The sequence below is a fragment of the Primulina huaijiensis genome, chromosome 5 (assembly GCF_012295235.1).
Source record: "Primulina huaijiensis isolate GDHJ02 chromosome 5, ASM1229523v2, whole genome shotgun sequence".
Classification (NCBI taxonomy): Eukaryota; Viridiplantae; Streptophyta; class Magnoliopsida; order Lamiales; family Gesneriaceae; genus Primulina; species Primulina huaijiensis.
Genome location: NC_133310.1, coordinates 14741865 through 14813953, shown reverse-complemented (window position 1 = coordinate 14813953; position 72089 = coordinate 14741865). Strand labels below are relative to the sequence as shown.

Below are 72089 nucleotides of genomic sequence, written 5' to 3'. Positions count from 1 at the left end.
TGAGAAACTACGGAAGATAATACTTTACCGAGTGAATTGGTCCCTGGTCATACTTTACCGCTTTCCAATCCTGATCAAAACCCGATCATACTTTACCAGGTTGGAGGGGTACTCGGACACGTTCTCTTGCTTCCAAACCCGTTCTTATTTGGCCACAAGACAATTAGCATACCTCAAAAACATAAAACATTTTCCTTTGCAAGTCGAACATACTTATATAGCGTTGAGGGCTTCGTTGGATCCCGCTTGGATGACTACTGCACATGCTAAAACATTTTTTTGCTCGATGCTCGGACGGTAATATCTTACCGCTCGAGTGCGCCCGTCCAGAAGGCCTAGCGCTTGGGCGGTAAGATCTTACCGCTCGGGCGCCGCGCCAGTTCCAACGAAGCTGCAAATAGAAAATCCTCAAAAACAAATTTTATATAACAGTTTGAGCAATCACACGAGAAAAATCATAACTCACTCATTTCTTGTCCAAAAATTTTGATTTTACTGTCAAATCGAATATATCAAAAAGTACTACATTTTATATGTTGAAAGTTTTTCCAAAAAACGAACGAAAATTCACAGAATGTGAAATGACAGCAGACTCGGTTTTGAAATCTAAAATTTTGATCCAAAATCGTTTTAAATAATTTTGCTCAAACTTTTGCATAACATACACAGATTTTTACATACAATAAGCATAAAAATGTTTACTATGACAAGATCGATGCAAAAACAAAAGATTATTCATGCCTTTAATCTTTAAAACTCACGATACGGCGAATACCGAAGCGACGCGGTGCGAGAAGCAATCCGGGCGACTTGAGGCACAATTTTGCTGCTAAAAATCACCTAATAAATTAAATTAGGCTTTAAAATGCTTAAAATTTCATAAATCTTTTAAAATGCCAAATTTCTTGACTTGAAATAAAATACCACATTTTCTCAAAATCCCCTAAATCGTCGCCGGTCTCTTTTTCACGATCCCGCATCGAATATTCACCTGAAACATACAGCTCAAGAAAACATTTTAACGTGCATCAATTAAACATATAATAATTTATGATAATGCTAATCATAAATCATGCATCGCTAAAATCATTTTAAAATTAAAAAATAAATAAATAATTTAAATAAATGCATGAGTTTTACTTGTACTGATTTTGGGCTCTACATATATATACAATAACAAAACATAAAATATATCATATATTAAGGCCGTTTTTATTTTTAGGACCCATATAAGTGACGGTCTTTGGGCCCCAAAAAGTTAAAAACTATGTCCACTAAAACCTTTGTTGGAGTAGAACGTTTATATTTTGGTGTTAACAAATAACTAAGGCAAAATTGATTTGAGCTAAATTGAACGACGGTGTTTATAATTAAACTGCTCTTAAAACATGTATTTTGATCTCAAAAACCATGAAATTATTTTACCTAAGGGGCTGCCATGATTAGGATATGTTATAGGAATGTTTTACACGAGTTTAAGGAGTTCTAGAACTACACAACACGCCGCAAACGATAATAGAAACAAGTCGGGACCGAAATCGTAACGTCTTGATCATGGGGCTCGGTTTAAGGGTATTGATGCATGGCCTAGCTTGGGTCACAGCTGGGTCTCGGTTAGGGGCTGGGAAGGAGTCCTAGCCATGCTAGGACTCGAGACCAGGGAGCTGGGGAGGATAACCAGCAAGCTAGGACTCCACCCGATCGAGAGCTTCAAGGGGATGCGCTGGTATGTGCTTGCGCATGTTTCATTAGTTGATGCAGGGGGGAAAGGCTCGGCCAAAGGGCTTGGGCAGGGGCTAGGTTAGGTCCTTAGGGTCCTAGAATGGTGCTAGAGGGGATGGTTCAAGGCTTGGTTGGGTTGGCTAGGTCCTAGCAAGAGAAACAAGAGTCCTAGCATGAGTGAAGTCCTCGGCCATGGCTTGTTCTGAAAGTGTGGCTTCGGTTTTAAGCTTAAGGTCAGGTCCTATGGGTTCTAAGGGTCCAGGAGGGTGCCTAGAGGGGCTGGTCATGAGTTGGGGTAGGGTGGCTCAAGGTGGCTCGAGCTAAATGCAGAAACGTGAGGGAGGCACTGGAGGCAGCATGTGCGCAGGCTGTAGCCTTCTTCAGGTGGCTTGTGTGCTGGTCCAGGGGCTTGGTCTGGTTTGGGCTAGGTCTGAGCATAGGCTAGGGATGGTTAGGATCGTGTGAGCTCGGTGGTTAAGGGCTGGTAGAGTCCTAGGCGACTAGGAGTTCCAATACAACAAGGACACTACACATGCACACATGCATGCAATTGGGTTGAGGGGCAGAAGTGTTTTGCTTGGGCCAGAGCTGGTTTTGCGGGCTGAGCTTGGTCAGGGGGTCCCTAGGTTGGTTGGCTCGGGTTTGGCTCAAGGTGGCTCAACCATGGATCGAGTAAATTGGGAGATGGTTCGTAAATGTGTTAATTTCGAGATTTTAAGAACTAAAATTGAATCCATGGGTCCACGGGTGTGGCTCATGACTTGGAAGGGTATAATAAAGAATAAAAATGCTATGTTTAAAATTTGGGTTCAAAATAACGAGTTTTGGATTTATCCGGGATTTAATCGCCGCACGAAACATTAATTAACGAGTTAATTGAAACGCCTAGTTTTAAGCTTTATAAAATTATGAAAAATTATATTTAAGCTCAAATAAATATTAAAAGTCTAATTTTTTAATTTGGAAATTTTTTTTGGTTTAATTCGGTATTAAAACGTAGTAATACGTCTTATTTAAAGATTAATTTAAAGTCATCGATTTAAGCCAAATAAAATATGAAAAAATTCTTGTAGACTTAAATAATTATTTGGGACATGTTCGAGTCAATAGAATTAAGAAAAAGTCAAAAACGTGAAATTTTACGTCTAGGGGTAAAACGTTCTTTTCACACCTAAAAATCAGTAAACGTCATGGCAGTGTCCTGAATGCTGTTTTATATGCTAATATGATTATTTTCAATGATTATGGATATTTATGAATCCTTATATGTTAATATGTCAATTTTAAATGTTTATGAAATTTTTATGTTTATGGATTTTTATGTTAAAATGTTTATTTTAAACGTTTAATGTTTAAATGTTTAATTTAAACGTTTACATAAGATGCGTGTGCAAAAATATTAAGAGGTGTGGTTGTTTTCATAGAAAAACATGATCAAATAAATACTATGGTGTGATAGATGTTTGAAGGAAAGAAATATGGTGTGCCTTTGCGTATTTTACGCACGAAAACGAAGCGACAATGCGAAGAACGGCGACGTAGACACCTGGGCTGAAATTTTCTCCAAAAGATCGAAGCTTTTCCTTTCTAATTGTGATGTATGTGCCGTGTTGTTGGTGGGAGAATTTGTAATTTGATTGTGGGTGTGTGGCCGTGTAGTTTGAAGCGTTTGGGATGGGGTTTTAGTTTAAATATTGCTTAAAATCCTAATTAAACTCTAATTGCTAGATTAGGCCCATTAACCATATTAATTAGGACCTATTAGAACATTAGTGTTTAATTAATATATAAAAATTAATTTTGTTTAAAAAAGTTTGTGAATTTATTAGTCGGGTTGCCCACAGTTCGTATTTTTGTTGAAAATCAACACCGATAAAAATTACGTCACGGCGTATAAAATCACCTCAAAACTCCTTATTTTAAAAAATATGAAAAACCATCAACCATATTTTAAACAATTAAAAATAATTATTTAATAAAAACATTTTACGTTTTTCAGCATCGGTCTCCGTTCCTCAATCGCAACTCGAATAACCTTTAAAATATATTTTAAATATTTTAATGCAACTATGTAGAAAAATATATTTTAAACATCCAAATGTGCATAACATAATTAATTCATGCAATTAAAACATTTAATTAAAATACAAGAGAATTTAATAACTTACGTGCATGTGGTTCGCGTGGACTTTTAAATTTTCGGGGCGTTACAATCTTCACTCCTTGAATTGAATTTCATCCTCGAAATTTGCTTATCCTCGATAATCGAAAGTTTAGACTTAGTTCTAGTATCCCAAAAATCCACGCTTTCGCTGCGCTACTCTGATAAAACTTAAGTTCTAGAATGTCCTTACGTCGTCTTGATCCCAATTAAATTTTATCTTCTAAATCCTTATTTTACAAATCGCAACTTAAAACGACCCATGCTGACTTAATGCTATATTATTGTAACCTCTAATTTCAATTTTTCTTTTTTTATACCCAAAATATTCATAAACTTATCAAATTTCAATCTTAAAATCCCAAACGCATCCGCTAACGCATAGATTTTCAAGCCTAAAATTGATTCATCCTTAAAAACCCTTGATTAACATTCCTTATAACGTTATAACCATGATATCCCAAGGTTCCAAATATTCTTAAAAGTCTAAATCATCGAAAATTCTTATTATTTAAACCATTCCATTCTCACTTATTGTTAAACTAATCCCCAAATTCCTCAATAATTGCAAAATTATTTCTTAATTTCCTCAAAAATCATCCTATTTAATCCTTATTTTCAAAAATTCTATGATTAACCCATAAATTTTTGGCGTTCTTAATTTTCTTCTACAGGTTTTCCATAACATAATTTCAAAAATTTACACTTATTTACCCAAAATCAATTCTCATATATTCTCTTTCATCAAAACTTAAGATCTCAACTTATACATTTTTATACTCCCAAAGTCGTTGCAATCCTCGAATAATTATTCCTTAGGTGGAATTCTCAAAAATTATTTCAACTAGTAACCACAAATCATAAATATTTTCTTAGAAAATCTACGTGTCCCAAAAGTATTCATGATATTCACGATTAACTTATGGCCCAAAAAGTAGAACGTTAATACTAAAACCTAAAAATTCAACATAGTCCAATTCCACCACGAAGCCAACATGCGTTGAAATCAAATAATTTCTTATTTCATATCGTATCACGTATAAAAATTATAAAGCATATAAATCATATATTCTTATAAAGCTATTAAACATTCACGTGAACATATAAGTCATGTACTTATGCAGGTAACATCATAAAATAATATAAAGCATGTAAACTTACTGTTAGAGTAGATGCCCTGTAAGCCAACTGTTGGCTAGGGATTTTATTGACTCAATTGTAATAAACAATCTTTATTTTAATATAATTTAATTTTTAATGGTTTCGTTATACTTTATCTGTATACCCATGCAAGCAGCAAGATAAAGTCTTTGATTATGCTTTAATACAAATTAATCATAATTCGATGTTGAAACTCATTTGTAAACACTACATATTCTAAATTCGTTCTTAATCGATTCAGCCGCCTAAAACAGGGATAAAGGTCGCTCGAGCTTGAGACTAGCATCTGTGATGTTGTGTACTGCGTTTCTTGGTAAGGGCACAGAGATGTCAAAACATGTAGATGGGTAGTCATATGATGATTATACCGAACAACCCTCCCTCGGACTTTACAAGTGGTTATCATTCATCGAGAGGATAAGTTCGTGGTTATGATTGTACACCATTAGTCCTTACGACCCGGGACAACACTGAGGCTCTATATGCTAGGGCTGTGTTTTGACTAGTTTACCGGCTCCAAGAGAGTCATCAGGTGGTGAGATTGGGTACAGTTGCGACACATATAGGAGCCAGTGCATTGTAGTCGGGGATTCACCGCTCACCTACTAGTGTGGATATCCTATGTGATCTGATGAAATAATAGTGCGTGGAATCTCTGGCCAGAGTATGAGATGTACGTTGGAGAAGGAGTTCTCCAATAGTACATGCGATGACACTATTATATGTGTCACATAGTTATCGAATTAATATGCAACCCTCGATGAACCAATGGTTGCAGATTCGATCGGGATATATTAGATGAAGGGACCGTACTGTACGTTAATCATAATCGACTGGTTCTTGCAGTCACTATCAGTGATACCTAGGGGATCCTGGGGCGATGCTACTAGACGCTCTTACCATGATCCGATGGGTGCAATCAGAAATGAGTTATGACATTCTTGATCAAGGTGTTTATGAAAAGAATGGGGCTAACTAGGGTAAGCCCGAATAAGAATAAATGTTATTCTGAATCACAAGGAGTTGTGAACCCACGGCTAGCTGTATCCCTGAACCATTGAGGGTCACACAAGCACTGGATCATTTGTTCCCGTTGAGAGAATAAATTCAAGAAGTTGAATTTATATTATATAGTAAATTCAAGGAGTTGAATTTATTATAATTAAATTTTGAGAGAATAAATTCAAGTAGTTGAATTTATAAAATTTGAAAATTTAATTTATTAAACTCAAAAGTTGAGTTTACTAAATATTAAATTTTGGAGGTGATAAAATTCAAGGAGTTGAATTTATAATTTAAATATTAAATTCAAATGTTGAATTTATAATGTATTTAATTTATTAAGCTCAAAGGTTGAGTTTATTAAATATTAAATTAAATATAGTGGAAAGTATGTTTAATGGGATTGTAGGAGTACAAGTCAAACATACTAAATAATTAATGTTCTTAATGGACTTTGATTAATTAATTAAACTAGTTGGACTAGCCCAATTAATTAATCAAGCCCATTAATGTTAATTATGTGTATTAGGTTTTGGTTTCATTATAAATAGGAGTGATCAAGGCAAAAACCCTAGCCTCCACAACACACTAATTTTCATTGTGTGTGATTCTCGAAAATCACAACTTTAAATCCTCCAAATATTTAGTTTACTTAATTAATGAGATTAATTAAGTAAATCATGATTAAAGAAATATTAAGATTTCTTAATTCCATTTTGCATATGTTCATTCGAGAGTTTCAATGAATTGCTAGAATTCTTTTTCGGCTCTTACAATATGCAAAAATAATTTTGTACTCTCAAAGGGATTTTGAACCAAATTGTGTTCTATCTCTACGAAAAATATCTTCTATTTTTCTAGTGCAATTTAGAAGAGGAATAAATATTCCAGTCGTGGAACTGATTCGGAGGCTGAAGAAATTTCGTAAAGATTTACAACAAGAGCTATCTCCGATAAACCCGGAATAGTTGGAGCCGTGTGATTAATTAACAAAAGGTATAAATTTTTACACCCTATGAATGTTTTGATCGTAAAACCATACGAGTGCCTAAAACAAATTAATTTTGATTGTCAAAATAAAATAAAAATTTTAAACTTCCGCTGCGTTTGGGCACGAGAAAATCGAGATCCAACACTTACAAGTTGAGGCTTGACGAATGATCTTTCCGGCGCTGATGGTGGCACAATTCTTTACAGGACCTTTGCTCTGATACCAACTGAAACGTCTGCTACTCGTTTCTTAAATCGTGCAAAAAAAAATTTTTTCTCCTTAATCTCCAAAATTAAAAATATACATATATATAAATACTTTAAAATATCTTGTCATCATTTTAAAAAAAAACATCAAACTAATATTTAAAAATCCAAAAGAAAATATTTTAAAGTATAAACCGTCAAACGCTTTACCAACCTAAAAACATTATTTGAAAAGTATATCCCACACTACTAGCTCAATTGATACCAGATTTGTGCTAAGTATCTATATGTCCAGGAGATCTTAGGTTCGAGTCTGGGGAGGTACAAACTCCAGTGCCTGGGCTGGAGGAGTCATTGAGTAATGGGCCATGGGATAACCGACTCCCGCCAGTTGGATCGGGAACAGCCCATGGGCATTACAATAAAAAGATACTTAGCACAGGTATGGTACCAATTGAGCTACTAGCTCAATTGGTACCAGACTTGTGCTAAGTATACTCCTCCAGCCCAGGCACTGGAGTTTGTACCTCCCCAGACTCGAACCTAAGATCTCCTGGACATATAGATACTTAGAACAAGTCTGGTACCAATTGAACTAGTAGCTCAATTGGTACAAGACTTGTGCTAAGTATCTATATGTCCAGGAGATCTTAGGTTCGAGTTTGGGGAGGTACAAACTCCAGTGCCTGGGCTGGAGGCGTCATTGAGTAATGGGCCATGGGATAACCGACTCCCGCCAGTTGGATCGGGAACAGCCCATGGGCATTACAAAAAAAAAAGGCACCTTTTTATTGTAATGCCCATGGGCTGTTCTCGATCCAACTGGCGGGAGTCGGTTATCCCATGGCCCATTACTCAATGACNCAGACTTGGTACCAGACTTGTGCTAAGTATCTATATGTCCAGGAGATCTTAGGTTCGAGTCTGGGGAGGTACAAACTCCAGTGCCTGGGCTGGAGGAGTCATTGAGTAATGGGCCATGAGATAACCGACTCCCGCCAGTTGGATCGGGAACAGCCCATGGGCATTACAATCAAGACCTCCAAAAACATTATTATCATAATCACCTGCATCAATCACACCTAGTGAATCTAAAGACTCAACACATCATATTCTTGATGACAAGTACTACATATACAGATCACATGCATAGTAAAAATACTTATACTTAAAGTATCATTTTCATCGTGATGCATAAATTTTAAACAAAAACATTTTTCATAAACTTTTCATTATTCATAAATTTTAAACAAAAACATTTTTCATAAACTTTTCATGATGCATAAACTTTAAATGAAAACATTTTCATAATGATGCATCAACTTTAAACATAAACATTTTCACATAAACATAAACATATTCATATCAACATATTCATCTCATCATATTCATATTCATATTCATATTCGTGTTTTTTGAATTCAGATCGTGATTGTGACTCGTATTCTTAAACGTATTAAGCGATCGATCCCTCTACATGTAACCACAGTACTGGACGGCGGGGACACCAGCAACACTTTCACCGGTCAACTGGGCCTTGGCCTTACGTATTAACATATTCATATTCGTATTCGTATCAATGGAAACACGATCGTCAGGCTCCCACTGTGACCATAACCCTCACGATATCTCCAACATATGTAGTCACAATCCCTTCACGTCCTTCAACATTTCGTATTTCCATCACTTAATAAAAACATGCATAAAAATATCGTTTTATTTTGAAACCAAGCATGCAACATATCTTTTAAATGCCAATGGTAAACCATAAAAATTCGTAAACATTTAAAATAAACGTTTTAACATATAAAATCATAAAAAGTCATAAACGTTTTAAAATAAACATTTTAACATCATAAACGTTTAAATTAAACATTTAAATCATAAACGTTTAAAATAAACATTATAACATAAAAATCCATAAACATAAAATTTCCATAAACATTTAAAATTGACATATTAATATATAAAAATTCATAAACATACATAATCATTGAAAATAATCATATTAGCATATAAAACAGCATTCAGGACACTGCCATGACGTTTACTAATTTTTAGGTGTGAAAAGATTGTTTTACATATAGACGTAAAATTTCACGTTTTTAACTTTTTCTTAATTCCATTGAATATAACATGTCCCAAATAATTATTTAAGCCTACATGAAATTTTCCATATTTTTATTTGGCTTAAATCGATGACTTTTAAATTAATATTTAAATAAGACGTATTACTGCGTTTTAATCCCGAACTAAACCAAACCTAAATATAAAATTTCCAAATTAAAAACTTAGACTTTTAATAAATATTTGAGCTTAAATATAATTTTTCATAATTTTATAAAACTTAAAACTAGGTGTTTCAATTAACTCGTTAATTAATGTTTCGTGCGGCGATTAAATCCCGGATAAATGCAAAACTCGTTAGTTTGAACCCATATTTTAAACATAGCATTTTTATTATTTATTCTACCCTTCCAAGTCATGAGCCACACCCGTGGACCCATGGATTCAATTTTAGTTCTTAAAATCTCGAAATTGACACATTTACGAACCACCCGATCCATCTCCCAATTTACTCGAGCCATGGTTGAGCCACCTTGAGCCAAACCCGAGCCAACCCACATAGGGACCATCCTGACCAAGTCCAGCCCGTAAAACAAGCACTGGCCCGACCAAAACACTTCTACTCCTCAACCCAATTGCATGCATGTGTGCGTGTGTAGTGTCCTTGTTGTATTGGAACTCCTAGTCGCCTAGGACTCTACCAGCCCTTAACCACCGAACCCACACGACCCTAACAATCCCTGGACCATGCCCAGACCCAGCCCAGATCATACTAAGCCCATGGACCAGTGCACAAGCCACCTGAAGAAGGCTACAGCCTACGCACATGCTGCCTCCAGTGCCTCCCTCATGTTTCTGCATTTGGCTCGAGCCACCTCAAGCCACCCAGCCCCAACTCATGGCCAGCCTCTCTAGGCACCCTTTTGGACCCTTAGAACCCATAGGACCTGACCCTAAGCTTAAAACCGAAGCCACACTTTCAGAACAAGCCATGGCTGAGGACTTCACTCATGCTAGGACTCTTGTTTCTGTTGCTAGGACCTAGCCAAACCAACCAAGCCCTGAACCATCCCCTCTATCACCCTTATAAGACCCTAAGGACCTAACCTAGCCCCTGCCCAAGCCCTCTGGCCGAGCCTTTCCCCCCTGCATCAACTACTGAAACATGCGCAAGCACATACCAGCGCATCCCCTTGAAGCTCTCGATCGGGTGGAGTCCTAGCTTGCTAGGACTCCTCCCCAGCTCCCTGGTCTTGAGTCCTAGCATGGCTAGGACTCTTTGCCATCCCTAATCGAGACCCAGCTGTGACCCAAGCTAGGCCATGCATCAATATACCCTTAAACCGATCCCCATGATCAAGACGTTACGATTTCGGTCCCGACTTGTTTCTATTATCGTTTGCGGCGTGTTGTGTAGTTCTAGGACTACTTAAACTCGTGTAAAACATTCCTATAACATATCCTAATCATGGCAGCCCCTTGGGTACAAGAATTTCATGGTTTTTGAGATCAAAATACATGTTTTAAAACCACATAAGATGCATGTGCGAAAATATTAAGAGGTGTGGTTGTTTTCATAGAAAAACATGATCAAATAAATACTATGGTGTGATAGATGATTGAAGGAAAGAAATATGATGTGCCTTTGCGTATTTTGCGCACGAAAACGAAGCGACGATGCGAAGAACGGCGATGTAAACACCTAGGCTGAATTTTTCTTCAAAAGAGCGAAGCTTTTCCTTTCTAATTGTGATGTGTGAGCCGTGTTGCTGGTGGGAGAATTTGTAATTTGATTGTGGTTGTGTGTCCGTGTGGTTTGAAGGGTTTGGGATGGGGTTTTAGTTTAAATATTGCTTAGTATCCTAATTAAACTCTAATTGCTAGCTTAGGTCCATTAACCATATTAATTAGACCCAATTAGCCCATTATTGTTTAATTAATATATAAAAATTAATTTTGTTTAATAAAGTTTGTGAATTTATTAGCCGGGTTGCCCACACGTTCGTATTTTTGTTGAAAAACCAACACCGATAAAAATTATGTCTCGGCGTATAAAATCACATCAAAACCCCTTATTTTAAAAAATATGAAAAACCATCAACCATATTTTAAACAGATAAAAATAATTATTTAATAAAAATATTTTACGTTTTTCAGCCCCCGGTCTCTATTCCTCGATCGCAACTCGAATAACCTTTAAAATACATTTTAATGCAACCATGTAGAAAAATATATTTTAAACATGCAAATGTGCACAACATAATTAATTCATGCAATTAAAACATTTAATTAAAATACAAGAGAATTTAATAACTTACGTGCATATGGTTCGCGTGGACTTTTAAATTTTCGAGGCGTTACATTCAGCATACTGATCAAATCTTGCTTCAACTGATCTTCCAGTAGCTTACTCACATACACTACTTTTGGATTCTCAAGCTCCCCCAAGTTGATTTATTCTAATGGATCTTGTACTTCGTGTTGGCCATCTTCCATTTGAGATGGCGCCATCAACGATTCATCAACTTGGAGTTCATCCTCTTCGTATTCTTCTTCTTGGACAACATCGGTTCCATAGGTGTCTCATGCTTTTTCTTCCTCTAATTTGTTCAGTAATTGCTACACATGCGCCTTCCGTATAGAGGTTGCAGCTACCTCTTTTCCTTTTTGGTTCAACTCAATCATCAACCTCCTGAATTAGCGGCTGGATTATCGGCCTAGGCGGCACGATAGCAGTAGGCTTGAGAATTCTTTCAACACCGAGATGGGAGTTGGTGTCTGCATGTACACTGGACTTTCTTTCCTACTATTGCTATGAACTTTGATGGGCCCAAAATCTCCATTGTCATACCTGGCCTCAACTGCACTTGCACTTGTTTGAAAGGGCTATCCATCCGCTTCTACCACCTCCACATTGTGTCCTTTCCAAAATAACAACAGCTGGTGCATTTAGGATGAGATGCATTGGTTTGCATGGATCCAATCCCTGCCTATCAAAGCTTGGAAGTTGGCGGACGAGTTTACCACGAAAAATGCACACAAAGACGACATGCTCCCCATAGTAACATCAGCGAGGAATACTCCAATGGTCTTGGTGGTTTCTCCCGTAAAAGCAGCAACCGGAACTTCTGTAGGAATCAAGTCCTCTTCAATTTTGTAACGTACCGTACTTTTTAAACATAATTAAAATTTGCGAAAACATAAAAAAATTTCTTAAATAAGTAATCGTCTTTCAAAATGCAATACAAATAAAATGTTCGAAAAATATTTGGAATGTAAAGAGCTTGGAAAAGTACTTGTTTTAAAATAACATAAAGTAATTCGTTAAAATCAGAGTAAACAATTTTATCATGCATAAAATAAAATCCTTGAAAACCACAGCGGTCCTTGGGTTAGGCCTCCGTACTGTCCGAGCTGACTCACTAGTCCCCGCCTCTCGCCTCCTCAAACTCGTCCTCACGTGCATCGATAAAGTCTAGTGAGTCTAAAGACTCAACATGAATAAACTGGAAAATTGCGACTAATACGTAATAAATCCACATGCATTTTAAAGTAGTCTGTACATACTTAAAACTTGAACATACTTACGTAACCACAGACGTGCCATCAATTCATAAACGCGCTTGCATCATACATACTTAAACATGCGTCATCATCATTGTGTAGAGATATTTTCAAAGCAAGTGACCCATAACATAGTGCGCCTGATCAGACTAAACCTGTAAGGTCCAAGATCAAGACGACGTAACCCAACGGCATGCAAATCTAAGAAATATGAAAAATAAGTAATCAATTGATTTAATTGCTTAATTGATTATGTGACATGCATTATTAGATGTTAAATAAGATTTAATTGTCATGATGCATAAAATGTTATTTTTAAAGGATTATTCAAGTTGCGATCGAAGAACGGAGACCGAGTGCTGAAAAACGTAAAATATTTTTATTAAATAATTGTATTTGATTATTTAAAATATGAACGATGCTTTTTCATATTTTTGAAAATAAGGAGTTTTGAGGTGATTTTTTACGCCGGTACTTAATTTTTATCGGTGTTGGTTTTTCAACAAAAATACGAACTTTTTGGCAACCCGGCTAATAATTTCACAAACTTAATTAGATAAAAATATTTTTAGTATTTTAATTAAATCATAATCTAATACTAATGTGCCTAAACTATGCTTAATAGGCCTAAAGCCTTGTTAGGACATAATTAACTATATAATATTTTAATCCCACCCCAAAACCCTTTGCAAGTCACGCCAATTTCAGAAAAATTCTCTCCCAACACACCCCATATACACGGCACTCACACACACAAATTGAAGAGAAAATTCGAAAGAAGCTCAAGAAAAAAATCAAGTCAAGTTTCTTGCCCCGTTCTTCGCAAATCGTCAACGAATAATCGTGCGTTTAAAACGCAAAGGCACACCATATTCTCCTTTACTCATCATCACACCATATTAAGATTTTATGCATGTTTTGTATGAAGAACAAGTAGCATATTAATTATTTTCGAAGTTGCATGCACAAGTGTTTAAAACTTGAATCTTTTGCTTCCAAATCCATGTTTTTGTACGGTTTAAAGGCTGCCGTGATATAGGTATTGATCAAGAATTGTTTTACATGAATTTAGACTCCTAGAACATCACCTAAACACCACACACGAACCAAAACCAATTGGAAAAGTAACTTGCTGTCATGTGAAGAATAGGGTTCGGCATTGGGGTCTTCAAGGCTAGGCTTGATCATGGCTTGGTTCCAGGGCTACCCAGGGCCGTGGGGGAGTCAAGGGCAGGGTCCTAGCCATGCTAGGATTCAAAACAAGTGGGCTGGGATGAGTCCTATCCATCAAGGACTCTTACCCGAGAAGAGTGCCAAGTCGCGCGCAGGTTTAGTGTATTCGCAGGGGTTGTGGGCTCGGCCAAGGGGGCTTAGGCTGGGCTAGGTCGACTCTTTTGGGTCCTAGGTGAGTGCACAATATGTTGGTCCAAGGGCTAGGTCGGTTGGCTAAGTCCTAAAGGAGCAAGGAGAGTCCTACACTCAATTGAAGTTCTCGGCCATGCATAGGGGATGGGGTTGGGGGCTTCGGCTTTTGGCTAGGGATGGTTTCCATGGGTTCCTAAGGTCCAGTAGGGTGCTTAAGGGGGTTGGTCAGGGTTTGGTTCAACATGGCTCGAGGGTGGCTTGAGGAAATCGAGACATGGCTCGGGGTCGAAACAAATAGGTCATTTTATAGGGTTTTTAAAAGCTAAAATAATCGAAACACGGCTCACGGGGGTGGAGTCCTGGTTCACGAGGGCTAACATAATATAAAAAGACTAAATTTTAAATTTAGGAATTTTATATTAAAGTTTGGAATTTTTCGGGATCAAAACGCTTTCAAAGCGATTAATTACGAATTAATTAAAAAGCCTAGTTTTTAAGCTAAATAAAATTATGGAAATTTTAATTTAAGCTTAAATAATTATTTGAGACATGTTAGAGTCAAAGAAATCAAGAAAAAGTCAAAAACGAAAAATGTCACGTTCAGGGGTAAAACGGTCTTTTTACACCGGGAATTTAGTAAACATCATGGTAGTGTCCTAAATGCTATTTTATATCCTAATATAATTATTTTCAATGATTGTGGATGTTTAACCATTTTATATGTTGAAATATGATTTTTAGATGTTCATGAATTATTAAGTTTAAATTGGACATTTAAAAGATATGTTGTATGCTTGGTTTCAAAAATAAAACGATATGTATATGCATGATTTTTATTAAATGATGATAACATGTTGAAGGATGTGAAGGGATTGTGACTACTACATGTTGGAGATATCGTGAGGATTGTGGTCCCAGTGGGAGCCCGACGATCGTGTTTCCTTGGATACGAATACGAATACGAATATGTTAATACGTTGGCCAAGGCTTAGTTGACCAGTGAGAGTGTCGCTGGTGTCCCCGCCGCCCAGTATTGTGGTTTTTATAGATGGATCCATCGCCCCAATACGATTAAGAATACGAGTCACAATCACGATCTGAATTCAACAAACACGAATACGAATATGAATATGAATATGTTAAAATGTTGATATGAATATGTTGATATGAAAATGTTTAAAAAAATGTTTTATTTAAAGTTTATGTATCTTGAAAATGTTTATGAAAATGTTATTTTAAGTACAAGTATTTTTCACTGTTATATGTTAACTGTATTACGTATTACTCGTTATCAAGGATATGATGTGTTGAGTCTTTAGATTCACTAGGTGTATGATGCAGGTGATATTAATGATTATGATGTTGGAGGACTTGATGGGTGACCTTGCTGGACTGTCGGTGCACATAACCCGAGGACCGGTGCTTCTATTTTCCGAATTTAAGTTTATGATTTTAAGTTAAAGATTTTTACGACATTTTATTTATGCTTTTTGAGAGATTTTGAGAGGTTTAGTATGGGCTACACTTTTCAACCCTTATTGTTTTTTAGGTTTGATAAAACGCTTTACGATTTATTGTTTTGACTATTTTCCTCTGGGATTTCAAGTACTAGTTGGATGTTTTATTTTTAAAAATAGTGCAAAAGTATTTTATTTATATGTATATGTAGAGGCCGAAAATTTGAGGGAAAAAAAATTTTTCTGGTATTTTTTAAGCAAAACGAAGTAGCAGACGTTTCAGTTGGTATCAGAGCTAAGGTCCTGTAAAGGGTTGTGCCACCATCAGCGCCGGAAAGATCAGTCGTCAAGCCTCCATTTGTAAGTTTTACATGCTTTATATGATTTGATATGATGTTACCTGCATATTGACACGAATAATATGTTTACATTACCTGTTTACTAGCTTTTTGAGTATTTATGTTTTGCATGCGTAAATTGCTAAAAATGAAGTAGGATATATCACATGATTAGAAAACTTAGATTTAAATGTATGTTGGTTACGTTAGAATTTGGAAAACATTCAGATAAAATGCCTCCTAGACGTGCTCCTATTAATGCGAATCAAGCCGAGAACAGCGTGAATCATCAAGGGAATGCACCACCACCACCTCCTCCAGGGGATGCGGCTACTCGTGCTTTAGAGGGGATGGCCCGTCTCTTTGAGAAACAGTTACAACAACAACAATTACAGCAGCAGCAGTTACAGCAGATGCAGCAGGCACCGAGGCCACAACATGATATATATGACCAGTTCCGGAGGCTAGTGCAGAAGGAATTTTCTGGCACTACCGATCCTTTTTCTGCGGAAGGTTGGATTCGTTCACTCGAGGTACACTTTCGCTATTTGGATATGGAGGATGCTGACCGTGTGAGGTGTACTACTTATCTGTTTAGGGATGACGCTTCTTTATGGTGAGAAGGAGCCGAGCAGGGTGTTAACCTTGCCACACTTACTTGGGCCCAATTCAAAACTATATTCTACGAGAGATATTTTACTGCTGATGTTAGAAGCCGATTAAATAGGGAATTTATGACTCTCCATCAGGGAGACGCTACTGTTGCCGAATTTGTGAAGAAATTCAACAGGGGTTGTCACTTTGTAGCCCTTATTGCCATGGATGCCGAAGAAAAGCTTAGAGACTTCATGGATGGTCTACGACCTACCATACGGAATAATGTTATGATGATGCGTCCTTCGGATTATGCCACTGCAGTCACTTATGCATTCCAGTCTGAGCAATCCTTGAAAGACATCGAGTTTGAGTTACAGCGCAAGAGGCAGCAACATCAGAACAACAATCAACCAAATAAGAAGCCATATACGGGTCCTCCTAGATCTCAAGGGCCTCAAAAGCCCCAATTTCAAGTCAAGAAGCAAGCACCGTCAAAGCCACCACCTGCAGCACCAAAGACGGCGGAAGGACAACCATGCAAGAAGTGCAATCGACTACACTATGGAGCATGTGTGTGGGGTACTTCTAGGTGTTTCATATGCAAGGAAGAAGGGCACAAAGCAGCGGATTGCCCAAAGAATAATGCACCTACTATGGGTCGAGCATACGTTATGAATGTCGAGGAAGCTGAAGAGGTGGCAGACTCTTCTTCGATCACGTGTAACCTAGTCATTTAACATTTTATTATTGCTTTTATTTGCATGAAATGTTAAATTGGTTATCAGAATTGAAATGGGAACAAGATCTAACCTAGTGGAATTTAGGTTGCATGTTCTACCCTAGTTGGATTTAAGTTACGAATTTAGAAAACCCTAGAACGATATTTAATTTGGTGCCTTAATTTATGCAAATTAAAGAGGAAATAATTCCAAATAAAAAAAGCTTTATGGCCAAAAATTAAGAGAAAACACAATCAAGGGTATTAGGGGTTTCGAATTTTATAAAGGGGTCAATATGCAACTTTCGAAATTTTAAAGGTCTAAAATGAAATTTTCGAAAATTAAGGGACCAAAATGCAATTAACCGAAAGATGAGGAACCTAAGTGCAATTTCCGAATTCTTAAGGACCACAAACCTAAGTTTCGAAATTTAAGGAGTTAAAGTCAAGATTTTCGAAAAAGATAAAAGGTTAAATTGTAATAATTCGAATATTTGGGAACTAAAATGCAAATTTCGAAAAATTGAAGGTTTAAAATACAAATTTTTCAAGAAATGCTTAAGTTCAACACGAAATCTTCACCTAGTCTCTGGGAATTTAATGACAGTAAATCTTTAAGCTTCATCACGAAAAGATTTAAAAGACGTTTTCACCGCAGGGAGAATTATCATTCAAGGAGTAGCTACCTACGCTTTGCTAGTTTCCTGAGCTACACATTCATTCATATCTGAAACCTTCATCAAAAGACTGAATATTACTCCTCAAGATATGGGTTTGGGTTTCAAAGTTTCTTTTCCTTCCGGTGATCAAATGTTCACATCTAGAATTGTCAAAGATCTGGAGCTTCGTTTGTGAAAAGATGTGGTTTGGGCAGATCTTATTGTGCTTACTATGCCCGGATTTGATATCATACTTGGAATGGATTGGTTATCAGCGAATGGAGCTTCGATTGATTTTCATCTGAAATCAGTGTCTATTCGACTGCCTAGTGGTAAATATTTTGTCTTTGAGGCGGCAAGAAACAAGCAAATGCTGCATGTTATCTCTTGTCTACATGCGAGGAAGCTTATTAAACACGGATGCCAAGCTTTTCTAGCGTGTGTCACTACCGCACATGCTCCTACCAGTCAGAAATTGGAAGATGTTGATATTGTCAGAGATTTTCACAGCGTCTTTCCCGAAGAAGTTTATGGCATTCCACCCGATCGTGAAGTGGAATTCTCTATTGATCTGATGCTGGGCACTGTTCCTATATCTAAAGCACCTTATCGTCTAGCACCCGCTGAAATGAAAGAATTGAAAGATCAAATCAAGAAATTGCTATACAAGGGTTTCATTCGCCCTAGTTATTCTCCATGGGGCGCACCAGTGTTATTTGTGAAGAAGAAAGATGGGAGTATGAGTCTGTGCATCGATTATCGAGAGCTCAACAGGGTCACTATAAAAAATAAGTATTCACTGCCAAAAATTGAAGATTTATTTGATCAGTTGCAAAGAGCACCGATGTTTTCTAAGATTGATCTTCGATCCGGATACCACCAGTTGAAAGTGAAAGAGTCGGATGTTCACAAGACGGCATTTCGTACTAGATATGGGCACTACAAGTTTATGGTCATGCCATTCGGTCTGACTAATGCGCCAGCGATCTTCATGGTTCTCATGAATCGTGTATTTTAGCCGTATCTAGATCAGTTTATTATAGCCTTCATTGATGACATATTGATCTATTCGAGGGATAAAGAGGAGCATAGTCGTAATTTGAGGACAACACTACAAGTACTACAAGACAGAAAACTTTATGCAAACTTCAGCAAGTGCGAGTTTTGGCTTGATAGAGTGGCTTTCTTAGGCCACATCATTTCTAGTGATGGCGTTGAAGTTGATACAAGCAAAGTCGAGGCTGTGAAAGAGTGGCCAGTACCCAAGAGTGTTACCGAGATTCGTACTTTCTTGGGACTAGCTGGCTATTATCGCAAATTCATCAAGTGATTCTCATCCATTGCAGTACCATTGACATCCTTGACTAAGAAAAATGCAAAGTTTATTTGAGGATCTTAGTGTCAAGACAGTTTTGACAAGTTGAAGCAAGCCTTGATATCAGTACCTGTGTTACCTATGCCATCAGAGCAAGGGGAGTATGTTCTATATACCGACGTTTCTAAACTTGGTTTGGGCCAGTTCTGATGCAAAATGACCGAGTTATGGCATATGCGTCGAGACAGTTGAAAATTCACGAGAAAAACTACCCTCCTCATGATCTTGAGCTTGAAGCAGTAGTTTTTGAATTGAAGATTTGGAGACACTACCTTTATGGGGAGAAGTGTAAAATATTCACCGATCATAAAAGTCTGAAATACTTCTTCACCCAAAAGGAACTGAATATGAGACAACACAGATGGCTTGAGTTAGTAAAGGACTACGACTGTGAGATTAGCTATCATCCGGGGAAAGCTAATGTTGTGGCAGACGCACTGAGTAGAAAAACAGCAGCTATCACTTCAAAGACCATTGCAATCCAAGATATAGCGGTTTGACCTTACAGTCTATGCTAGGGGCGAGGCCCCTAATCTTGTCACATTATCAGTACAGTCGACTTTGAGAGACAGAATTCGTGATGGACAGTCTACCGATGAGCAATTGCAAAAGTAGAGAGCCAGAGATGAAGCCAAGGGTCAGAAATTATATTCAGAGGTGGATGGTATAGTTCGTTATCGATATCGGTTATGGGTTCCTAATGACGATTCTTTGAGAGACCTTATTATGAAGGAAGCTCATGACACACCTTATTCCATTTACCCGGGGAGCACGAAAATGTACAAAGATTTGCAGTTGTTATATTGGTGCCCAGGTATGAAGAGAGACATTCTGAGATTTGTGTCCGAGTGTTTGACATGTCAACAAATTAAGGCAGAGCATCAAAGAACAGCGGGAAAACTTAAGCCACTTCCCATCCCCGAGTGGAAATGGGAAAATTAACTTGCTTTCATGTGAAGAATAGGGTTCGGCATTGGGGTTTTCAAGGCTAGGCTTGATCGTGGCTTGGTTCCAGGGCTAGCCAGGGCCATGGGGGAGTCAACGGCAGGGTCCTAGCCATGCTAGAATTCGAAACAAGTGTGCTGGGAAGAGTCTTATCCATCAAAGACTCCTACCCGAGAAGAGTGCCAAGTCGCGCGCATGTTCAGTGTATGCGCAGAGGTTGTGGGCTCGGCCAAGGGGGCTTAGGCTGGGCTAGGTCGACTCTTTGGAGTCCTAGGTGAGTGCACAATATGTTGGTCCAGGGGCTAGGTCGGTTGGCTCAGTCCTAAAGGAGCAAGGAGAGTCCTACACTCAATTGAAGTTCTCGACCATGCATAGGGGATGGGGTTGGGGTCTTCGGCTTTTGGCTAGGGATGGTTTCCGTGGGTTCCTAAGGTCCAGTAGGGTGCCTAAGGGGGTTGGCAGGGTTTGGTTCAACATGGCTCGAGGGTGACTCACGGAAATCGAGACATGGCTCGTGGTCGAAACAAATAGGTCAAGTAATAGGATTTTTAAAAGCTAAAATAATCGAAACACGGCTCACGGGGGTCGAGTCGTGGTTCACGAGGGCTAAAATAATATAAAAAGACAAAATTTTAAATTTAGGAATTTTATATTAAAGTTTGGAATTTTTCGGTATTAAAACGCTTTCAAAACGATTAATTACGAATTAATTAAAAAGCCTAGTTTTTAAGCTAAATAAAATTATGAGAATTTTAATTTAAGCTTAAATAATTATTTGGGACATGTTAGAGTCAAAGAAATCAAGAAAAAGCCAAAAACAAAAAATGTCACGTTTAGGGGTAAAACGATCTTTTTACACCGAGAATTTAGTAAACGTCATGGCAGTGTCCTAAATGCTATTTTATATGCTAATATGATTATTTTCAATGATTGTGGATGTTTATCCATTTTTATATGTTTAAATATGATTTTTAGATGTTCATAAATTATTAAGTTTAAATTGGACATTTAAAAGATATGTTGTATGCTTGGTTTCAAAAATAAAACGATATGTGTATGCATGATTTTTATTAAGTGATGATAACATATTGAAGGATGTGAAGGGATTGTGACTACTACATGTTGGAGATATCGTGAGTGTTATGGTCCCAGTGGGAGCCCGATGATCGTGTTTCCTTGGATACGGATACGAATACGAATACGAATATGTTAATACGTTGGCCAAGGCCCAGTTGACCGGTGAGAGTGTCACTGGTGTCCCCGCCGCCCAGTACTGTGGTTTTTATAGATGGATCCATCGCCCCAATACGATTAAGAATACGAGTCACAATCACGATCTGAATTCAACAAACACGAATACGAATATGAATATGAATATGTTAAAATGTTGATATGAATATGTTGATATGAAAATGTTTAAAAAAATGTTTTATTTAAAGTTTATGTATCTTGAAAATGTTTATGAAAATGTTATTTTAATTACAAGTATTTTTCACTGTTATATGTTAACTGTATTACGTATTACTCGTTATCAAGGATATGATGTGTTGAGTCTTTAGACTCGCTAGGTGTATGATGCAGGTGATATTAATGATTATGATGTTGGAGGACGTGATGGGTGACCTTGCTGGACTGTCGGTGCACATAACCCGAGGACCGGTGCTTCTATTTTCCGAATTTAAGTTTATGATTTTAAGTTAAAGATTTTTACGACATTTTATTTATGCTTTTTGAGAGATTTTGAGAGGTTTAGTATGAGCTACACTTTTCAACCCTTATTGTTTTTTAGGTTTGATAAAACGCTTTACGATTTATTGTTTTGACTATTTTCCTCTGGGATTTCAAGTACTAGTTGGATGTTTTATTTTTAAAAAAGGTGCAAAAGTATTTTATTTATATGTATATGTAGAGGCCAAAAATTTGAGGGAATAAAAAAATTTTCTAGTACTTTTTAAGCAAAACGAAGTAGCAGATGTTTCAAAATCACAGTACTGGGCTGGCTGGGATGTCCACTACCACATATATAAGATAGCCGGTCATAATTTACCGAGTGGATTGGTCCCTGGTCATACTTTACCACTTTCCAATCCTAATCAAAATCCGGTCATACTTTACCGGGGTGGAGAGGTCCCAAGACACATTCTCCGGTTTCCAAACCCATTCATAATTGGTCACAAGAGAATTAGCATACCTCAAAAACATAAAACAATTTTTTTTGCACGTCGAACATACTTACGTAGTGTTGAGGGATTCATTGGATCTCGCTTGGGTTGTTGCTGCACATACTAACACGTGTTCATGCATTTTAAATTCCATAACTTAATCATGCCTGTCGTACTTATTACCAAGTAATTAAATAACTTATGACCTTCTAGAACACTCGGAACTTGACCATGATAAACATCATAACAATCGATGACATCGAACCACGAAACAAACACTGATGTGAGTATGAAATTTTCCAAGCAATAGAAGACACGGACCTCGCCTAAACCATAGTTCAACCTTCCCTATTCCAACTTCGTAACGTCTAAACTAACCTTCTCTGAGCTTGGACATAACGACGTAATAGTATCCAAAAGAAGCAATAGCACCTAAACTCGAAGCCCGAAGATACCAGAACCAGCGCCTAGGCGCTGAGGAGTAGCGCTGCAGCGCCTGTCTAGCGCCTAGGCGCTACCCTACGGCGCTGCTCAGCACGAAGTTGCAGCGCTGCGGGGCTAACCCTGCGTGAACAAAACCCCAAAAATGTCATCTTCTACCCATTTGCTCCCCTATGACTTCTAATGCACTCACACCTTTACCGACCCAAAGCTACAAATGTCATAGAATCACCACACTCGACACACCTACATGCAACAAATACCACTCGACGATCTCCAACGAAGCCTGCAATCGAATAAACTCCAGAAACATGAAGAACATATTTTTAAACATCACAGTTTGAGTAGTCAAATGAAAATAATCATAAATCACACGTTTCTTATTAGAAAATTATGAATTTACTGTCAAATCGAAGTATTGTAAAGTACTACGTTATATATGTTGAAATTTTTTCCAGAAAGTCTACTGAAAATTCACAGTACTCGAAATGACAGAAGACTCGATTTTGAGTTCTAAAATTTTGATCCAAAATCGTTTCAAACATTTTTGCTCAAACTTATGCACATCATACACGGATTTTGCATACAATACACATCAAAATACTTACTACGACAAGATCGATGCAAAAATAAAATAATATACATGCCTTTGCGTCTAAACGCTCGAAGATGACGAATACCGGCGTGGTGGAATACGGGAGATGACCGGGGGACGATGCTGCACGATTTCTTGTTCGAAAAATAACACAATTCTCCAGAAATTTGCAAGGGAGAGGGGTGGCTGCTGCTGAAAATTTCGAACACTAGCCATCTCAAAAAATTTCTGAACGTGTATGTGTGTGTTTTGTGTGTGCGTGAGTGTGTGGTGTAGATTAGGTGAAAATTTTCTTAATTAATTAACTAATTAAGGCCTAAAAGTGCTTAATTAAATAATTAGTAATAAAAATAATACTACTCTAATTATTCAATACTACTCAAAGATTAAATAAAATAATTGAGTACCAAATTTCAAGATTAAAACTATACAAATTTTCAAATTGGTATTTGAAAAGATTAAAATCTCAAAATCACCTAATAAATTAAATTAGACTTTAAAATACTTAAAATTCCAAAAATCACTTAAAATAACAATTTTCTTGACTCGAAATAAAATACCACATTTCGAAAATCGTCTAAATCGTCACCGGTCTCTTTTCTCGATCCCGCATCGAATATTCGTCTGAAACAAAAAACTCAAGAAAACATTTTAAATTGCACCGCAATAAACATGTAACAATTTAAAATAATGTGAATCATAAATCATGCATGGTTAAAAATCATTTTAAAAATTAAATAAATAATTTTAACCATTTAATAAATGCAAGGTTTACGTATACTGATTTTGGGCTCTACAATTCCTCCCACACTTAAATAAATTTCGTCCTCTAAATTAAATCTTACCAAACAACTCCGGGTAGCGACTTCTCATATCTGCTTTGGCCTCCCAAGTGGCCTCCTCCACTGATTGATTCAGCCACTGGACTTTGACCAACCTTGTGACTTTGTTCCAAAGTCTCCGTTCCTGTCAGTCTAGAATTCGGACAGGTCTTTCCTCATACGACAGATCTGGAGCAAGCTGTAACGGCTCATAGCTCAAAACATGCGAAGAATTTGCCATATACTTCCTCAGCATCAAGACGTGGAACACATTGTGCACTCCGGCCAGATTAGGCGGTAGAGCTACACGATAAGCAAGTGTCCCAACTCTGTCAAGAATTTCGAATGGTCCAATGAATCTCGGACTCAGCTTGCCTCTCTTTCCAAATGTGGGGACCCGGGCTCTAACTCGATTATCTTTGGGATTAGTTGGATCTTTGCTAGAAAATGTGGGTCAAAATTTTGCTTTTAACATTTATTCAAATGTATATAAACAAGCACAAAACATTATATAAAATACTGTCATCTTATTCAACTCTAAATAACATTCACATGTTCGTCTACAATTAACATACTAGGGTTTATAAATTCAGTACATGTCTAGTAAGAAACCACTAGTAATCTTCTACGCCCGTAATCTCCACGCTATCTCGATCTCTCATCCTCTGCGTGACCCTGATCCTGTCCCACCTGTTGTTATGCACACATACAGACACAACAACAGCCGGATACTCCGGTGAGAACAAATCCCAGTATAAAACATGTATACATGCATGTCATGCAATTAAATACAATGTAATAAAACATAAATCAATGTTTATGACACATTAGTGAATACAGATATAACTCAGCGACTCTTATTCTTTGACTCGACTCAAATCTAAGTCTAGGGATCCCGGTGTGAATAAGACGTAACAAGTCTCCCACCTACTCTCCCAATCGTGGTGGCGGTACGTCTTATTCCTAGACTTCGGTCCTGTCTGTATCGAGTGTCTACAATCGGAGGAAATCTGCTCCTATGCGTCGATACCACCGAACATCTAGAAATTTTGGCAACTCTGCCAATGACTCTCCTATCTCAATGCTTGTATACAAATCAATAAAAACAAACAAGCATAGCAATGTATAGCAATCTAGTATGTGATTTTGGGAAACTCGAATCAAGTCTAACTCGAGTTGTATCTTCCCGAATCAACATGAATTATACCTTTCGTTGTCGTAGTCTTTGTCGTAGTAGAAATCTCGATGTCGAATCTGTCAGTATTCACTCTGAAATAATACATTCAAGATGCATTCTATCACTTTCTAACTCAACTCAACACATATATAAATCACTAATCAATCTCGATACGATTCGACGGCATAACGGCTTAATCTTGCGATACCAATCAACTCAACAATAACCCAATCTCAACAATGCATAACCAATACCATATCATCACAATTCTAATTCCAGCATGTCAAAATCTATTCAATTCAATCAATATATGCTGAAATTCATAACAAATGCATACGGTACCATTTCTTCGATCCAGTTTCAATTATACGCTCTCCGATATCACAAGAACACATAATCTAGTGTAATTCACAATTTCCCCAACATCAATATCTCAAATCATGTAGGAAATGAATGAAACTTACATCCCCTTGAAGCCTTTGATGAGAGGAGCACGGAAATGAATTCGGATCGAAATTCGGGTGGTTAGATCTTGTACAAGCTAAGTTCTAAGAGCATTTTTGGGACTTCCATGGAGGTGCTCTCGATTTCCATCTGCTGAAGGAGTGAAGAAATGAAGACTCAGCACATATATTGCATGGCAAAGACACTTGGCTTATTTTTCATTCTGCACGTCTCGCGCATATGCGCGACCTCAACCGGCGCATATGCGCGAGACCTTCGGTCTCGGCATTTTGGCTGTTCTGCTGCTCGCGCATATGCGCGCACTCTTCTCGCGCATATGCGCGAGACCTACGGTCTCCGCATAATTCAATTCCAGCAACTCGCGCATATGCGCGTCGCTTCTCGCGCATATGCGCGAGGCCTTCGACCTCGGCACATGGAACTCGCGCATATGCGCGCCTCTCTGCCGCGCTTGTGCGCGATACCTACGGGATTTCAACTTAGGCTAACTCGTGCATGTCCCATTCTGATCACGACTTGATCCATCTATAAGCGCTACACGTGATAATCATTAATCTCAAATTATCAACATACAATTCTCGGGCATTACAATTCTCCCTCTCTAAGATATGATTTCGTCCTCGAAATCTCAGGAAATCAATCAAAGCGTGTATGAAAGCAATATAATCAAATTGAATAAATACTCACATCATGCAAATAGTTCTGGATATCTCTGTCTCATCTCTGATTCTGTTTCCCAAGTCGCTTCTTTAGTACCATGACGACGCCACTGAACTTTCACTAATGGAATAGTCTTCGTTCTGAGCTGTTTCTCTTTCCGATCCAGAATGTGAATTGGCTGCTCAACGTAACTCAAAGTCTGATCTAACTCGACTTCTTCAGGCTGAATGACGTGAGAACTATCTGGCATATATCTACGCAACATCGATACATGGAAGACATCATGTATCCCAGATAGAGAAGGAGGAAGAGCAAGTCGATATGCTCGATCGCCAATCTTCTCGAGGATCTCATATGGACCGACGTATCGAGGTGACAATTTCCCACGTTTACCAAATCTGACAACGCCTTTGAAAGGAGAAATCTTCAAGAATACTCTGTCTCCCTGTTCAAATACTAACGGTCGACGTCTGATGTTCGCGTACTTCGCCTGTCTATCTTGTGCCGTCTTCATTCGCTTCTGAATTATCTTCACTTTCTCTGTCATTTCACGAATCATATCTGGCCCTAAATCTGGTACCTCTGAGATGTCATCCCAATACAGTGGAGATCTGCACTTCTTTCCGTATAATGCCTCAAACGGTGCCATCTCAATGCTAGTCTGGTAGCTGTTGTTGTACGAGAATTCACAAAGAGCTAGTGAATCTTGCCAACTAGTACCAAAATCTAGTACTACCGCTCTCAGCATATCTTCTAAAGTCTGGATAGTCCGCTCTGACTGTCCGTCTGTCTGGGGATGGTAAGCAGTACTCAAGTGTAATGTCGTACCTAAAGCCTGCTGCAAACTGTGCCAGAATTGTGAAGTGAATCGTGGATCACGATCTGATACGATCGACTTCGGCACACCATGTAATCTGATTACTTCTCGAACATATATCTCAGTCATCTGATCATATCTGTATGTCATCTTGTACGGAATGAAGCATGCTGATTTGGTCAATCTATCTATCACAACCCAAATCGCATCGCAGCCTCGGGATGATCGTGGTAACTTCGTGACGAAATCCATGGAAATGTGATCCCATTTCCATTCAGGAATAGCTAAACTTTGAAGTAACCCTCCGGGCTTCTTTCTCTCGTCCTTCACCTGTTGGCAATTCAAGCACTTCGACACAATATCTGCAATATCTGTCTTCATTTGTTTCCACCAGAACTGTGTTTTCAGATCATTATACATCTTCCTGTCACCAGGATGAATACTGAACCGACTACAGTGCGCTTCTGACAAGATCTGCTGTTTCAAATCTGAAACATCTGGCACTACTAGACGGTTATTCACATACAACACATGATCACGTACCTGATACTCAGAAATATGTCCTGATCTGACCATATCAATCGACTTCTGAACACTCTGATCGGTCCTTTGGGCCTCTTTGATGCGAACAATCAAATCTGGTTCACACTGAATAGGGGCAAGTCGCAACGGTCTACTATCTGTATCAATTGCTAATCCAGAAAAGCAACAATCTTCTATCATATTTGAAACACCTATCGTCGACAAGGATAAGGAACATACCTTTCGACTCAAAGCATCCGCTGCTGAATTCGACTTCCCTGGATAATACTTGATCTCGCAATCAAAGTCTTTCCGTAGATCACGCCATCTACGTTGTCTCATATTTAATTCTGACTGAGAAAACAGATCTTTCAAGCTCTTGTGATCAGAGTAGATCTCAAATTTCTCGCCCTACAGATAGTGTCGCCATATCTTTAGTGCAAATACGATAGCCGCTAATTCAAGATCATGAATTGGGTATCGAGTCTCGTGTTGCTTCAACTGTCTCGAAGCATAGGCAATAACATGCTGTCGCTGCATAAGAACACATCCTAACCCTCTGTGAGATGCATCGCGATAAACAACGAAATCACCCGTACCTGAAGGTATCGTCAGGACTGGAGCACTAGTCAATCTCTTCTTCAACTCTACGAAGCTCGACTCACATGCTTCTGACCAGCTAAAAGGCGCATTCTTCTGAGTCAACTGAGTGATTGGCTTCGCAATACTGGACAAATCTTTAATAAATCGTCGCTAGTACCCTGCTAGACCCATAAAACTGTGTATCTCTGGCACAGAAGTCGGTCTCGGCCAACTGATCACAGCTTCCACTTTACTCGGATCAACAGAAATACCGTCTCCAGATATGATATGGCCCAAGAAGACAACCTGTCTCAGCCAAAACTCACACTTTGACAGTTCAGCATATAGTTGCTCATTTCTTAACGTTTGCAATACAATTCTCAAATGCTGAGCATGATCAGTCTCATTTCTCGAGTAAACCAAAATATCATCTATAAACACAATCACAAACTCATCCAGATATCTCTGAAAGACACGGTTCATCAGACTCATAAATACCGCTGGCGCATTCGTTAACCCAAAAGGCATGACAATAAACTCATAATGTCCATACCTGGTTCGGAATGATGTCTTCGGTATATCAGCATCTCTAACTCTCAGCTGGTGATAGCCAGATCTCAGATCGATCTTGGAATAGACAGAAGATCACTGCAACTGATCAAACAAATCGTCGATGCGAGGCAATGGGTACTTGTTCTTTACTGTTGCCTTGTTCAGTTGCCGGTAATCGATACACAATCTCATCGAACCGTCTTTCTTTCGCACGAATAGCACTGGTGCGCCCCAAGGAGATACACTCGGTCTGATATATCCCTTGGCCAGCAAATCTTCAAGCTGTTCTTTCAATTCTATCGGTGCCATTCTATAAGGAGCTCGAGAAATAGGAACCGTACCTGGTACTAGGTCGATGCTAAAATCTACCTCTCTGACTGGAGGCAATCCCGGAATCTCATCGGGGAACACATCTGCAAACTCGCAAACCACTGGCAGATCGGCCAATGCTGGGCTCGATTTCAGTAAATCTACTGAATAGACAAGGAACCCCTCTGCTCCTTTCTGTAGTAATCGAGTCATAGACAATACTGAAATCAAAGGAATCTTAGCTCTAGACCCTTTGCCGTAGAACTTCCACTCTTCAGCCATCTCTGGTCTAAATCTAACAACCTTGTGGAAACAATCTACTGTCGCTCTGTACTTGGTTAGCATGTCGATACCAATAATGCAATCAAAATCAGATAACCCAAGTACAATACAATCTAAATCTATCTCATGCCCATCATACTGTAGTAAACACGATCTAACAGATGTCACTGATATCAACCCTGTCCCCAAAGGAGAAGAGACAGACACTACAGGAGCCAACGACTCAATAGGCAATGCATGTGTCAATGCAAAATGCTCAGATAAGAATGTATGTGATGCACCTGTGTCTATCAGGACATAAGCATGATAACCGCAAATAAAACAGTTACCTGCTATAACGTCATCAGGGGCATCCTGAGCCTGCTCTTCTGTTAGTGCAAATACTCGAGCCTGCTGTCGGGGAGGTTGGCTCACTGTCTGGCCACCTCTGGCTCGGGATTGTGTCGATGTAGGGGCCGGCTGGAATGAATGAACAGATGATGCCTGCCTCTCTGGCTGAGCTACAGAGCCAGATGCTCCTACACTCTGAGTCTGCTGTGCACCTCTCTGTTGACAGACCTTGGCGAAGTGGCCCTGCTGTCTGCACATGTTGCAGCGACCCATCACGCCCTGACACTGCTCGGTGGCATGTCTACCTCCACAATAACTACAGTAAACCCCTGTATATTCTGATCTCTGGCCGGACCCTGTCTGTCTCGGCCCACTGGAGCTCGACGAACTGCTCCCTGATTTCTTGAACTGCTTCCCCTTCGCTTTCAAACTGTCTTTCCTTCTGCTGCTGCTACCCCCACTCTCAAATCTGAGAGGTGGTTGCTGATACTGACCCGAGGGCTGGGGTGGTCTAGGAGTCTGAGTGGTATAAGAAGTGCTTCGTTGCCTAAGCAACCCGGCTTCTGCTCCCTTCGCCCTGTTCAAGGCATCAGAAAAATTGTTGGGTCGTCCCGTGTTCACCAAAGTGAATATCTCCGGATTCAGGCCATTGATAAACTGATCCGCAACGGCCTCGTCATTCCCAGCAACGTGGGGAGCAAATCGGAGTAATGTGGAGAACTTAGCGACATATTCTTCGATGTTCAGCTGTCCCTGTCTCAGGTTGGCAAATTCAGCACCTTTGTCTTTTCGGTAGGAGACGGGAAAGAATCGCTGATAAAACTCTGTCTTGAACACCTTCCAAGTGACCTCTGCACCACGATGCTCCAAGGCCCTCTTTGTGGTAATCCACCAGTTCTTGGCAACCTCTTGCAGTTGGTGCCCAATAAGTTTAATTCGTCGCTCGTCGGTGTAATCAAGAGATTCAAATAACATTTCGATGTCATCGAGCCAACTTTCACATTCAACTGAATTTTCTGTGCCCTTCAGTGTCGGTGGTCGGAACGACTGAAACCGCTTTAACAAAGTCTCCATCGGTGTAGCGGTCACATCCATCGGATCATTGGAGGTACTGCCCTGTTCTGGTGCCCGACCTGCTACTGGTTGCGGTACTCGTCGAGGAGGCATATCTGATTATCAAACGGATTAGTATACAGTCTATACAATCTGTCTCAGTCCTCCTCTGATCATATACCTCTGATCCAGAATCGGTTCTGATTCAGTCTTGGCAAGTAGATGCTGTAATCAACTTAGATAACAATACAACATATCATAGGGAAAGCAATAAATCATGCTAACACCCAAAAGCAAGGAAGAAGGCTCATCTACCCCGCTCAATCTATTCTATCTCAGTCTACAGAACCTATCGCTCTGATACCACCTGTTGTGGGGACCCGGGCTCTAACTCGATTATCTTTGGGATTAGTTGGATCTTTGCTAGAAAATGTGGGTCAAAATTTTGCTTTTAACATTTATTCAAATGTATATAAACAAGCACAAAACATTATATAAAATACTGTCATCTTATTCAACTCTAAATAACATTCACATGTTCGTCTACAATTAACATACTAGGGTTTATAAATTCAGTACATGTCTAGTAAGAAACCACTAGTAATCTTCTACGCCCGTAATCTCCACGCTATCTCGATCTCTCATCCTCTGCGTGACCCTGATCCTGTCCCACCTGTTGTTATGCACACATACAGACACAACAACAGCCGGATACTCCGGTGAGAACAAATCCCAGTATAAAACATGTATACATGCATGTCATGCAATTAAATACAATGTAATAAAACATAAATCAATGTTTATGACACATTAGTGAATACAGATATAACTCAGCGACTCTTATTCTTTGACTCGACTCAAATCTAAGTCTAGGGATCCCGGTGTGAATAAGACGTAACAAGTCTCCCACCTACTCTCCCAATCGTGGTGGCGGTACGTCTTATTCCTAGACTTCGGTCCTGTCTGTATCGAGTGTCTACAATCGGAGGAAATCTGCTCCTATGCGTCGATACCACCGAACATCTAGAAATTTTGGCAACTCTGCCAATGACTCTCCTATCTCAATGCTTGTATACAAATCAATAAAAACAAACAAGCATAGCAATGTATAGCAATCTAGTATGTGATTTTGGGAAACTCGAATCAAGTCTAACTCGAGTTGTATCTTCCCGAATCAACATGAATTATACCTTTCGTTGTCGTAGTCTTTGTCGTAGTAGAAATCTCGATGTCGAATCTGTCAGTATTCACTCTGAAATAATACATTCAAGATGCATTCTATCACTTTCTAACTCAACTCAACACATATATAAATCACTAATCAATCTCGATACGATTCGACGGCATAACGGCTTAATCTTGCGATACCAATCAACTCAACAATAACCCAATCTCAACAATGCATAACCAATACCATATCATCACACTTCTAATTCCAGCATGTCAAAATCTATTCAATTCAATCAATATATGCTGAAATTCATAACAAATGCATACGGTACCATTTCTTCGATCCAGTTTCAATTATACGCTCTCCGATATCACAAGAACACATAATCTAGTGTAATTCACAATTTCCCCAACATCAATATCTCAAATCATGTAGGAAATGAATGAAACTTACATCCCCTTGAAGCCTTTGATGAGAGGAGCACGGAAATGAATTCGGATCGAAATTCGGGTGGTTAGATCTTGTACAAGCTAAGTTCTAAGAGCATTTTTGGGACTTCCATGGAGGTGCTCTCGATTTCCATCTACTAAAGGAGTGAAGAAATGAAGACAATACACCTTATATATGCATGGTAAGGACACTTGGCTTATTTTTCATTCTGCACGTCTCGCGCATATGCGCGACCTCAACCGGCGCATATGCGCGAGCCCTTCGGTCTCGGCATTTTGGCTGTTCTGCTGCTCGCGCATATGCGCGCACTCTTCTCGCGCATATGCGCGAGACCTACGGTCTCCGCATAATTCAATCCCAGTAACTCGCGCATATGCGCGTCGCTTCTCGCGCATATGCGCGAGGCCTTCGCCCTCGGCACATGGAACTCGCGCATATGCGCGCCTCTCTGCCGCGCATGTGCGCGATACCTACGGGATTTCAACTTAGGCTAACTCGTGCATGTCCCATTCTGATCACGACTTGATCCATCTATAAGCGCTACACGTGATAATCATTAATCTCAAATTATCAACATAAAATTCTCGGGCATTACACCAAACCTCATAACACACTTCATAGGTGCTATCCTCACGAAAACAAGATCTTCTACGGCGAATTCGAGATCCCTTCTCCTTTTGTTAGCGTAACTCTTTTGGCGACTCTGGGCGGTCTTCATCCTGTCTCGGATCTTGACCACCACGTCTGCAGTCTGCTGAACAATCTCTGGGCCAAGTTCTGATCTCTCAGCGACTTCATCCCAATGAATCGACGATCTACATTTCCTTCCATATAGTGTTTCGTAGGGATCCATACCTACAGATGATTGAAAACTGTTATTGTAGGTAAACTCCACTAGAGGTAGCTTCGATTCCCAATTCCCATGGAAATCGATCACACAAGCTCGCAGCAAATCTTCCAATATCTGAATCACTATCTCAGACTGGCCATCTGTCTGAGGGTGAAATGCCGTACTGAATAGCAACTTCATCCCCATAGCTGAATGTAAACTCTTCCTAAAAGATGATGTGAACCCCGGGTCACTGCCAGACACAATAGAAACTGAGATCCCGTGCAATCGGACTACCTCCCGGATATAGAGCTCTTCATACTGAGCCATAGAGAAAGTCGTCTTCACCGATAAGAAGTGTGACGATTTAGTAAGTCGATCCACTATAACCCAAATGACATTAGATCCTCTGACTGACCTCGGCAATCCAACAACGAAATCCATGCAGATATTCTCCCATTTCCACTCGAGAATAGGGAGTGGCTTAAGCATACCTGTAGGCCTCTGATGCTCTGCTTTCACTTGCTGGCAAGTGAGACACTCGGATACAAATCGACGACTGTCCCACTTCATCCATGGCCAATAATATAATATCTGTAATTCCTTGTACATTTTGGTACCTCCTTGATGGATGAAATACGGAGATGTATGTGCCTCTGTCAAAATATTCTCTCTAATTGAATCTACACTAGACACCCACATCCTTCCTCTATACCTCACAATACCATCTGACACTGCGGAGAGTACACTACCCTTGGCTTCATTCTTCAGTTTCCACTTATGTAACAGTTCATCCGAAGGCTGACCTCTACGGATTCGGTCTAGCAAAGAAGACTGGACTGTCAGATTAGACAACTTGGGCGCTCTGCCCTTAAGATAAACTTCTAGGCAAACCTCTAAATCTCGGACTGAAGAGATCTATGCGCTGATAGATGTGCTATGACTGCTACTTTCCTGCTCAAAGCATTTTCCAAAACATTAGCTCTCTCTGGACGGTAGCTAATTTTACAATCGTAGTCTTTTACCAACTCCAACCACCGTTTTTTCTCATATTCAGCTCTTTCTGCGTGAAGAAGTACTTGAGACTCTTGTGATCAGTCAATATCTGGCATTTCTCGTCGTACAAATAATGTCTCCATATCTTCAACGCAAAGACAACGGCAGCTAACTCGAGATCATGAGTCGAGTAGTTTTTCTCATACACCTTTAACTGTCTGGAGGCATAAGCTATAACCCGACCATGCTGCATCAATACTGTACCTAAACCGAGCTTAGATGCATCGGTGTACAACACAAAATTTCCTTGCCCTGACGGCATGGCTAAAACCGACGCTGTAATAAGAGCTTGTTTCAGAGTATCGAAGCTCTTCTGGCAATCATTACTCCATACAAATTTAGCATTTTTCTTGGTCAATGAAGTGAGTGGCACTGCAATCGAAGAAAACCCCTGAATAAATTTTCTGTAGTAGCCTGCCAAGCCTAGGAAACTACGGATCTCTGACCCATTCTTCGGATCAACCCATTCTCTCACTGCTGCCACTTTAGCTGGATCCACCTCAATGCCACTGCTAGATATGATATGTCCCAAAAATACTACTTTCTCCAACCAGAATTCACACTTACTGAATTTTGCAAACAACTTGCGACTTTGCAAGACTTGCAAAACTGTACGCAAATGCTGACTGTGTTCCTCATGGTTCTTCGAGTATATAAGAATATCGTCAATGAATACTATGACGAATTGATCTAGGTAGGGCTGAAATACTCGATTCATTAGTTCCATAAAAATCGCTTGAGCTTTCGTCAGTCCACAAGGCATCACTAAGAACTCATAATGCCTATATCTAGTTCTGAAGCTGTCTTATGAACATCTGCATCCTTTACCTTCAGTTGATGATACCCAGAACGTAGATCTATCTTAGAGAACACTGTAACTCCCTGAAACTGATCGAATAAGTCCTTGATCCTTCGTAATGGGTATTTGTTCTTGATCGTTACCTTGTTCAATTCTCGGTAATCAATACACAACCTCATGCTCCTATCTTTCTTCTTTACGAAGAGCACTGGTGCGCCCCATGGTGAGAAACTAGTGCGGATGAATTATTTGTCTAAGAGCTCATGGATTTGCTGCTTGAGCACTAACATATCCGCTAGGGCTAAACGGTACGGTGCCTTAGAGATTGGCACAGTGCCTGGCATAAGGTCAATGGCGAACTCCACCTCTATCTCTGGTGGAAGGCCTGTGACGTCATCTGAAAAAACATCAGGAAAATCTATGACAACTGATACATCAGATATCGACGGGTGGATGCATCGGGTGCTGAAATAATACTGGCCAAGAATGCGTGACACCCCTTATGCATAAGTCTTTGTGCCTGCATGCAAGAGATCATGCGAGGGAAACTTCTCCACCTGTCCGGCTCAAAAAGAAATTGCTCCATGCCCAACGGTCTTACCAACACTGATCTTTTCTGAAAATCAATTAGAACCCTGTTCTTCATCAGCCAGTCCATCCCTAATAAAACATCAAACTCTGGAATTGACAACACAATCAGATCGGCGTAAACCAGGTGGCCCTGTAGTTCAAGATCGATATCTCTGACCACGTTAGTAGCTTATAACTCCTCTCCTGATGGGACTATCACGGAGTAGCTAACATCGAGTCCAATGGACTTGACATTCAAATAATTAGCGAACGTCTCCGAGATAAAAGAGTGAGTGGCCCCGGAATCTAACAAAGCCTTCGTGGCCACTTTCTTATAAAGATATTTCCTGAGGGACGTGAGAAAAACACATAAACTTATACCCCAAAATACTAATCTTAACATCATGCATAGTTGGAAATATTTAACCAAAGTCTCCAAAATACGAAAACAACATACTAATATCCCCAAGTAAAAATTCCAAGCATGCATGACCAAAAATAAATATTGTGCTGAATTAAATGGGTTACCAGTCAGTAGAGTCGTGTCTGGGTCTGCCTCCTCGGCATGCATGGCGAACACTCTCCCCTGGGTTGGCTGCCTCCACTGCGGGCAGTCCCTCAGCATATGATCACTGGCTCCGTATTTGAAGCATTTTCCAGAACTCCATAAACACTGGCCCATGTGTTGACGGTTTCACTTCGGGCACACTGGGTACTCAGGCTTCTGAGGAGCCTTCTTTTGTAGCATAGGATCTTTGCCTTTTGGTGGTCTTTGAAAAGGCCTCTTGAACTGCTGCTGCTGCTGTTGAGGTGCCTGGTAGGGCCTCTTGCCCTGCCTGTCGTTCTCGATATCCCTCAGGTCCTGCTCTGCCGCCAAGGCTCTCGACACAGAAACAACATAGGTAGTAGGACCAGCCACTCGAACATCACGGTGCAAGATTAGCCGTAAATCGTCAATGAAATGCCTCAGCTTCTCCCGGGTATCATTTGCAATCAAGGGCACGAATTGACACCTCCTCTCAAACTTCCTCACAAAATCTGCTAGGCTGCTGTCCCCCTGTCGCAACGTCATAAACTCCCTGGTCAGGCGGGAGCGTACTTTCTCAGTGAAGTACTTGGAGTAGAAGACCTCCTTAAAACCATTCCAAGACAGGGTCTGCAAATTCACTAACACAGACGCGCTCTCCCACCATAGTCTGGCATCCCCTGTCAACAGAAAAGTTGCACATCTGAATCTGTCTGCGTCCTGCAGCTCCATAAAGGCGAAAGTCACCTCGATGGACTTAATCTATCCATCCGCTATCAACAGGTCAGTAGTCCACGAGAACTCCTTTGGGTCCATCCTCATGAACCTCTCATACACTGCCTCTGGCCTTGGTGGCCTTGCTCCAATCTCTACTCCAGCATTGTTCCCCACAAACTGTGCGAAGAACTGAGTTATCCTTGCAAGCATCTGTGCTTGCATATCTGGCGGTGGACGAGAAGGAGTGACCCTCTCCCAATCACCTGATCCACGTGAAACCATACGTCTAGGAGGCATAATGTTCCAAAATTTACCCAACACGTAAACCAACATGCAATAACATAATATTCATAACATAAGATGCACGTAAATCAAATTTAAACATGTACATGCTGAAATCATGACTTAGATTCTTACTACATGAAAGAATTTTAAAACTTTAAAACTTACAGACTTGAGGTGTGACTTCGTGAGCTTCTCGCAACTGGTAGTAGGAATAACCCTTTACAAGAACACCGCTCTGATACCAACTGTAACGTACCGTACTTTTTAAACATACTTAAAATTTACGGAAAAAAAAAAAATTTCTTAAATAAGTAATCGTCTTTCAAAATGCAATACAAAAAAATGTTCGAAAAAATATTTGGAATGTAACGAGCTTGCAAAAGTACTTGTTTTAAAATAACATAAAGTAATTCGTTAAAATCAGAGTAAACAATTTTATCATGCATAAAATAAAATCCTTGAAAACTACGGCGGTCCTCGGGTTAGGCCTCCGCACTGTCCGAGCTAACTCATTGGTCCCCGCCTCTCGCCTCCTCAAACTCGTCCTCACCTGCATCGTTCAAGTCTAGTGAGTCTAAAGACTCAACATGTATAAACTAAAAAATAGCGAGTAATACGTAATAAATCCACATGCATTTTAAAGTAGTCCGTACATACTTAAAACTTGAACATACTTACGTAACCACAGATGTGCCATCAATTCATAAACATTTTCATAAACGTACTTGCATCATACATGCTTAAACATGCTTCATCATCATTTTGCGTAGAGATATGTTCAAAGCAAGTAACCCATAACATAGTGCGCCTGATCAGACTAAACACAGTACTAGGCTGGCAGAGATGTCCACTACCACATACATAAGATCCCCGGTCATACTTTACCGTGTGGATTGGTCCCTGGTCATACTTTACAGCTTTTCAATCCTGATCAAAACCCAGTCATACTTTATCGAGATGGAGAGGTCCCCAGACACGTTCTCCGGCTTCCGAACCCATTAATAATTGGTCACAAGACAATTATCATACCTCAAAAACATAAAATATTTTCTTTTGCAAGTCGAATATACTTACGTAGTGTTGAGGGATTCGTTGGATGTCGATTGGGCTGTTGCTGCACATACTAACACGTGTTCATGCATTTTAAATTCCCTAACTTAATCATGCACTAATCGTAATTATTACCAAGTAATTAAATAACTTATGACCTTCTAGAACACTCGGGACTTGACCATGATAAACATCATAACAATCCATGACATCGAACCCCTAAACAAACCCTGATGTGAGTATGAACTTTCCCAAGCAATGGAAGACACGGAACTCGCCTAAACCATAGTTCAATCTTCCCTATTCAAACTTCGTAACGTCTAATCTAACTGTCACTAAGCTTGGACATAACGACGTAATAGTACCCAAAGGAAGCAATAGCACCTAAACTCGAAGCCCGAAGATACCAGAACTAGCGTCTAGGCGCTGAGGAGTAGCGCTGCAGCGCCTGTCTAGCGGCTAGGCACTACCCTGTAGCGTTGTGGCGCTGCTCAGCACGAAGCTGCAGCGCTGCGGCGCTCCAAATGTAGCGCTGCGGTGCTAACCTTGCGCGAACCAAACCCCGAAAATGTCATCTTCAACCCATTTGCTCCCCTATGACTTCTAATGCACTCACACCTTTACCGACCCGAAGCTACACACCAAATGTCATAGAATCACCACACTCGAAACACCTACACGCAGCAAATACCACTCGGAGATCCCCAACGAAGCCTGCGATCGAATAAACTCCAGAAACATGAAGAACATATTTTTAAACATCATAGTTTGAACAGTCACACAAACATGGTCATAACTCACTCGTTTCTTCTAAGAAAATTACGAATTTACTGTCAAATCAAAAGTATCAAAAGTTATTAAGTTTTATATGTTGAAATTTTTTCCAGAAAGTCGACCAAAAATTCACAGTACTCGAAATGACACCAGACTTGGTTTTGAGATCTAAAATTTTGATCCAAAATCGTTTCAAACATTTTTGCTCAAACTTATGCATAACATAAACGGATTTTGCATACAATACGCATCAAAATACTTATTACGACAAGATCGATGCAAAAATAAAAGAATATACATGCCTTTGCATCTAAACGCTCGAAGATGACGAATACCGGCGCGGTGGAATACGGGAGATGTGTTAGAGTAGGTGCCCGTCGAGCCAAGTGTTGGGCGAGTGATGAAACTGAAAATTAATAATTTATTATATGTTAAAACCTGTATTTTAAAATTTAAGTTTCATTAAAATTATAAAATTATGTTATTTTAGTATTGTTTGTTTATATTTAAATATCTTACTAAATATGCTTTATTTTCAGGTTTTCTATGTGTTTGTAAAAAATTGATAACTCAAGCTACAGAATTCAAATAGAGGTGATTCAATCATGTTTGGAATCTTTGATAAATTATCTACAACTTTGCAGAAGACATGAATTCCTAAGAAGTTCATTAAGATGATCAAATTGTGCAAATATCAAAAGGAAGACATATTTACTTTTACTATGACCAATTTATAGTAAAAAAATCATAAATAATTCAATATTTAACCAAATGAGGTGAACCAAGTGGCCAAATTCATTTACAGACAATGCCCTACATGTTTGTTGTTTTGAGCAAAGTCAAATTCAGAGATTAAAGTCGTAGAACATAGCATTGAAACAAGGGCCATGGAATTGAAGTTGGAGGAGACAAAAACTACTATTACAACTACATGGCATTAATAAAATTTTTGACCATTTCTCTCATTTGGCCTATAAATAGAGGCCGTGTGCTAGCTTGAGAATCATTCTATCCCATTGTAAAATATAATGTGTGTGTATGTATAAAAAGTTCCAATATATTTTTCATTTTCCCAACTAATTATATCATATATTTCATTTAGACGATAGCGTGGCTCTGCCGGTTGTTCTAAATGCAATATTATGATTTAATACTAACATCTAACAATCTAACATTTACTTAATCGCAAATAACTTTTATTTTTCGCATCTAACTTTTACTTTACTGCAACTAACTTTTACTTTCCCGCAACTAACTTTTATTTTTCGCATCTAACTTTTAATTTACCGCAACTAACTTATTAAATCATATATTTCATTTAGACAATAGCGTGGCTCTGCCGGTTGTTCTAAATGAAATATAATAATTTAATTTAATATTTACTTTATGCAATTATATATTTATATAGTTATATATATAATCATAGGTACCATATATAAAATATCGGTTAATTCGATATTTTCTATAGTGGAAACTATATTATATTATGTGTGTGTTTAAATATTTAATTTTCTTGGAACCATTATTTATGGTGGTTTTTTTTGTTTACTTTTAGTTAAACAATATTACATAAATCAAGAATAAATCTTTGAGCCTTGATAAATTTATAATTTGTAAACTTCATTCTTGCATTTGGTGATTTGTAAATTAATAAATTTAAACTTAAAATAGCCTCTCTATGGATCGATCTCGTACTTACGAAACATATTACTTGTAGACAACCTACACTTAAGTGAATTATAATTTAAGTAGTAGCAGCGAGGGTTCACATTGAAACTCTATGTATGAACAATCTTTATTTTAATAATATTTGAAATTATTGTTTTGGCACATCTTTATCTGTATACCCATGCTTATTGCATAGATAAAGTCCTTGAATATACAAATAGTAAAAAGAATATGAGATGCTCATATGATGAGTATCATGAAACTCATATTTGGAATACTCTATATTCTAAACAGTTCCTAGTCGATTCAGCCGCTGCTAAGAATTAATGGCCGCTCGAGTTTGAGACTAGTATCTGCGATGTGAGTACCATGTTTCATTGGTAGGGGACATTGTGATGTCCGAGCATGCAGATAGGTGCTCCTTGTAGAGTGCACTGAACAACCCTCCATAAAAGACTTTCCAAGTGGTTCTCATTTATCGAGTAAAAACGTCCTAATTTATGGTTGTACGCCATTAGTCCTTATGACCCGGGACAACATTGAGACTCTATATGCTAGCATTGCACTTTAACTTGCTTACCGACTCATATGGGGTCATCAGGTGGCAAGGTTGAGTGTTTTGTCGAAACATATAGGAGACGATGCATTGTAGTCGGGGATTCACCGCTTACTTTCGGGTATTGATATCCTATGTCATGTCCATATTTATGTTTTATATTGCTCGAAGTATTGAAATAGGCACGAATAAGGTCAGATCGTAGTTCGCTACCAAACAAACAAAGCAGCAACTCGTGCCCATGCAATATCACGTCATCATCTTGCCAAACTACACCACTACTGTAAGGTCCAATATTAAGACGACGTAATTCAACTGCATGCAAATCTAGGAAATATGAAAATTGGTTAATTAATTTATTTTAATTACTTAATTGATTATGTGAGATGTTTACATAACGTTTTAAGTAATTTTCTATTTACATGCATTAAAATGTAATTTTTAAGGATTATTCGAGTTGCGATCGAAGAACGGAGACAGAGGACTGAAAAATAAAAAATGATTTTATTAAATAATTATTTTTAATTATTTAAAATGTGATTGATGCTTTTTCATATTTCTTTTAAAAATAAGGAGTTTTGAGGTGATTTTATACGGCGGGATGTAAATTTTATTGGTGTTGGTTTTTCAACAAAAACTCGAACGTTTTGACAATCCGGCTAATAAATTCACAAACTTATTTTAAAAAAATAATTTTTATTTAATTAAAATACTAATGGGCCTAATTAAACCCCTTAACGGGCCTAAGTCTAATTAATTATTAATTAAACTATTTAATGTGCTAAACCCTCCCCATAACTCACAACAACTCACGCCTCCTCCCCCATAAATCGCACGAAACCCTCCCCATCAAAAAACACAAGCACACACGCCACTTCAAGAGGAAACAACCACGGTTTTGAAGAAATTCATCCTAGGGTCTCCTACGTCAAAGTATCGAATATTCGTGCGTTTAAAACGCAAAAGCACGCCATAGATCTCTTTTTCTCGTCTATCATATCGTATTATTGTTTTAAATTATGTTTGTATGGGAAGCATGATTTTCATATGAAAATTTTTGTGATATTGCATGGACATGTGATGATCTTATGATCTTATGTTCCAAGTTCATTTTTTCATGTGTTTAAGGGGCTGTCATGACCTAGGCGATGATCAAGGATTATTTTTACACGATTTTAAGAGTCCTAAGGACACACACGCACGCTGCAAAGTTAACAACAAAAGCTGGTGCGATAATTCTGTCATATGGTCTTGAGGGCTCGGTTCTTGTGGGACTTGTTGATCGGCTTGGATTTGGTTGGGGCCAGGGCTTGTCCAGGGTCCGGGAAGGGTCAAGGGAAGAGTCTTAGCCATGCTAGGACTCGTACATCAGGGGCTGGGAGGAGTCCTAACCAACTAGGACTCCTACCCGAGACGCGCATAGGGGTTGCGCTTCTTGACAGCAGCCGTGCAAGGGAAGGTAAGCTCGGCCAGGGGTCTTCGGGCTTGGATAGAGGGAGTCCTTAGGGTCCTAGGTGAGTGCATATGGGTCTGGTTCAAGGGCTGGGTTGATGGCTAGGGTCCTAGGCACTCAAACATATAGTCCATGCATTATAGGAGTCTCGGCCTTGCTTGTAGGTGGAGTTGGGGCTTCGGTTTCGAGCTAGGGGTCTGGTCCGTGAGTTCCAAGGGTTTAGGAGGGTGTCCAGAGGGGTTGGTCAGGGTTTGGTCCAGAATGGTTCAAGGGTGGCTCGGGAAAATCAGACCAAGGCTCGGGGTTAACCTTTATGGGTCAAGTTAGGGTTTTCTTTTAAAAATTAGCTGAAACATGGCCCACGGGGGTCGAGTCATGGTTCCCGAGGGCCAAATAATTATTAAAAGTCTAAGTTTTGAATTTAGGAAATTTATATTAAAGTTTGAAATTTTTCGGGATTAAAACGCCTTAAAAACGAATAATCAAAGATTAATTAAAAAGTCTAGTATTTAATTTAAATAAAATTATGAAAAAATTAATTTAAGCGTAAATAATTATTTGGGACATGTTAGAGTCAAGGAAATTAAGAAAAAAAGTCAAAAACGTGAAATTTTACGTCTAGGGGTAAAACTGTAATTTTACACCCGAAAATTAGTAAACGTCATGGCAGTTCTCTGAATGTTGTTTTATATGCTATTATGTTTATTTTAAATGTTTAAGGATTTTTGTATGCTAAAATGTTTGTTTTAAAGGTTTGTGGAATTTTATGATTTATTTTTGGAAATTATGATGAAACGATAAAGTTCAAAGATATGTTGCATACTTATTTTTAAAAGAAAAGGATATTAAATGCATTATTTTTACAAAGTGATAAAAATGTGAAACGTTGAAGGAAGTGAAGTAATTGTGACTATTGAGGATATGAATAGGGATATCGTGAGGTAAAAGGCCCCAAAGGGAGCCCATTTATGGGAGAAGGCCCTAGAGAGAGCCCGATGATCGTATTTCCATTCGATGAGGATAGGCCAAGGCTCAGTTGACGGGAGAGTGTCGCTGATGTCCCCGCCGCCTAGTACTGTGGTTATATTTAGATGGATTCATTACCTTTGAAGGATGATGAAAGTCACAATTAGCGATATAATTCAATAAAAAAGAAAAAATGTTTATGATCATGATGAAAGGATACATGTTATGAATGAGGAAAAGGAAAAATGTTGAGGTTTATGTTATGCATGTCATGAAAATGTTATTCTTACGTAAAAGTATTTTCACTGTTGCTTGTGGTTTTATACGTATTATTTGTTATCAAGATTATGGTGTATTGAGTCTTTAGATTCACTAGGTGTGATGGATGCAGGTGATTGTGATGTTAATGTTATAGGAGGCCTTGATGGTTGACTTGACTGGACTGAAGGTGCACATGACCCGAGGACCAGCGCTTCTACTTTTCCGCACTTGTGACTTATGACTTATGATTTACGTTAAAGATTTTTAAGACTATTTATTTATGCTTTATGAGTGGTTTTTGAGAGGATAATGCTCTTGGAAACATTCGAAAGATTATTTTAGGTTTGGTTAAACGTTTGACGATTTCATGTTTTGAGATATTTTCCTTTAGGATTTTCAAATAATTAGTTGGTGGTTTTATTTTGAAATGGTGCAAAATATTTTTATATACATTTTAGAGGGTTCAACCGATTCTTATGGGAATTGTAAAAAAAAAAGTTCTAGTACTTTTTAAGCAAAACGAATGTCAGACGTTTCAAATACAAAGACAAAATAACAAACATAACAACTCAAACGAACAAAAAATGACAAATTATGATTTCGCCATTATTTAAAAAAACAAGATCTTTTTACCCCAAAATATCCCCGCATAAGTACTTTTCAATTATGTCTCTCTCTTCCTTTGATATCTGATCATGACCATCATAGTCATGTCTTCCTCGGAACTCCTACAAAGATTCCTCTACGACACTTTCAACTATACCTTTAACATCAATATCATCCTATATAAAAACAGCAAATATGCAAACACAAAATTCATTAACAAAATTTAATGCTTAACAAATCATACAAAATATAAATTATTTTTAGCTATTGCCAAACATATGAATTTTAAATTACCAGATCCAAGACGGGTGATGATTCTTGTTTTCTCTTGTGCTTTGGGTCGTAGTAGGAGGTGTCGAATAGTCAGGATGTTTTCTCTTTTTCAACCGATCTGTTCTTTTTTTAACCGTCTTCACAATAGATGATTTTGGATTAAAAATAATCATTTCTTTCCCTTCTCCAATGTCAGTATCTACGTGCACGTTGTCTCCAGAATTTGTGTTCATTTCCACTTCGTCCACAAACACTCTCACATAACTCTCCACTATAATGTTGTCTTCTGTGTCCATTTTCACTTTGTTCTCAACCACTTCATTCAAACTTTCAACTGCAGTATCAACATGTCCATCCACATCTTGCTCGGTATGACCTTCATCATACATATGTGTCGCATCCTTGAAGACAAATTGGGTTGTATCATCTTCAACCACTTCATTTTTTTCCTTCAACACTTTAATATCATTTTCAAGCCTTTTTACATGCTCCAACAATTCTGAACCATTGTATCGAGACTGAACCTGAAAATATAAGTGCTCTTTAAATATGGAAATTCATTAAATAACATACTATTAAAAAATTGACTATCATCAAATACAAATGTTTACCTCAACAATCCTATCTCTATCATCAACGAGTTTTTTTTTCCTCCTCGAATGGTTTGATCGGCACAATCTAACAACAGTAAAGACAAATTTTTAGTTTTATTAATACATGTACGCAAAACTATAGGATGATGTAGATTAAATTACGCAAACCTTGTTCGATCTCACAGCCATTAATGCAGCCTCTTCCCCTATAGGATTCACGGGAATCTTGTTCTCTACCCTCTTGAATAAACAAGGAAAGCAATGTAAAACACGAGGTTCACCAACCATCGGAACTCTTTCATACACCCAAGCCTATAAAAATAAAATGATTAGCATTTACTTCAACCAACAATAACATATATAAGCTTCAAAAATAAAAAAGATAATACCATCAATCCAATTATGCAACCTCCCATATACTTTTTATCCTTTCTTTTCACTTTTGAGAATTCAAGATGGTCTTCAATTCATCACGCAAAAACCTAAAGGCTGCATCTCCCCAACCATATCCAAAAAAAGTTTCCAAATTGTCCAAATATGGGAAAATAAACTTTGGTGTTCCAAAATTACTAATAGAAAATATAACACAATTAAAAAGCAACAAAATAAAAAATCTGAAAAAATCATCAATCTCAAGATCATTCTCGGCCAAATCAAACAACTTCTCTGTTATGACATTTCTCTGCACACAGTTCACTCCCTTGAAATGATGCTCAAGGAAGTTTGAACCCAACTTTAAATCCAGGTTAATGGGTTGACCAACGCTCGCCAACCCTATAACGATAGAGAATTTCCTCGAAGTGAATGGCAGCTTGATATTACTTCCAAAACAAAAGCTGCATGTCTCTACTTCAAAGCATTGGGTAGACTCTTGATATGCTTATAGAAAGCTTTTTGATCTTCAACCAAGGTGCCAGTGGTGAAGCTTCTATCCTCTTCAATTGTAACTCACCCAATCTAGGAACCAATTGCTCCATCACGGCTAAAAACTTTGTTGGCGAACACCTTGAGTAACCCTCTTTAACGGACGGACCAATATCTACATCATTGTCAGCCATATTTGATTCACTCTTCTTTTTAGTCTTCGTCATTCTAATCCACATAAAAAAATATATTACACACGAATAATAACTTAATAAATGTCGCACTAAATTGCCACGAATAACTCAAGAAATTAGACAAATAAGTTGCTACAAACATGAATAACCAATCTCAAATAAATATCTCACGACAGTACATAATGATCTTACATGTCGAAACATTGATAATGATCTTACATGCGGAAACTAATATCAAATAATAATCCATTTCTGTCAAACCAAATCAAAAACATTATGTCAAAATAAACTAAAACAAACTCATTTTGACAAGCCGAACAAATATCACATAACTATCATTCCAACCATATTCTCTAGACTAACACATTCAACCTTATTTGTGCAAATGGAGTTTGACTGACCAACTCTCTGCCTTAAATTCAAGCTTCTTTCCACTGTCTTTTACGGGGCCGATGGTTCTTTCCGCAAAAGACAATCCTATTACGAACATACGTCATAAATCCATTTGTGTATCGAAAATGAGATTGAAGAAAAGATATTGATTTTACGCAAAAAAAATCAGTACAACTACAAATTTTATCACAAATAAACGACAATTGAAATGTGTACCCTTTAATCGTCCTTTATTAGTTTTATAGGGTGATAGTTCCACGGAAATCCGAAATTGAAGCGCTTATTTTCTCCTCCTCACCTACGCTGCTTCGACCCAAAAATTGCTTCCACCCAAAAAATCTGGTTTTTGCAACGTTTACGGAAACAGGGCGGCAATGGATGCTGCGACGTCTGGTTTGCGCTGGTAGGGACTCGGATTTGCTGGGAATTTTCTACGCTCCGTTACGCAGAGGTACGGATTTGAGCGACAGATTTGTGGTCAGATTCAGTTACATACAACAGCGAAAACTATGGTAAATTGTGTAAACGAAAGAGAATGAAGGAAAATGGCGATTAAGAAAATGAAGGAAAAACAAACAAATTCTCGCACAGATAAGAAGAGTGGGAAGCGGGAAAGAGAGTAGCCGGGTAGAAAGATAACAGGACCAACAAAATTTGGGATTTTTATAATTTTTTATTAATCAATAAAGGGTAAAAAGGTAAAAACGCAAAGAACACGTAGTAAAAAGTAATTTGGAATTTAGTCTGGTATTAAAACACAAAAAAAAACTGAAGAGGACTGAATCTTAAATAAAATATGGTCAGATGCATTTTTATCCAAATTCGTCATAAAATAATTTTGATCAAATATTTTTTTAAAAAAAATAAAATTTTTTATGTATATTTAAAAACATTCCAACAAAACTATATTTTTTAAAAAATAATATCGAACAATTTATTCTCTCCCCGATGTCCATCAAATTTGCCCTAAACCAACAAGAACGATAATCAGCGTTCGACTGTGTTACTATGACGAACAATCCATTGTCGAACCTTCTAGATGAGGCCCTGGGCTTTCCACACGATTCAAAAGGCGGCGCCTTGTTCTCCGGCGGTGGCGGCAATAGATTGATCATCGTGGAGGACTGCGTGGATACCAGCGGAGAATTCGTGCTCTACCACTTACTGAAGCGCTCCCTAGCGCCGCAATCCTTGGATGTAGTTATTTTCCTCTCGTTCTCCCGGCCATTCTCTCACTACGACCGTATTCTTCGCAAAATGGTACCTTTTCCCTCTTTGCTGCTCAATTCAAATCGTTTACTTTTTCATACTTTGGATTTAATGATACCGAGATTAATTCTTTGGACAACGACCCGATCAACGTGCGAAATGCGTTTTTTTAGTAAGTAATTTTTTATTCTTAGGTTTTAATTATGATATCTTGTTTTCGTACTTCTGAAGCAAATGAAGTCATTGGTTTGACAGGGATGTAACTTAGTCGTCCAAAAGGAGAAGAAAAGATTGTTGTTCTTTGATGTGCAGCGTATAGGTGAGAACACCACGCAGTTTCGTTACTATGCTTTTGGATATTTTTAAAATATGGCTTTACCACACTTTGTGTTTGATTAAGGTATTTACTACCTCTCAATTTGGGACGAGATGGTGCTGCATCCCATACGAAAATGTGTAATATCATTAAGGTATCTAGAAATGCAAGTCGTCGAACTAAACTACAATTTACCCGACTTAAATTGTACTTTGTTCAGTGCTCTCGATGATATTTTATTTCCTTAGTGACCATGTTATTTTCTCCTATCCTAGATTTTTTTTACTTGCGTATTTCTAACAAAATTAATATTGTTTCTTCCTGAATTGTAATGATGAAAAAACCTATGTTGCTATTGCTATTAGATAGAGACAAAGGGAAGACGAGGGAGGATTTACTTCTTGAGCTGTATGGAAAAGTTCACAAAGCAATAGAAGTTTGTCAAACCTCTGAAGGCTTGCAAAACATAACTATAATGATTGATGATGTCTCTCTGATGGAAATTGATGCCGATGGCTCGTCAAATCTTGTTCTAAATTTTTTGCATTATTGTTACAGTTTAACTACTCAATTTGTAAGTCTGTGTGTCTTGTGGTCTTTCTCTTTATTGTATAGGTTTGATCTCTTTACATGTTTGATGTTGATGAATTTTTTTTAATCTTGTGTTCTTTAATAGAGTTGTTCTCTTGTTACACTTAACCACGAGGATGTGTACTCCACAGCGAATAGACCCACACTGCTTTCACAATTGGAACACCTGGCAGATGTAGTGATAAAAGCCGAACCTTTAGCTACAGGTCTAGCAAGTGATGTTCATGGACAGGTATGTTTGCCTAAACACGAGGAAATATACACTAGTTACTTAGTGGAGGATAAACATAGAAGTCAGTACCTTAAAAAGTAGCTTCTGTTTTAATTATTAATGGTTCTCACATATACTTATTTTACAATAGTTAAACTCAAGTTCTTTAAATCCATCTTCTGCACCCAACTTACACTTGAAACATTAGTTTTTGATTTTCCACTTTGTGGTCATCTATGGACTACGAGATTGGTTGAATTGTTTCTACTTCATACTTCATTTTTGGTCAATGGAGCTTAATGTTGTTCGTTGGCAGTTGACTGTTTTAAACAAAGGAGTTGGTGATATCTTTGGCACGTTAAGGAACAAGGTTTCGAATTTCCAGTTCAGAATCAAAGATAGCGGTGCTGAATACTTCTATCCTGGAAACCGGACTTGAATAAGCGAGTTGCCAAGTAAAGCCAATTTGATCACTTGGCTTTTGTAATCTTTTCATATTACTATTATGTATTATTGGTGTTCATACGTTTAGAAAAATTGAAGTATATAATCTTTACCATGGGTACATTTTTTTAAGGAAAAAGATACAGTATTAGGCACTACACAGTTGTTTTTATTTTAAATTTTTTAAACTTTTAAATCATTTATTATTTTGGGTAAAACAAATCTTACTTAAATATTATATTTCCCCATTGTAAATAATATTACAATTAAAATCTGTGTATAAAATAGAATGTAAATAAAATAACATCGGCCTAAAATTCTGTATAACTATTTGTCGTTAAAAGTGGAGACTCTATTCCTTGCTCTCCAATTTTTAATACCCTATTTTCAGTTGAATTTCTGACTCTCTTCCACCCTCCATTTCTCCTTTCTTTCCACCTCCGAATTCGATGAATTTCTGTCTCTGCCTCCGTCGTCGACGCCCTTAACATTCCCCCGATCAAGAAAAATGGCACCCACACATCCACACTCGTAGACAGACTCCAGTCAGCCACTGACAATCCACATCTCACTATCCTTCTACTTAGACTTCCTTTCTTCCACCATCGTCTCCTCCACCCTCTTCTTCCTTTCCACCCCTTACTCTGGCCCTTTCACCCTAGACACCTGTTCCTTCTCCATTTCCGTTGTTCTTGATGTTAAACTAGGTGTCTAACAAGTCAACTTGTGGCTTCTGATGTAAAACAATCTCTATTTAATAATATTTTACGATTTTATTCGATTATAACATTATACTTTATCTGTATACCCATGCAAGCTTCATAGATAAAGTCTTTGAATATACAATAGGTATCACGAGGTCTGCTTCGCAACATAGGATCATGAAACAAATTAGGAAGTGTATCGTATATTTTAAACAGGTTCCTAGTCGAATCAGCTGCCTAAAACAAGGATGAAACTCACTTGAGCTCGAGAATAGCATCTATGATGTAAACATCATGTTTCATTGACAAGGGCATGAAGATGTCCATTTACATAGATGAGTGATCATATGATGATGTACAGAACAAACCTCCTCCAGACTGTTCAAGTGGTTCTCACTGATCGAGTGGAATGATCCACGGTTATAGTTGTCACCATTAGTCTTTTGATCCGGGACAATGTAGGGGCTATACGTACTAGCATGCACTTTGATCCGTTTACCGACTACATTGAGGGTCATCAGGTGGCAAGGTTGGGTGTATTTTTGAAATACGTATGAACAAATGTATTGTAGTCGGGGATTCACCATTTGCCTACCGGTAAAGATATCATATGTCGTCTGATGAGTTAATAGTGCAAGGAATCTCTTGTCAGAATAAGACATGTGCAGTTTGGAAATGTGTTTCCTCAATTGCACATACCATGACACTATTACTCAAAGATAAATCACATCGTTATTGAATTTATATGCAATTCTCGATATACCATTGGTTGTAGATTCGATCGGAATATATGTGTTAAAGGGACCGTACTGTACGCTAACCATGAGTAAAGGTTCTTGCAGGCACTATGGGACTATGCAACTAGACGTTCTTACCATGATCCGAGAGGTGAAATCTGAAATAAGTTTTGACATTCTTGATCAAGAAGTTGATGAAAAGAATGAGGTTAACTAGACTAAACCCTGATAAGAATAAATGTTATTTTGAATCACATGGAGATGTCAACCACGGCTAGCTGTATCCCTAAACCATTTAGGGTCACACAAGTATCGGATTCTGTCTTCTCGTTGAGATAGTCAAATTTCAAGTAGTTGATTTGGCGACTTATATTTGATGGAGATCAAATAGGAAGATTATAAAGGATTTTATAAGCTCATTCTATAAGATAAGAGAAATAGAAGTTAGCTTAGTTGCTAATTAAGGAAGGAGAGTGGAACTACCTGTTTTGTGAAGGAGTTCACTAAATGGTTGTCACCCAATATAGTAAGTTTAAATTTTGATCTTCGAAATTTTCAATTTTCATTATATGAACGAGACTTATATTCTTGATACATCGACGCTATCAGATCGTCGATCGGGATTATAATGAGTTCAGAATCATTTATTTAGTTAATTGAGAATTTACTAATTAAAGATTGTGCTAGTAGTGATGACTACAAAAATGCACAAATTCTCATAAATATTGTAGAGGAGTCTACAATTAAATTAATCAAAAAGTTAATTTTATAACTTAATAATTAACTAATTAAATGATTGTGCTAGTAGTGGTGATTACAAAAATGCACAAATTCCCATAAATATTGTAAAGGAGTCTATAATTAAATTAATCGAGGAGTTAATTTTATAAATTAAATCATAGTTATTTAGTTTAATTAATGTAAATATTATATGGTGATATAAAATATGTGTATATATATGATATTAGTATATCACGTATTATTAAAAGTTAATAAATTCATTATATATTAATTATATGGGAGTTTTAATATAATGATATATGTAGAGTCCTAGTACCACAAGGACTGAGTCTTTGTGGGAGAGGGACTCATAATTAGATTAAGAGTCTCACTCTATATATACACCATGAGGGGTCTTAATTACAAACCGAAAGAATTGCACACAAAATACACCACAAAACACTCTCTCCTTCAACAAAAAGTCTCGGCCACTTGAAGTATTTTTTAAAAAAATTTCGGCCCTCCCCTTGTTGCTTCCACGCCGCGCCGTATCGTCTATGGATTTTGATAATTCGGAGGCTACAGTCTCAACGCACAAATCTCTTGCGATTTCTAGTGCAATCCAAGCGAGGAGGACAGTTTTTGATCGTGGACCGAATTAGACAATCAAGTTTGAAGAGCCGTTCATAGGGATTTACAAGAGACTATCTCCTCTTAAAAACCGGAATAGTTTGGAGTCCAGTGTTGTATACGAGCAGGTATAAACTTTTAAACCCCCTATGAATGGTTTGTTAAAAACACAACGCTAAAGCAACGTCTTGAATGTAGAGACGAAAAATTTTAAACTTCTGTTGCGTCTTGGGTGCGAGTTCTCCGTCCACCCAGCCTCGCCCGACGCCGTTTTGGGGCAATCGTTGACTGTGACGCTTCCGAACCACTCCCAATTTTTGGTCATCTCGAAAACTTCCCCTCCCTCTACGGCTCTTCAGTGGCCTTTCCCTTCCCAGACGTTTAACAAGGCTTTCCTTTTGTTTACACCAACGCCAGTCCATTCAGGCCAAGTCCATTTTCCCTTGCCAAGATATACCGGATGCTCGGATCAGGTATTCCGTGAAACTGAACATCCCCCATTATCCATCTGTTGTGATGGCTGCTAAGCATCTTAGCCGAAGGAAACCGATTGTGGGGGAGTGTCTGGGAGTGTGATGATTCAATATGGTGTGGGGATGGGAAGATTGTTGAAAAGTTTGTGATGGAGCAGTCAGTGCCCCCTTACCTGTTTGCATTTGCAGTTGGAGAGTTAGGTTATCGGGAGGTGGGGCCGAGGACTAGGGTGTATTCTGAATCGGTCCCTGGTGTTTTGGATGCAGCAGCGAGGGAATTTTCAAACACAGAGGAGATGATTAAGGTAGGAGAAGGGTTGTTTGGGCCATGAATGGGAGAGGTTTGATTTGTTGGTTTTGCCGCCTAGTTTTCCATATGCTTGGATGGAGAATCCAAGGATGACGTTTCGTCAATAATTTGTTACTTCTGCAAGTGGTTTCTATAAAAGTTTCCGAAACAAATTTTCCATGAGAGAAAATTGGTAAAGCTGTCAAACTCTCTTTTAAGCTGTTTTGTTTAAATGAAGACTAGGTTCATCTTGCCTGTTCTCTCACCCTTTGTTATGTTTGGAGATTGTAGGGTTTCACAACATATGCGAAGTGGCGAATAGTTGAGGCTGTGCAAGGAAAGGATAGGGCTGTTCTAAATATTGGGATTGGATGGAGAGGGCTTGTTGAGGAAGCACAGGTTTGGGGACAACATGGAATTCATGAAACTGAACTAATCAGGAAGGATTGAACCTTGGAATGTATATTCTCAATTTTCCTATGAGAAAGGATTCCAGTTTTTGTGGCGCATTGAGAGACAAATACACTTATTTTACTTGTGGTCCCATCTTTTTTGCTATTTTATTCCTCTATACCTTCAAAAATGGCTTTAATTGGTGTACTTTTTGCCTAATATGTATGGATTGGAAGCCTGCTTTCGAGGAGTTCTTGAGAAAGTATATTGCGACATTCAAGTTTCAATCATTCGACACTGATACGTTTCTTGATTTCCTCAAAGTAAACATTCCTGGCATTGAAGATCATATTGACATAGAAGTACGGACTGAGGTCACTGGCATACCTCCAGATGTAATGGAGCCTTATTCCAATATCTACAAAAAGATTGTCTCTGGCTATTGAGTTTAAGCTAGGCAGGATGCCAAATGAAGATGAAGTTGCTAATTGGGGTGGACAAGAATGGGACCTTTAACTCGAAAATTTTCCCAAATCCGTAGAAGTTTCAAAGGTACTATGTGACGAACTATGTCTTAAAATATTATTACTTTAATATTTGTGAAAAAAATTGAAATTTTCTTATTAAATAATTTATTATAAATATAACCCATAAAATGAAAAAAATGATCACCACTCATACTAAAAATAAAATTAATTCAAAACTTTATCGTTTGAAAAACACAACTATAAAATTCCAAGTCAAAGCGACCACTATAATTTGAAAATATCTAACATAATATAAAAAATTTTAACTTTTCAGTCACCAAAACCAGTGCAATAAAGTTAGAGTAAATAGTTTTAAAATGTGCATAATAAATTTCGTAAACTACAAGGTCCTTGAGTTTGCACTGCCACTGGCCCTAGTCATCACCTCTCGTCTCTTTAATAACATTATCTGCATCGATCAAGTCTATTGAGTCTAATGATTCAACATGCAAAAACCGTGTATAACAAGTAATGCGTAACAAAAATTCATGCAATTTAAATATAGCTCGTACATAGCATAATATAAGAATAAATATGTATCAAGCGACTTTCCTCCATAAACATTTTCATAAAAATCATATTTTCGTGCTCGTTATAGTAATCGTAATCATAAATAATTTTGCGTAGAGTTTTGTTTAATGCAAGTAGCTCATAATATAAATCGTTTGATAAAACTAACAACAGTACTGGGCCGGCAGAGATCACCACAGCCCTTGGAATTGATGTCCATTCCTTAACATAACATAATTTCTTCGAAGAGGTTGGAGAGGTCCCAGGATAAGTTCTCCGGCTTCCAAACTCATAACATAATTTGGTCACAAGACAAATCACATACCTCAAAAATAATTATTTTGTATGTCATACATATTTACGAAAATCGTAAACCTCATTGGATCGTCTCCGGACATGTTGTCCTAACATATTGAAATTTATACCCAAAACAGCCTCTAAGGCGCATTCGGACACATACGATTCCTGAATTAAATAAAACCACTTAGGACGTACCAATCGACTCGAGACTCGACCCAAATGTAAAACACATCCTAACCTACTCTCCAAGGCCTTAAATCAGCCTCGAACCATACCCGAATCCGGTGCCATGAACCACGAACCATAAAGACAGAAGTTACCTCAAAGAGCGACACTATGGCACCTATGCGTTTCATACGACTTCCTACTGATTCTAACTCAAACCAAGCCCTAGACTCGACCTTTATACATAAATACTCTGGTCTAGCCCGTTCCAATCCATATAAACGCACAGCCCCTTAAACCACACCAACATGTGGCCCTAAGTCGCGCACCTTCATACGCATAGCCTATAGTCACGACTCCAGCCCTTATGCTAGCCAACCAAACCCTAGCCAACCCATACCAGGTCTACCTCTGGACCTTAAGACCCTGCCTAGACCCTAACCACGAGCCCCGGTCCAACCTAGCACCCAAATCGACGTAAACCCGCGATCATGCCCTTGTATGCGCGGTTGCGCTTGTTTCACTTTCTGCCGCACCAGCAGCTGCTCGACCCATCTTGGACCACTTTTTAACATCTAAACACAACCTATAACATAAAAATATGTAGCAGAAAGCCCTAGGTTTTGTCCAGCGAAGTCTACGATAAGAAACTCGAAGAAAACATAGGAGTTTATGCATATATCTTATCAAATAGTTGTTGTAACAATCTAGAGTACATATGATCAAACCAACAAGTTTTCATGCATAATTTGTATCAAAATAAATTATATAACATAATCGACACATAAAAGAAAGGTTTAGACATGTCTTTGCGTTAAAAATTTACGAAATATTGATAACCGTTACGAGGAAGAACGGAGACGGTTTATTGCGTTTCCTTGCTTCAAAAGTGGCTAAATTTATCAAAGAACGTCGTGTGATGGATGACTTAAGCTATTGTTGGAAGAAGAATAAAAAACTCCAAGCACTAGCTTAAAAAAATTTTTTGGTCAACCCTTAGTGTGTGTTTAGTGTGTGTTGTGTGTGGCTTGTGAGTTGTGTGTTTTACTTCTAGGGTAGGACTCTTCCTTCTATTGAAAATATTGACTAGGGTTTTAGTTTAATTAATCAAAGTTTTAAATCACAATTAGGTCCTCCAACTTTTTAAAATTTGCCAAATTAAGAGTACTTAAAATCTTAAACTCTACACATAAATTAAATACTAACTGATTTAATTAATTAAATCATAAAATAATTATTAAAATACTGTATTTCGAGTTGAAGTATTTAAATCTCTTATTTTTCGAAATTTGCTAATTAAAATGCTTAACATTTCTATTTTACTTGATAAATTAAATTTAGCTATAAAATGCTAAATTCATAATTTCTTTAAAATACTTAATTTCACGGCTTAAAATAAAAATATAACTTAAAATTTTAACACCTCAATCGTCTTCGATTTCTTTTCTCGGTCCGACATTTAATATTCGTCTGAAAACTAAAACTCAAGAAAGATTTTAAATTGCATAATAAAACAAATAAAAATATACACTTAAAATAAATTAACACATAGCATGTATCACCTAAATTATTAATTAGATAAATAAATTATTTCAATTATACATAGGGTTTACGTATACTGGTTTTTAGGCACTACGGTTCCTCTCTCCCTAAATAAATTTCGTCCTCAAAATTTAGGCTTACCAAAAAGCTCTCTGAACCGACATCCTCGTCTTCTCTCTTGTCGATCTAAAATCTGAATAAGTCTCTCCTCATATGACATGTTTGGTGATAGCTGTAACGGTTCAAAGCTTAGTACATGTAAAGGATTCGACACGTACTTCCTTAGCATAGAGACATGGAACACATTGTGTACACAAGCCAGATTCAGCGGCAGTGCTACACGATAGGCTATTGTTCTTACTTTTTCAAGAATCTTTATTGGTCTTATGATTCTGGGACTTGCCTTTCTCCCAAATCTCATAACACCCATCATAGGTGTTATTTTTACGAATACATGATCTCCTACGGAAATTTCAAGGTCCCTCCTTCTCTTGTCAGCATAGCTCTTCTATCGACTCTAAACAATATTCATCATGTCCCGGGTTTTGATCTCTGGACCAAGTTTTGATCTCTCGCCGACCTCATCCAAATGAATAGGCGATATACACTTCCTTCCATATAATACCTCATAGGGACCTATGCTTATAGATGACTGGAAACTGTTGTTATAGGTGAACCCCACTAGATGTGGCTTCAATTCTCAATTTTCATGGAAATCGATCATGCATGCATGCAGTAAGTTTTCAAAAATCTGTATTAGCCTCCTAGGCTGGCCATCTGTCTGAGGATGAAATGCTGTACTAAATAGCAATTTCGTCCCTATTGCTGAATGCAAACTCTTCCAAAAGGACGACGTGATCCCGGGTCTCTGTCAGATATGATGGTAGCTGGGATTTTGTGCAGTCTAACTATCTCTAGGTTATATAGTTCTGCATATTGCGTCATAGAAAAGGTCGTCTTTATCGACAAAAAATACACCGACTTGGTAAGACGATCAACAATTACCTAAATGATGTTAGATCCTCTGACTGACCTCGGCAAATCGACTACGAAATCCATGGTATTGTTCTCTCATTTCCACTCAGGGATAGGAAGAGGCTTGAGCATCCCTGCTAGTCTCTGATAATCTGCTTTCACCTGCTTGCAAGTTAGGCATTTAGATACAAAGCGTCGAATGCCTCGTTACATTCCTGCCACCAATAAAGAATCTGCAAATCTTTATACATCTTAGTGCCACTTGGATAAATGTAATATGGTGTTGTGTGCGCTTCTGACAATATATCTCCTCCAATCGAACCATCTCTATGCACCCAAATTCTCCCTCTATACCTCACACTCTCATCGCTCACTGTATAATTCTTACGTCCTTATATTCATCTCTCGATCGCCATTTCTGCAATTGCTTATCAGATGTCTGTCCACTACATATATTGTCTATCAAAGCGGACTCTACCATCAAGCTGGATAATCGAGGAGCTCTGCCCTTAAGATAGACCTCGAGATCAAATTTCTGTATCTCTAGCTGTAGAGGTCTCTGTACCGACAGTTGTGACACAAATCCTACTTCCCTACTCAAGGTATCAACGACTACGTTGGTTTTTCTCGGATGATAGCTGATATTACAGTCATAGTCCTTTTGAAATGATCTTAACTTCTAAATTCATTTAATTTACACTAGTTTGTTTTTTCCCCCCTAAACCATGCACAATTAATTCATCATAAGTAAAATAGCATAAATAACCAAATAAATGGATTCCATAATATCCATAATCATTCATGCAAAATAAGTCAAATAAGTAATAAAAGAATAAATTTAAACTCAATCAATTCTAGTATCATACTCGTCTGTAAATAAAAGACATAATCCATAAAACCATCAAAATCTTTAACATATGCAAAATTTCAAGGTCCTCGGGTATGCACTGCACCTCCCGGATGACTTGACTGTCCCCACCTCATGACCCAATATCATCATCACTTGCAACCATTCAAACCTAGTGAGTCTAATGACTCAACATGCACAACTCTGATATAGTAACTAAATAAGTATGCAATCACATGCGTAAAAATTATGTTTACTAAAAATAGCTTTTGTCATGCAAACACAAAAACCTTCAAAAATATGCAATTTTTCGAATCATGCTTAGATATAAAATTTTCCATAAAAATATCGTTTTTAACTGAAGTCCAATCCTCGACACTGACAACATCCAGTCGATTGATCATTCTATAAACCATAGGACTAGGTCGTCGGGTTCAATGTCCACTTATTCGACGATCCCTCCGACTATCATAAAATAACTTCACCGTTCACTTTTTCAACGGATCCATTATTATTGAGATTCTTGCCCTGTTTTCGACGGTTTACTCTCTTTTCATTGCAAGGTCAACTGCCCCCATTTCTCGAACCGACTGCACACGATTCAACTCTATACTTATCCGGACGACCCCGGATTTTGACTTAATAGCAACAACTCGATTCCATAATTTTAAAAAGAACAAAAATGTCCAGAAGCTTATTTAAAATTTCGTCTTAGGACTTATGTTTCAAAAATGGCTCGATTCGCTTACCGAACGACTCTTATACCACCGTTTTCGTGTTTTCGGGCAAACAAATGACTAAACTACCCTTCCGACTCGAACCAACCCGAGATCAGACTTTCATTAACATCCTAAGACCCAATTTATACTGCTGGAAGTCCCCAAACCCAAGCCAAAACCGAAGCATGATTCAAAATTTTAACTTAGGCCCAGTTCGTCTCTATTTTGACACGGAGAAATTACGACCCCGAACGGACCACAGCTTGAAACGACCCCGAACCAGGCCCTAGACCTCTTCCTTAGACCCTAACCAAGACCATTATCAGGCCCTTTTAGACTCATACCAAACTCCCTAAGCACTAGACCTCTCACATCAGCAGCTCACCACGTGCATCCCTTGTATGCAGTGGGTCTCGCACGCACCAGCGGCTGTTGCATCCTTTGGCTTGACTCTTAGCTCGCACCAGCCCCTCACCAGGACCCTAAGGCACGGCCCAAGCCCTTGGTCCAGCCCTTTACACCATCCTCTTAGCCCTAGGACCGCACGCACCAAAACAAGACAACAAGTGCAACTCTTGGTGTCACGGCAACAGCGTTGTACTAGCTTGTCCAAGCCCTGACTGAACCCTTCCTAGACCTTCCTAGGACCCTCATCCTTCCCTTCATACCTTGGTTAGGGCCCCAACCCCATGCAGTCCCCTTGGCCATAGGGACCCCAACCCGTCCCCTTTTTCCCTCTCGGCCTGCACACAAATTGCGTGCATGGTGGTGATGCCCTTGTGGCCCCTCTTTTGGCTTTTGTCCTGTTTAGATCGACTACTGAATCCCTTGGTTTGCATCCCTCCTACAACAATTCTCAAAACTTCAAGAATCCTTTATGAAAACATGAGATTCACATGGATGAAACTTAAAATCATCATCCTCATGAATTTTCACACAAATAGAATACATGCAATATTATGGATTGAATGGTCCACAAAGAAAGGTTGAAAACATGCCTTGATCGTTTATGCTTACGAGAAACAAGCGATGACGCGACGAGAGACGAACAGGTTACGAAACTTCCTTCCTTTCTTTGGCTATGGTGTTTGGCCACCCTAGAATCTGGAGTGTGTTTGTTGTGTGTGCTGAAGGTGTAGGAGGCGTGTTGTTATGGGTGGTAGGCTAGGGTTTTTAATTAGGTAGCCGGTGGGCTTTAGGTGAAGTTTAGGGCTTTTAATTATTTTAATTACTTTCCACTAATCTGAGCCCATTAAGGAGTTAATTAAATAAATAATTAATCTACTTGAAATCCAAGTGATAATTAAAATTATTTGGTGTTACTAGTTCCCAGTACCGTAACACTACAAGAAAAACGCCTCACGACAATGATGAAAAACCGTTGTCGTAGTCCTTCTAAAACTATTGTTAAAAGCTGTGTTGTCTAAAGAGAAGCTCAAAGATTGTTTTTGCCTTAAAAAACAACAGTTTTACAACGGTGAAAAGCCGTTGTCTTTGCCCGAGAAACAACGGTGAAATATCGTTGTCTTTGACCGCAACTTTTAACAACACAGCTTTTAACAACGAATTGAAAATACCTACGACAACAGTGAAAAACCGTTGTCTTTTTTCAAGAAAAAACAAAAAAATAATAAAATTTATTTTATATTTTTCAGTATTATAAATCATTCAAAATTCGAAATAAAATTTAATATACAATTTTTATAAATTATTATAAATCACTATATTTTCAAAATTCGAATTATATTTCTATGTACACTAAAAATAGATCTATACATTAATCTTGATAAACTTGGAATCTTCCCTTCAAAATATATTAGCACCCGACTCGAACTACTACTAATTTCACAACTACACTTTCTTGATCCGAGATTTTTCATAAAAGCCACAACCATCTCTTTTCTTAGTAGCCGCCGACATCCAGCTAAGCCCATTCTAGCTCCTAAAAAGGTGTCATCGTGCGTCTCAAATACAAATCTCAGTGGACAATCATTTTCATTGGCCTGTCACTTCCAGAACAAGGGTTTGTACAAAATCAATGGATGAGGTACCAGCCTGAGTATGCACTGCATACGAACAATGTAGAAGATATCATCACCTAATGCCAAACCTTGCAACAAACAAACTTTTTCCAACATGTCAGACCGTGCAACTGTTTCATGAAAAGCGGCAACTGATACCATCTAGAATATAGGGAACCACAAGATAAATGCAAAATAACCTCACTGGGCATCAACTGCAATCCCATTCTTAGCTGTTCCTTGAGCTCCAAATATTTTCTTTTATATCATAAATTGAGCTGTTGAGAGTGAAGTTCACCAGGATCTGAGGTATATGTAAGATCATTGCTGCAGTAAACGCATCATTTATCATTGTAGAAGAATCCGAAGAGACATCTGAAACAAATCCCCCATTTCTTCTGAAGTCTTTCCATGATCTACCAAGATCCCCGGATGAACTCGTCTACAGCATCCATTTCTTGCTCTTTCCACCCACCTTTTTCTTTCAAGAACAGGGTTCAAAACAGAGAAGGAAAGAGAAGTTAGCAGGGTTATCACAGATTCGATTGAAAATAATAATTTCAATCAGGAAATATCAATAAAAATAAACCTTTATTTGAGTTTATTATGAACGATTGTGGTAGCCGCATGTTTAAATTTTGAGTCCAGTTTTGGGGTAATAAAGAATGAGTAGATAGATTCAACACAAACAAAAGATTTTGAATGAACTGAATACATCTCGTACGCATGCTAAATCGAAAAAGACAGTAAATCTAGTGGGTGCAAGCAGTAAATGCCTTCTAATTCACTTTTTATTTAGCTGCATTACTGAAGAAAAGAGAAGAAAAACACGAGAGGAACATAGATTTCATAGCTTATAGATTAATGAAGCGCGAAATATTATTTCAAATTATATAAACTTGAAACAGTACCATTTAACTTATGCAACCAAGAAGAAAAAAGATAGACTTTTCGCTTAGCTTACGAGGTCATCTTTATCAGATTTCTTGAGGCATCAACGCCTTAACCCATTTTCCTCAAGTCCTCATTTGCTGTCTAGAGGCTAGGCCTTTGTGTATATCCTCAAAACTCAAAAGATCTGGTATCCTCATAAGAGTCCGGGTCATGGATGATCTGAGATACTAAATGGATAGCCCAAATCATAGCCAATATGTCGGGTACTCTCCTCATCACCCGGGCATTTATTATCTTCCCGGACAATATTAAGAGCCCGGGCGCTCATGCAAGCTCCCGGAAACTTTTATCCGAGCTGCCTCGAGAAGCGCACCACACTCGAGTGTATAGGTATGGGCTGTCTTATATAGCTCAAAAATTTAATTGTTAAATTACTTAATAAGTTTAAAATGATTTTTAGCGGTGCATGATTTATGAATTTGCATTATTTTAAATTATTTATGTTTATGTGATGTACGTTAAAATGTTTTCTTGAGTTTCATGTCAAGAGATTATTCGATGCAAGATCAAGGAAAGGAGACCAGCGACGATTTTGACGATTTTAAAATGTTGTATTTTATTTTAAGTTAGGATTGAGACATTTAAAATGATTTATTAAGTTGTTAGCCTTTTTTTAAAACCTAATTTATCTATTAGGTGATTTTTATGATTTTAAACTTTTAAAGATTTAGTACTTGTGCATTTTATTTTAAATTAGGGGATTTTTCTAGAGGTTAGTAGAGAGTTAGTATTTTAATTACTTTGTTAATTAGGTAATTAAGCAATTATTATTCTCCCTAATTACCTATTTACACGCACACACCCATATTTGCACACGCACTCTTCGGCTAATGCACACACACACACCTTTCATTCCATTTCTTTTCATTTCTTTGAGAGCAAAGTTTAGGGTTCTTAAGGTTATCAGCAGCCGCCCCCTTTCCCTTCAATTTTCAAGCAATTTTCGTGAGTTTTCTTCAAGAAAATCGAGCCACAATCGATCCGGTTCAACACTCGCACTCGTTCCGCTTCGGTATCGTCGTATCGTGAGTTTTAAATATCAAAAGACATGTATAAACTTTTGTTTCTGCATCGATCTCGTCATATTATATGTTGTGATGTTTATTATTTGTAAAAATTCATGTATGTTGTGCAAAGTTTTAGCAAAAATTTTTTGAATCGATTTTTGAAATGCTTTTGGATCTAAAAACTCAAAATTTGCTGTCATTTTAAATAATGCGATTTTTCGGTCGATTTTCTGGAAAAACCTTAAACATATAAAATGTAAAAGTTTTTGATACCTTCGATTTGACAGTAAATTCGAAATTTTTGGACAAGAAACGAGTGAGTTATGATTGTTTTCGTGGAACTGCTCAAACTGAGTTTTTATGAAAATGTGTTCTTGACGTGTTTTGAAGTTTTATGGTTACGGGCTTCGTTGGGGATCGATGGGTGATCGATGCTGCGTTTAAGTATGTTGGGTATGATGTTGAGATTGTTTTTCGTGCTTCATCTCGTGTCGATAGGCACGTGGTGTCATTATAAGTCGTAGATAGCGTTTTGGGTGTCGAAATTTCGCGTCCACGGGTTGTGTTGCATTGTTTGTGATGTATCATTGTTTTGGGATGTTTGGGTCGTTTGTATGGGTTGAGTCAATGCCCTAGCATTCTAGGATGGGTCTCGAGGTGTTGGTTCACTGTCCGTATGATCGAGTTAGGAGGATTAAGCCTCAAGTGTAGTGATTTCCGTTGGTTTACAATTCCAGAAGGTACACAGACCCGTAGCCGTACCATGACACGGGGTCCGTGCCCTTGTTTCTTCCGAGGTTAAAATTTCAAAGTCTACGCGGACTCGGAGCCGGACCATAACACGAGGTCCGTGCCTTTGTTAATTTCCGTAGGTTGAGTTGCCGCGTCCTCCATTGCTTGGGAAATGTTCACACACCATTTTAGAGTTTGTTTCGGAGTTTGTTGTCTTGGTTAGTATGATTAAACGAGGTCAAGTCCTCAGTGCTCTAGAACGTCATAAGCCATTTATTTACTTCGGGGTTGAGTACGAGTAGTACGTATAAGTTATGAAAGCTAAGCACTTGATTATATGTTAGTATTTGCAGCAGTGGCCCCAAGAGAGATCCAACGAATCCCTCAACGCCAAGTAAGTATATTCGACGTGCAAAATAAAATATTTTATGTTTTTGAGGTATGCTAATTGTCTTGTGACCAATGATGAACGGGTTTGGAAGTCGATGAACATGACCGAGGACCTCTCACCCCGGAAAAGCATGACCAGGTTTAGATCGGGATTGGAAAGATGTAAAGCATGACCAGGTACCAATCCACCCGGTAAAGCATGACCGGGGATCTCATGTATATGGTAGTGGATTTTTCCCTGCCAGCCCAATACTGTGGTTTAGTCTAATCAGGCGCATCTATGTATGGGTCACTTGCTTTGAAACATATCTCTATGCAAAATGATGAAGTTTATGCATGTTCAAGTATGTATGATGCAAATATGTTTATGAAAAGTTTTATGATGTTGAAACGTCTATGTTCATGTTGTTTCATTCAAATTTCAAGTATGTACGCTCTACTTTTAAGTTGCATGTGGTTTTATTACCTATTACTTGTTACCTCCAGTTTATACATGTTGAGTCTTTAGATTCACTAGACTTTATCGATGCAGGTGAGGACGAGCATGAGGAGACAAGCGGTGGGGACCAGTGAGCCGACTCGGTCTGTGAAGGAGGCTAAGCCCGAGGATCGCCCATGTTTTTAAGAATATTTTTATGCATGTTGTTTCAAATACTCTGATTTTCATGAAGTGGTTTATAATGTTTAAACGATTATTACTTTGGCAAACTTGGTTGTAGTTGTTTTTATTTCAAATGTTTTTAGACGAGCTGGTTATTTTAACACAATTTGAAAGTTTATTTTGTATTTAAGAAAATTTTTATTTTTCCGCATATTTTAAGTAGTTTAAAAGTACGGTACGTTACAATTGGTATCAGAGCGGTGTTCTCGTAAAGGGTTATGCCTACTGTCAGTTGCGAGAAGCTCACGAATTCACACCTCAAGTCTGTAAGTTTTAAAGTTTTAAAATTCTTTCATGTAGTATGCACAAAGTCATGATTTCTGCATTGTACATGTTTTAAGTTCTAAATTTCGTGCATCTTATGACGTAGAATCGTGCGCGGAGCAGGAGAGGAGGATAGAGAGTCCCAGAATGAGGAGAGGGCCACTCCTCCTCGTCCACCGCCAGACATGCATGCTCAGATGCTTGCAGGAATGACTCAGTTCTTCACACAGTTTGCGGGAAACAATGCTGCAGTTGACACAGGGGCGAGGCCCAGACCTGAGGCTATGTATGATTGGTTTAAGAGGATGGATCCAAAAGATAGCGGAGGGATGGATTAAGTCCATCGAAGTAATCTTTGAGTTTATAGAGCTGTAGGATGCAGACAGGGTCAGGTGTGCTACATTCCTTCTGATCGGAGACGCCAGACTATGGTGGGAAAACGCATCAGTGTCTGTGAACTTGCAAACACTGACATGAAATGGGTTCAAGGAGGTCTTTTACTCCAAGTACTTCACTGAGGAAGTACGTTCTCGCCTGACCAAGGAATTCATGACGGTGCATCAGGGAGACATCAGCGTAGCTGAGTTTGTTATGAAGTTCAAAAAGGGGTGTCACTTTGTGCCCCTAATTGTAAATGATGCCCGAGAGAAGCTGAGGCATTTTATGGATGGTTTGCGGCCGATCTTGCGCTGTGATGTGAGAGTTGCTGGTCCTGTTACTTATGCCGTTGCCGTATCTAGAGCCTTGGAGGCAGAGCAGGACCAAAGGGACATCGAGAGTGATAGGAAGGTCAAGAGGCCCTATCAAGCTCCCCAGCAGCAGCAGCAGCGACCCCAGTTTCAGAGGCCCTTCCAGGGACAGCAGGGGAAGAGGCCATATCAGGGACCGCCGAAAGGCAAGGGTCCTATTCCTCACCAGAAGGCTCCACAGAAGCCCGGTGAGTACCCAGTATGCCCAAAGTGCCACTGCTAGCATCCGGGACAGTGTTTATGAGGATCAGGCAAGTGCTTCAAATGCGGAGCCAGCGATCATATGTTGAAGGACTACCCACACTAGAGGCAGCCGACCCAGGGGAGAGTGTTCGCCATGCAGGCAGAGGAGGCGAACCCAGACACGACCCTGTTGATTGGTAACTTAATTATTTCAGCACCGCATTATTTTATTTGCTATGCATGTTTCAAATTTGATTTGGGATTTTTAGTGTGCTAGTTAGTATTTTTGGTGACTCTGTGTAGAAATTGCCTACTATGCTTGAGTTTAAGATGTGTATTTCGGGATATAAGTTTTGTTTTGTGCTAACATCTCTCAGGAAATATTTTCATTAAGAGAGTCGCCACGAAGGCCCTAATAGATTCCGGGGCCACTCACTCTTTTATTTCGGAGACGTTCGCTAATCATTTGGACATCAAGTCCATTGGACTCGACGTGAACTATTCAGTGACAGTCCCATCAGGAGAAGAGCTATCAGCTACTAGCGTGGTTAGAGACATTGATCTAGAACTGCAGGGCCACCTAGTGTATGCTGATTTTATTGTATTGTCGATGCCAGAATTTGGTATTATCTTGTGAATGGACTTGTTGATGAAAAATAGAGTCCTTATTGACTTTCAGAAAAGGTCAGTACTAGTAAGGTCGTTAGGCATGGAGCAGTTTCTTTTTGAGCCGGACAGATGGAGAAGTTTCTCTCGCATGATCTCTTGCATGCAGGCACAGAGGCTTATTCATAAGGTGTGTCAGGCTTTCTTGGCCATCATTATTTCTGCACCTGACGTACCCACTCCTTATATATCTGACGTACCAGTAGTCAGGGATTTTCCTGATGATGTCACAGGCCTTCCACCAGAGAGAGGGAGGTGGAGTTTGCCATTGATCTTATGCAAGGCACTGTGCCAATCTCTAAGGCACCGTACCGTTTAGCTCCAGCTTAGATGTTAGAGCTCAAGCAGCAGATTCAGGAGCTCTTAGATAAAGAGTTCATCCGCCCAAATTTCTCACCATGGGGCGCACTAGTACTCTTCGTAAAGAAGAAGGATGGGAGCATGAGGTTGTGTATGGATTACCGAGAACTAAACAAGGTAACGATCAAGAACAAATACCCACTACCAAGGATCGATGACTTATTCGATCAGAAGCTACAATGTTCTCTATGATAGATCTACAATCAGGGTATCATCAGCTGAAGGTAAAAGATGCATATGTTCATAAGACAACCTTCAGAACTAGGTATGGGCATTATGAGTTCTTAGCAATGCCGTTTGGATTGACGAATGCTCCAGTGATTTTTATGGACCTCATGAACCGAGTATTTCAGCCCTTCCTAGATCGGTTCGTCATAGTGTTTATTGTCGACATTCTCATTTACTCGAAGAGCCATGAGGAGCACAATCAGCACTTGAGTACAGTTTTGCAGGTCTTGCAGAGTCGCAAGTTGTTTGCAAAATTCAGTAAGTGTGAATTTTGGTTGGAGAAGGTAGCGTTTTTGGGTCATATAATTTCTAGTAGTGGCATTGAGGTGGACCCAGCTAAGGTAGCAGCAGTTAAAGAATGGGTTGAGCCGAAGAATGCGTCAGAGATTTGCAGTTTTCTAGTCTTAGTAGGCTACTACATGAAATTTATTCAAGGATTTTCTTCGATAGCGGTGACACTCACTTCATTGACTAAAACGAATGCTAAATTTGTATGGAGTGATGAATGTCAGAAGAGCTATGATACTTTGAAGCAAGCTCTTATTTCAGCGCCAGTGTTAGCCATGCCAGCAGGGAAAGGCAATTTTGTGCTTTACACCGATGCTTCTAAGCTTGGTTTAGGCGCAGTGTTGATGCAGCATGGGCGGGTTATAGCTTATGCCTCCAAACAGTTGAAGGTGCATGAAAAGAACTACCTGACTCATGATTTCGAGTTAACAGCCGTTGTCTTAGCGTTGAATATTTGAAGACATTATTTGAACGACGAGAAATGCCAGGTATTTACTGATCACAAGAGTCTCAAGTATTTCTTCACGCAGAAAAGAGCTGAATATGAGACAAAGACGGTGGTTGGAGTTAGTGAAAGACTACGATTGCAAGATTAGCTACCACCCAGGGAAAGCTAATGTGGTGGCAGATGCTTTGAGCAGAAAAGTTGCAGTCGTAGCATAGTTGTCAGTGCAGAAATCTCTTCAGTCAGAGATTCAGAAGTTTGGCTTGGAAGTTTATCCTAAGGGCAAGGCTCCTAAGCTGTCGAATCTGATAGTCCAGTCTTCTTTGCTAAATTGAATCCGTAAGGGTCAGCCTTCGGATGAGCAGTTACAGAAATGGAGACTGAAGGACGAGACCAAGGACAGTGTACTCTACACAGTGTCCGAGAGTATTGTGAGATACAGAGAGAGAATGTGGGTGCCTAGTGTTGATTCTAACAGAGAGGATATTCTGATAGAGGCACATGCATTTCCGTATTCCGTCCATCCAAGAGGTACCAAGATGTAAAAGGATTTGCAGATTTTGTATTGGTGGCCAGGTATGAAGCGAGACATCCGTCGATTTGTGTCTGAATGTCTCATTTGTCAGTAGGTGAAGGCAGAGCATCAGAGGCCAGCATGGATGCTTAAGTCACTCCCTATCCTTGAGTGGAAGTGGGAGTATATCACCATGGACTTCGTTGTTGGTTTTTCAAGGTCAGTCAGAGGATCCAATGCTATTTGGGTTATAGTGGATCGACTTTCTAAGTCGGCACAGTTCTTGCCAATGAAGACAAATTTCTCCATGATGCCGTATGCAGAGCTCTATATCAGGGAGATAGTTCGATTGCAGGGGATCCCAGTATCTATTGTGTCCAACAGTGACCTGAAATTAACATCGTCCTTTTGAAAGAGTTTACATGCAGCCATGAGGACGAAGTTGCTATTCAGTACAACATTCCACCCTCAAACAGATGGCCAGTCTGAGCGTGTAATTCAGATTTTGGAGGATTTGTTGAGAGCTTGTGTGATCGATTTCCGTGGTAATTGGGAATCAAAGCTACCTTTAGTGGATTTTACCTACAACAACAGCTTCCAATCATCTAAAGGTATGGCTCCCTACGAGGCACTGTATGGAAGGAAGTGCAGATCGCCAATTCATTGGGATGAAATCGGGGAGAGATCAGAAATTGGTCCAGAGATTGTACAGCAGACTGCAGATGTGGTGGTTAAGGTTCGAGACAGAATGAAGACCGCCCAGAGTCGTCAAAAGTGCTATGCTGACAAGAGGAGAAGGGATCTTGGGTTTGCCGTAGGTTACCGCGTTATCGTAAAGATAGCACCTATGAAGGGTGTTATGAAATTTGGGAAGAGAGGCAAGCTTAGTTCGAGATTTATTGGTCCGTTCGAGATTCTTGACAAAGTTGGGACACTAGCTTATCGTGTAGCCCTACCGCCGAATCTGGCCAGTGTACACAACGTGTTCCACGCCTCGATGCTGAGGAAGTACCTAGCGAACCCTTCGCATGTGTTGAGTTTTGAACCGTTACAGCTTGCTCCAGATCTGTCATATGAGGAAAGACCTGTCCAAATCCTAGACCGACACGAACGGAGACTTCGGAATAAAGTGACCAGGCTGCTCAAAGTTCGGTGGCTAAATCAATCAGTGGAGGAGGCCACTTGGGAGACCGAGGCAGATATGAGAAGTCGCTTCCCGGAGTTGTTTGGTAAGACGTAATTTCGAGGACGAAATTTATTTAATTGGGGGAGGAACTGTAAAGCCAAAAATCAGTACACGTAAAACCCATGCATTTATTTATTTGTTAAAATATTTATTAAGTTTAAAATGATTTTTAGCGGTGCATGATTTATGAATTTGCATTATTTTAAATTATTTATGTTTATGTGATGCACGTTAAAATGTTTTCTTGAGTTTCATGTTTCAGGCGATTATTCGATGCAGAATCGAAGAAAGGAGACCGACGAAGATTTTGGCGATTATAAAATATGGTATTTTTTTTTAAGTTAGGATTGAGACATTTAAAATGATTTATTAAGTTGTTAGAATTTTTTAAAGCCTAATTTATCTATTAGGTGATTTTTATGATTTTAAACTTTTAAAGATTTAGTACTTTTGCATTTTATTTCAAATTAGGGGATTTTATTAGAGGTTAGTAGGGAGTTAGTATTTTAATTACTTTGTTAATTAGGTAATTAGGAAATTATTATTTTCCCTAATTACCTATTTACACGCACACACCCATATTTGCACACACACTCTTCAGCTAATGCACACACACACACCTTTCATTTCATTTCTTTTCATTTCTTTGAGAGCAAAGTTTAGGGTTCTTAAGGTTATCATCAGCTGCCCCCTTTCCCTTCATTTTTCTAGCAATTTTCGTGAGTTTTCTTCAAGAAAATCGAGCCACAATCGATCCGGTTCAACCCTCGCACTAGTTCAGCTTCGGTATCGCCGTATCGTGAGATTAAAATATCAAAAGGCATGTATAAAATTTTGTTTCTGCATCGATCTCATCATATTATGTGTTGTGATGTTTATTATGCATAAAAATTCATGTATGTTGTGCAAAGTTTGAGCAAAAATTAGTTGAATTGATTTTTGAAATTCTTTTGGATCTAAAAACTCGAAATTTGTTGTCATTTTAAATACTACGATTTTATGATCAATTTTTTGGAAAAATTTTCAACATCTAAAACGTTGAACTTTTTGAAACCTTCGATATGACAACAAATTAAAAATTTTTGGACAAGAAACGAGTGAGTTATGATTGTTTTCGTGGGATTGCTCAAACTGAGTTTTTATGAAAATGTGTTCTTGACGTGTTCTTGAAGTTTTATGGTTGCAGGCTTCGTTGGTTATCGACGGGTGATCGCTGTTGCATTTAAGTATGTTGGGTATGATGTTGGGATTGTTTTTGGTGCTTCATCTCGTGTCGATAGGCACGTGGTGTCATTAGAAGTCGTAGGAAGCGTTTTGGGTGTCAAATTGTTGCGTTCACGGGTTGTGTTGTATTGTTTGTGATGTATCATTGTTTTGGGATGTTTGGGTAATTTTTATGGGTTGAGTCAATGCTCTAGCATCCTAGGATAGGTCTCGAGGTGTTGGTTCACTGTCCGTATGATCGAGTTAGGAGGATTAATCCTCAAGTGTAGTGATTTTCGTTGGTTTACAATTCCAGTAGGTATACGGACCCGTAGCCGGACCCTGACACGGGGTCTGTGCCCTTGTTTCTTCCAAGGTTAAAATTTCAGAGTCTACACGGACCAGGAGCCGGACCATGACACTGGGTCCGTGCCTTTGTTAATTTCCGTAGGTTGAGTTTCCGCGTCCTCCATTGCTTGGGAAATGTTCACACACCATTTTAGAGTTTGTTTTGGGGTTTGATGTCTTGGTTAGTATGATTAAACGATGTCAAGTCCCCAACGCTCTAGATTGTCTTAAGGCATTTATATACTTCGGGGTTGAGTACGAGTAGTACGTATAAGTTGTGAACGCTAAGCACTTGATTATGTGTTAGTATGTGCAGCAGTGGTCCCAAGCGAGATCCAAAGAATTCCTTAACACCAAGTAAGTATGTTCGACATGCAAAAGAAAATATTTTATGTTTTTGAGGTATGCTAATTGTCTTGTGACCAATTATGAACGGGT

At 38.6% G+C, this 72089-nt stretch overlaps 1 protein-coding gene, 1 long non-coding RNA gene and 1 pseudogene across 3 annotated transcripts; 2 read left to right on the top strand and 1 right to left on the bottom strand.

Moving 5' to 3' along the window:
- Positions 1 to 41686: 41686 nt before the first annotated feature.
- Positions 41687 to 46503, bottom strand: LOC140977873 (uncharacterized). The gene is made up of 6 exons (XR_012175456.1): positions 46089 to 46503; positions 45868 to 46011; positions 45718 to 45784; positions 45128 to 45630; positions 44861 to 45009; positions 41687 to 41825 (listed from the first exon to the last, which is right to left on the bottom strand). It is a non-coding gene; the product is annotated as an uncharacterized lncRNA (long non-coding RNA).
- Positions 46504 to 48088: 1585 nt separating this feature from the next.
- Positions 48089 to 50098, top strand: LOC140977516 (elongator complex protein 6). Of its 2 annotated transcripts, XM_073442259.1 has the most exons (6): positions 48089 to 48410; positions 48615 to 48678; positions 48760 to 48829; positions 49045 to 49249; positions 49352 to 49498; positions 49794 to 50098. In XM_073442259.1, exons 1-6 carry the CDS (start codon positions 48159 to 48161, stop codon positions 49914 to 49916), a joined length of 861 nt encoding a protein of 286 aa, XP_073298360.1. In that variant the 5' UTR covers positions 48089 to 48158; the 3' UTR covers positions 49917 to 50098. The 2 variants fall into 2 exon arrangements, with proteins under 2 accessions (XP_073298360.1, XP_073298361.1); XM_073442260.1 differs by lacking the exon at positions 48760 to 48829 and having other exon boundaries at positions 49041 to 49249; positions 49794 to 50097.
- A 2763-nt stretch (positions 50099 to 52861) lies between these two features.
- On the top strand, positions 52862 to 65819 carry LOC140977660 (leucine aminopeptidase-like; annotated as a pseudogene).
- Positions 65820 to 72089: the final 6270 nt, after the last annotated feature.

Coding starts and splice junctions, on each gene's coding strand:
- LOC140977516 (XM_073442259.1), top strand. CDS start 48,159: ATGACGAACAATCCATTGTCGAACCTTCTAGATGAGGCCCTGGGCTTT. Junction 48,679..48,759: donor CTTTGATGTGCAGCGTATAG/GTGAGAACACCA, acceptor TGTTTGATTAAG/GTATTTACTACCTCTCAATT. Junction 49,250..49,351: donor ACAGTTTAACTACTCAATTT/GTAAGTCTGTGT, acceptor GTTCTTTAATAG/AGTTGTTCTCTTGTTACACT.